At 41.6% G+C, this 72,089-nt stretch overlaps 1 protein-coding gene and 1 pseudogene across 1 annotated transcript; both read right to left on the reverse strand.

The window, feature by feature from the left end:
* Positions 1 to 6,329: 6,329 nt before the first annotated feature.
* Positions 6,330 to 24,563, reverse strand: LOC129024216 (cancer/testis antigen family 45 member A10-like; annotated as a pseudogene).
* Positions 24,564 to 43,623: 19,060 nt separating this feature from the next.
* LOC129024217 (sarcoma antigen 1-like) lies at positions 43,624 to 51,954 on the reverse strand. The gene is given in 11 exon segments (XM_054471074.2): positions 43,624 to 43,895; positions 44,283 to 44,376; positions 44,747 to 45,121; positions 45,369 to 45,461; positions 45,464 to 45,504; positions 45,752 to 45,896; positions 46,534 to 46,658; positions 46,660 to 46,672; positions 46,914 to 47,054; positions 47,306 to 47,520; positions 51,653 to 51,954. Coding segments are annotated over 11 exon segments (1,644 nt in total). The 3' UTR covers positions 43,624 to 43,795.
* Positions 51,955 to 72,089: the final 20,135 nt, after the last annotated feature.

Here is a 72,089-nt window from a genome sequence, read left to right on the forward strand (position 1 = left end):
TTGAGGCTCAGTCTCCTCAGGAGTTAGACAGAAACCACAGCTCCTAACTCAAAAGGTTTGTGTGGGGATTGAAGGTGCTCGTAAATGTAAGAAGTCATAGGCAATGCCCAGCATGTTTTCATTGCACATGCGATGTCCTCCCTCAGCTGGTACGGCATATAGGAAGCAGTCATGGCCAAGTACCTAGTAGTTGTTACAGCTCAGGGGCAGAGCGAACTTCAAGGTGGGTCATTTGCTGATTTTCAGTGATCTGTTCTGGGGTACACAGAGTGCAGACTAGCCCGGAAGGCCAGCAATAAGCTGAGTGAGGGTAATTGGGCCCTGACAGGAGGGAGCTTCCTAGGAGTACTCAGAGTTGACAGGCTGAGGCAGAGGCAGAAGCAGAAGATGGGAGCTAAGCCCTCCTTCTCCTGAGAGACCCTGTAAGAGACGACGAGTGAGTAGAGAAAGTTCTGGAGTCAGGGTCATGTGATGAGTAGAACACAATGGGAGGCTGTGGGTCAAGAGGAGCCTAAAGCTGGAGAGTATGATGAGGCTGCATTGGATGAGTGGAAAGTGCTTTGGGTTCAAGACAGAGCTGGAAATGAGGTGCTGCTACAGGTATGCACTTATGTGCCTATGACCTGGCACTAGTTATTTAACCTCTCTGTGTTTCCATATCCTCTTCTGTAAACAGAGGATGATAACAGCAACTATTCCCTAGGATTATTGAGAACAGTAAAAGAATTAATTCATTTATTCAATATTGACTAAAACCCTCTAAGTGCCAGGCACTAATCTAGGTATGAAAAAAACAGTGAATTAAACTGTTTTCATGGATCTTACATTTCCAGTGGAGGGCAAATGCACTAAACAACCAGGGCAACTATAAAACATGTTGCTCACCAAAAGCAGAAATCAGGTGAAGAGATGGAACAAGAGTGGATGGTACTTTGAACTTGGTAGTCAAGGGAGGCCTCTCTGAAGAAGAGACATCTAACCTGAGACAGGAGTAAAGGGACCTTATGCATTTAGTTTGGCTCTGAAGGGCTCAGGTTCTGCAGAGTCCCCTCTCTTCCAAGGTCAGAGAAAAAGGAGGGACAGGGATTTTAATAAGTCTTCCTAGGGGTTTCCAGCCCATATCTGTGGATGCAATCTGCATGTAATCTTTTCTTCTGCATGTCTGTCCTGCTCCAGCACCAGATGAGGAGGGAGCAATCTTACAGAGACCACTTAATGAGCTCCTACCAATGCAGAAGGCCCTTTCGTTATGATAAATCTGTACATACAGATATTATTGCCTACTGGTTCTGCTTTCCTGGTTGAAGTTTGATTGACACAGATTTTGGTATTAAGTGTGATTTCAGAAGAAAAGAATTTTGAGAAGAAATTATCTGAAATTGTTCTGGGTTTCTGGAATTCCCTCTTTTATCTAATTTGATTTAAAGGCCTTCGTGACCCTGTTTCTAATGGTAAAAGTGCACTGGTAGTCTACAGCAAGAAGAGGCTGGGGATTTTCTCAAATCGTCACTTTTAGATACTTGTACTCAAGCACCTATAAGAATGCCAGAGTCTAGGTGACCAAGTAAGTGATTTCTGTAAACAAGTGTCCTGGAACGTAAAATAAAATAAAATTTTTAAAAATGCAAAAATTGCCTACTATGGTGATGCAGGCCTGTAGTCCCAGCTACTCCGGGGGCTGAGGTGGGAAGGTCGCTTGGGCTCAGGAAGCGGAGGTTGCAATGAGCCAGGATCATGCCACTGCACTCCAGCCTAGGCAACAGAGAGACACCTTTTCTCAAAATATAAATAAGTGGATAATTAAATAAAGTAGAAAAATAACATTGTAGTGAAAATGAGGAGTATAATGGAGATGACTGGTTGCCTCCAAATGTGCTGGAGAACATAGGAAAAGAAAATTATGACCTCAGGTCCTTAAAGGCTTATCCATACCAAGATCCACATAAAGAACTAGAAAGCATCCATGAAAGAACCCATTATCTCCCGTAGCCACAGACCTGATATTTGGGAAAACCACATCCAAAGCTGAATCTTGCAGTTGGCCGAATTACAACACGAATGCAATTCCTAATCTCTCAAGGTCTCTTCTGTTCATGTTAGAGCACCGATTGGGAATGAATGGGATCCCGAACATTTTAATGTGACACATATGCAGACTTTGATGAAGCTGGGTAGCTTGAAGCTCTATATTCTGTGAGATATGTCTTTCAGACACCTAAAAAAGGTGTAAAAGAGTAAAAAGACACCTTCACTCCCGCCTGAGGAATTTATTTCTCCTCTGCCTGAAGAACCTGCAACAGTCTGGTCTGAGGTAGTGGCCTTGCAGGACACTGTTGATCCTCCTGAGAAACTGCACCCACCACCTTTACTTCATTTGAAACCCTGTAAGACTCAAGTTTCCACCAGCCCCAAACTAGAGGGTACATAGTGGGACCCATTAGTAGGGGTAGAATTTACTATAACAACTACTGATGGTTTTTTTCCAATGCTAATAGGCAGAAACCTAGGGACTTTGTGTGAAAATGTTTCTTGAGGGTGGGGTATGATGGTAGAAGAAAAATAAATTTGATTCGTACCAAATTTATTGATATAGAGGCATTAAGCCAAGACTCTGGATTCAGTGTTTTTCTTTGAGAGTATATGGATGGCTCTAGCAGTTTGCTTGGTTGGTTGACTAAAATACGGAAGCAAATGTTGACTATCATTAGTTAAGGAGAAATTCAAGGACTTCCTTGGTATACTCCAAAGGCTTAAGGACACTGGAATGTTACAGTGAATTTATCACGGAAAAACTGCTCAGCCACGCTGGTAGGTCCAGAGGATGTGACTTTCACCAAGGCTGCAAGAAATTACTTTGTATGCGGAGCCCAGAAATCTGTGAGGAGTTTGTGGTGGCTCTCTTCTTTAGTCAGACATTACTGCAGGCTTGCCCTTGAGGAAAGATCATGCTGCACTGCCTAATAACTAACTGTTAATCGTTGTCCCGACCTTCCTCAACACATCTGCACCCAATTCTTACTGTGGCAGTGCATGGTGGAAAAGTAATCAGAATTCTCAGGGATTACTTGATAAAGGCTCTGAACTGGTACTAATTCCAGGATACCTGAAATGTCCCTATGCTACTCTAATAAGAGTTGTTTCTATTAATCATGTGGTTTTTCATCAGGAAATTCATGTGGTTTTACATAAGGTCCAACGTACAGTGGACTAAGTTGGTCCATGAATCCACCCTCTGGTTGTCTCCCAGCTTCAGAATGCATAGTTGGGGACATACACGGTGACTGGCAGAATCCCCACTTTGGTTCCTGACATGTGGGGTGAGGGATGCTATGGTTAGGAAGGCCAAGTAGAAGCCACTAGAACTGCCCTAATTATAAAAATCATAATCCAAAACAACACTACTTTTCTGGAGGGACTGCAGTAATTGTTGGTAACACCAAGCATTTGAAAGGCACAGGGTGGTGATTCTTCAGTCATCCCTTTCAACTGAACTATTTGTCCTGTGCAGAAATATATGGATTTGGGGGCCAGGCATGGTGGCTCACGCCTGTAATCCTAGCATTTTGGGAAGCCGAGGCAGGTGGATCACTTGAGGTCAGGAGTTCAAGACCAGCCTGGCCAACATGGTGAATCCCTGTGTCTACTAAAAAATACAAACAATTAGCCAGGTGTGATGGTGCACAACTACATTCCTAGCAGCTCAGGAGGTTGAGGCAGTAGAATTGCTTGAACCAGGGAGGTAGAGGTTGCAGTGAGCTGAGATCGCTTAATTAAATTGTTGTTCCAACTGCAGCTTCTGTACTACAGGTGTTTTTGTTGCTTTAGTAACTGTGACATCCCTGGGAACCTGATATATAATATCAATTAGGTGAGTGTTTTTTTCTCTTTCAGTAATTATCACAAACAAGAGTTTGGGTTCGGCTGGAAAGGTCAGCAATCTAGTATCACCTCCTATTTCAAGCTTATATCAACTATCTAGGCTTACATCCTGAACGAGTCCTTAAGGGACCTTGACCACCTTTCCCTTACACCAGATGTGACACCATTCTTTACACTGATGACACTAAGCTGGCTGAGCAGGAGGTAGCAACTAATCCAGACACATTAGCAACACACTTGCGAGACATTTTGTGAGAAATAATTCCCACACAAAATCACTAATTGAGTGAAATGTTTAATGATCTAGTAGTCTGGCATTTCAAGATGGCGCTTATAAGGTGAACAGCAAGTTCCTACATCTTGCCTTTCTTATCACTAAATAAGGAACACAGAAATGAGTTGTGTAACAAATGCTTGTTTTAGCATATACCTCAATGTTGTGCAGTACTATGACCCATTGACAAGTGACTGAAACCCTGCTAGCATGGACCGGGGCCCAGAAAAAGAGAAGCTTCCCTAATCCTGCACCTGTGGTCTCATGTGGAGTTCCCTGTGGCCAGTTGACTAGAAAATAAACATCATGCCTGATTTTCATTTGTTACTGCAGAATATGCAGGCACCACATCTATTAAGTCTGTTACTATTGCAAAAGAAATTATCCCCAATTTAGTAGCTTAAAATAACACAAATATATAAGCAGTTCCGTAGATCAGAAATCCAGGTAGCCTGGATTCGTTTCTCTGGTTAAGATCTCACAAAATCAAAGTTAAGGTATCAAGCAGGCTGGTGACTAACTGAAGACCCAGAAAGAAACTGTTTTCAAGCTCATTTGGGTTACTGGCAGGTGTTACTACTTAAAGTTGTAGAACAGAGGTACCCATATCCTTGCGGTCTTGGCTGAGGCCACTCTAGGCTACTTGAGAGTCACATCCATACCACCTTAGGTGCACCGTTCTAACTTCTAAGCAATAATGCCGCATCATGATTATGGTGGCTGAGATAAAGATAATTCATGAGTTTTGCAACATGAACTTTCATTGACCAGGTCCATTTCACTACAGCAACTGGTGACTATTCAACCTGCCAGCAGCAGAGACCAACACTGAGTCCCCAATATGGCACCATGTCCCAGAGTGGTCAGTCAGCTTCCAGGTAGCACTGTGATTACTTGGGTCTGCTTCCACACTCAAAGGGCACCACTTTGATCTTGCTCAAACAGACACTTATTCTGCATATGGATTTTCATTCCCACCCACTGTACTTCAAGAAGTCCAACACTCTGGTAGTAGGAAAGGCTGTGTCCACCGTCGTCGTATCCCACACTGTACCAGTTTTAAACATGAAACCCACTTTATAGGAAATGAAGTATGGCAATGGGCTCATGCTAATGGATTTCACTAGTCTTGTGATGTTCTTCACCATCTTGAAGTGGCTGGCTCAGTAGAACAGTGGAGTGATCTCTTAAAGCCTGAATTGTAGTTCTAGCATTCTGGCAGTGCCTTGAAGGACGTGGCTGACAATATAAGAGGTGGCAATGCTGTATCCCAGCACCAAGTATATGGAAATTTTTCTCCCATAGCCACAACTATGTCTTCAAGAATGAAAGAAGCAAGATGCGGGCGTCCTCTCACTATTACTCCTGGGTATCTAGTAGCAAAATTTTTCTTCTTGTGCTCAAGAAGCAGACTTTGCTCTCAAGAAGCAAACTTTTGGCTCTGCTGGACTAGAGGTCTTAGTTACAAATCGAGAATTTTTTTCAACAGGGGAACCAAAAATGATTCCATTGAAATGAAAATTGTGTCTGACAGCTGACCGCTTTGAACTCTTCTTTCCTCTCAACCAAGAGACAAAGTAGGGGGTCTACTACTGGCTTGGGTGTTAGAACCTGAAAAAAATAAAAAGGGAGATCGAGTTCCCACTACACCAGGGGCTAAGGAAGAGTATGTTTGATATGTTTAGAGAGCTTCTTTGTCCTCCCGTGTTCTGCTATTAGAGTTAATGGAAAATCACAGCAACCCCATCCAGGCAGGACATCTAATGGTTCAGACTCTTCCATAATGAAGGTTTGAGTCATCCTGCCAGGCCAAGCACCATGACCAACTGACAAGATATCTCATGGTAAATGGAATGAGAAATGGGTAGTGAAAGAAGGCAGTTATAAATACCAGCTACAACAATGTGAACTGCTGCAGAAACCACGACGGTAATAGTATTTACCTAATGGGTTAATAATATCTACCAGCACAGGTGGGAATACAAAACAACCAAAAAACAAGTTATCCTTTCAAATGAAATACTTAGGGAAAAAGAACATCTTTTACTAACAGAAATTTCTTAGCCTCTGGAAGGCCATTTGATTCAGTAACATATGCCAGGAGACTTCAGCAATATCCTGTTCCACTGTAGAAAACAGCAATCTGATCCTTTTCACTCCTCGATCGTTAACGAGATTATGCATTTGGGGTGTGATAATCCTTCTTGGACAAGTACTCCCAAATCATATGTTCCAGTTTCTTCTCAAGGTGCTGAACAAAGTCTTGTTTCATACATCTGAAAAAAAAGAGACATGTCATTAACGAATAGATAACCAAGGAACCTATGCTGTAGGAAGCACTGTGGGCGAAAGAAAGAAAGAAAGCATGCATGGAAATAGAAATGTATCTGCATGATAAGAGGTAGTCTAGCCAGCAATAACAAATGCTGGGGAGGGTGTGGAGAAAAGGGAACCTTCATACACTGTTGGTGGGAATATAAATTGCTACAACTATGAAGAACAGTATAGAGGTTCCTCAAAAAACTAAAAAAGGAGCTAGCATATGATCCAGCAATTCCACTGCTGTGTATATACCCAAGAGAAAGGAAGTCAGTGTACTGAAAAGATATCTGCACTCCCATGTTTGTTGCAGCACCATTCACAGTAGCCAAGATTTTAAAGAAACCTAAGTGTCCACTAACAGATGAATAGATAAAGAAAATGTGGTACATATACACAATAGAGTACTGTTCAGCCATAAAAAAAGAATGAGACTCAGTCATTTGCAACAACATGGATAGAACCTAACTGAAGGTCATTATGTTAAGTGAAATAAGCCAGGCACAGAAAGACAAACTTCACATGTTCTCACTTAGTTGTGGGGGCAAAAATATAAAACAACTGAACTAATGGAGATAGAGGGTAGAATGACAGTTACCAGAGGCTGGGAAGGTTAGAGGGGTGAAGGTTGGAGAAAATGGGGATGATTAGTAGGTAGAAAAATAGAATAAAAAAGATGTAGTATTTCAAAGGACAACAGGGTGCTTTGTCAGTAATATCTTAATTGTACATTTATAAATAATGAAGAGTATAATTGGATCTTCTGAAACACAAAGGATAAATCTTGAGGTGATAGATACCCCATTTACATTGTTGTGATTATTATACATTGTTGTCAGTATCACAATATCTCATATACCCCAGAAATATATGCATCTGCTATGTATCTACACAAATTTTTTAAAAAGAGGCAATCTAGGAAATACAAAGGGTGTCAATTGAGGGCCAATGCACATCTCAGTCTATGATGAGAATGGAAGTCTCCATAATCTTCAAAGAATGAGTTAGATTCAGATAACATTAGCCTAAGTAACTGTGGAGACAGCCATAACTATGAGTGAGGACCAGGGTTTGAGAAACGCAAGGCAGGGGCTGTTCCCCCACACTTACCCCCAGTACTCTATTGGGCCCAAGTGCTTAAAGAAATTGGATAGTTCCTATTTCTACCCACCTTGCTGCTTCCTTGATGATGGATTCAAAAAATCGTTTCTTGACTTCAATAGGTGCACTTCTTCAAGCAATTTGAAGATTTTTTCATATTTTGAAGATGTTTTTAAAAACCTTCAGTATTATCAAATATAAAGAGGAATATAAGTGAATCTATACCTCAGTAATCTTGCTTCATAGGCTAAAATGTTTTAAATGCTTAAATCAAGATACCTGCACATACAAAAACTAAGTAATAAAAAAGACACCTGAACATACATACGAATGTAACTCCTTTAACCATAACCAAGTAAGAAAAGAAAAAGAAAAGGCGTACTATGCTCTAGTCAAAGAAAAGAGGAACCACCGTAAATTATGTGCAAACTCAACTCTGGCAAAGAATGAGCCTCAACAGGTAACATGGATATCTACTGAATCATAGAAAGAGAGACTTCCTATAGTTTTTTAAAACAGACATTCTTACACTACTTACTTCATCCAGTGCATCAGATTTCCTTCACTAATTGACATTTTATATCAGCATTAATTTCTTCTTGGCTTTTGAGAAAAGGGACTATTTCTCCGCATTTTAGGTCATCTCCAGAGAAATTGCTGGTAATGATTCCTCCCACAGGTGCATTTCCACCAGGTTTCTGCATCAGACCATCTTTGCTGAGACCAGTAAAGTCATCAGTCTGAGAATCCAATTGGCTGGGTGGAATACCATGTCCTGTCTTAAGCTCTGGTGAAACAGACTTTGACAAAAAGCCATCAGTTGGTGTTTGACCACTTTCTTTCCCCTCCACATAGACATCATGAAAGACAGATCTGGAAACCAAACTGACAAGTTGAGCTGTGAGATATGTGTGTTTCATCAACTCTCTGGGTACATCTATGTGCTCCTCAGTTTCTAGGGAATTATTTATTTCATAAATGGGAGGATATACCAGTGGGAAATCCCAGACCTGACAAACTGAGACCAGGACACATAATACAGTAAAACCACCTCTTATTTTCTGGCGCTGTGAATAGATATGGAAACCAAGTAAGACAGTACAACTCTAAAGCAACATTCACAGATCCCTAGTACTCATGGGATAGTTTCAGCTTGTTATGCTTTACAAGTTGAAAGCAGCAAGTCTCACTTGATATCATGATTTCTCAAATTCACTTACAAACCGCCATGCTTTACTGAGCTGGAAGCCAGACAACTTGAATATACCTCATCTGACCTCCTCTCTACATCAAATATATTCTGAGAAAATAGAGGCGACCATTACTGCTGTAAGTTCTATATGCACTCCATCAGCAAAAAATCCCTTTTAGTGTATGATTTTCCTCATCCTTCCTTTCTGTGTCAGAAAAATGACTCTTTTCACTCCAGGTCTGACACCTCTCATTTATTCATCGTCTGTGGCAGGCAGCATGCCAGTAACTGGGGATCAGCAGTAAACAGCCCAGAGAGCAACGTTCCCTGCCCTTGTGGAGCTCACATCCTCATGGGGCGGTCAGATGGTATGTGCACAATGAGCAAATGAAACAAACAGCGTTGGTCTGGTGGTAGGGAAGCAGTCCACAGGCCTGTGGGCAACAGCAGCAGAGGGAGCCCCAGGAGCTTCTGCTGGTTGGGGACAGCTTTCTGTTGAGGTATCATTGGGCAGGGCTTGAAGGAAGAAGCAGAGCTGCCTGCGGAGAGGCAGGGGGGAGTTCCAGGTTGCAGTAAGGCCAAGGGTATGGGCTGGAGTGGGGATGGACCAGGCACTATTCGGTGAAGGACAGAAGCAGAAAGAGTCAGGAGATGATGGGGCCCGTGTTAGGAGAGGGTGACGGAGGCCAGGCCGTGCAGAACCTCGCAGACCAAAGCTGGTTCACAGTCATTTCTGAGTGCTTAGGAGAGTTGAGGATGGGTTTTCAAGAGCGACATGGCATGATGTGATTTACATGCCAGCCAGATCACCTGGCTGCAGGATTGGAGGGTATGTGTTAGATGGGGTCAATAATGCATTAATGGGAAACATGGAGGTATCACAGGAGCTCAGTGATTGATCATGGCAGAGTGGAATAGAAGGAGAGAGAGATAAGCTGGGGTTCAGAAACTTTTTACAGTAGAGAAGAGAAGAAAAAGCAAGGTAGATAAAAAGAATGATAGGGGTCAGGGGCGGTGGCTCATGCCTGTAATCCCAGCACTTTGGGAGGCTGAGGTGGGTGGATCACCTGAGGTGAGGAATTCAAGACCAGCCTGGCCAACATGGCGAAACCTCATTGTAGAGAGCCGGCAAAGGGATTGTGACCAACTCAACATTCCACTGGAGGCTATATGATCAAATAGCAAACTGTTTATCATCAATGCAGAATGTGGGAAAACTCGCTTCTGCTCCAGCCGCCAGCAGGTTTGCTGAAGCAATCACTCCCTGGTACCATGCTCCTTGAGGTTATCTACTGAGATATCTAGAGCCTATTGTTCTTGTTCGAAGAATGCAGTCTTGCATGCCTGCTGTAAATCAAGCTACTGACCAATAACCAACCCCCCTTCTCCCTATTCACTCTACCTAATAAATATGAAGGGCTGTAAAAGCTCAGGGCCCTTGTTCACTAGAAGCAAGGAGTCCCTGATCCCTTCTTCCAAATATACTCTTTTGTCTTTGTCTTTATTCCCACATTCGTCATCCTTTGTTCAGTTCAACAGGGATAGGGTCCGCAGCAAAGTGGCGTCTGAACACAGGGACTCCGAGGATGTGAATGAAGAAGGTCTGCTAGAGCAGAGGAACTGAAATGGACAGGATGAACGGGGACCCCGCAACGACTCTGCCTGCAGCAGATGTAAGGTCAGTGCCCTAAAATAGTACTGATCAGTGCCCTAAAGAGGTACTGGGAGCGATATAAGTTCAGTGCTCTAAAGAAGTACTGGGAATGGGAAATTTTCTGAATCAGGAAAACATGGGGCAGAATTTGCCTGTTGCAGAAAAACATTATATGCAGTTGCTTAAAGTTCTGTTGAGACCAGAACTTTAACCCGGTCAGGTTAATTCACAGATGCTAACTAAGCTTCTGCAGGAGGTTATTATGCATAACCCATGGTTTCCACAGGCAGGCACTCTTGATGTGGAAAACTGGAATAGAGCAGGAGAAGGATTAAAACAGGCTCATCAAAAAGGTCTTAAAGTTGATTCTTCTGTTTTCTCCACTTGGAGTCTAGTTCATACTGTACTTCTGCCATTATCTCCTTATTACTCTGCTGGAGAGCAGGCTGAGTCTAAAAATCTGAAAGAATCTGTTGTCCCATCCACAGCTTCGGTTGAAAATAAAAAACAGGAGAGGGCAGATAAAAATTGGCCTGTACCGCCCCCTCCAGTTGCAGAAACATCTGTACCGTCTTCTTCAGTGGCAGAAATAGAGACCCCAATACAAAGAATTTTATGCTCTGCTGCCATAGCTGGAGAGCCCTTAGGACTTTTCACTTTTCCTATTTCCATAAGGCCTGATCCAAATAATCCACAGCAGTTTATTCATGAACACACCCTACTAGAGTTTAAGTTGTTGAAAGAATAAAAAACTAGTGTAGTTAATAATGGGGTACAGAGCCCATTCACTTTAGGATTGCTGGAATCTGCATTCGGTGCTATGTGCCTTCTACCCTTTGATGTAAAACACTTGGCTCAAACTTGCTTGTCAGTTAGTGCATGTCTGACAAGGAATTTAAATTGGCAAGAACTGTGTGCAGACCAGGCTAGACAGAATCATGTTGCTGGACATGGAGACATTACAGAGGATATGCTATTGGGTAATGGCCCTTATTCAGACCTGGAACGCCAAATGGCACTCCCAGACACTGCTTACCAGCAGTGTGCACAGGCCGCTAAACACACGTGGGCCACAATTCCTGAAGAGGGAGTACAGTATAATCCTTTTTACTTATCATGCAAGGGTCGCAGGAACCCTACGCACATTTTCTTGCAAGATCACAAGAGGCAATGAAGTGTCAAATTCCTCATGCCACTGTCGCATAAATGCTAACCTTCTTTCTTTTCTTTTTTTTCTTTTTTCTTTTTTTTTGAGACAGTCTCACTCTATTGCCCAGGTTGGAGTGCAGTGGCACTATTTCGGCTCACTGCAAGCCCCGCCTCCCGTGTTCACACCATTCTCCTGCCTCAGCCTCCCGAGTAGCTGGGACTACAGGTGCCTGCCACCACACCCGGCTACTTTTTTGTATTTTTTAGTAGAGACGGGGTTTCACCGTATTAGCCAGGATGTTCTTGATCTCCTGACCTTGTGACCCACCCGCCTCGGCCTCCCAAAGTGCTGGGATTGCAGGCGTGAGCCACCGCGCCTGGCCAATGCTAACCTTAACTTTAGCTTTTGAGAATTCAAACGTGGATTGTAAACGTGCACTGGCACCTGTGAGGTGTACAAAAAACTTGGGAAATTTTCTCAGAGCTTGTCATCATGTAGGAACTGAGCTTCATTGCTCTGCAATGTTAGCACAAGCAATGGCTAATTGAGTAGTTCACAAATCTAAGAGGAGCCAAAGAGTAAGCCCTAAAGTGGGAAAATATTATAATTGCAGAAAAACTGGACATTTTAAAAAGGAATGCCGCCAGATCTCAGGACAGAAAGGATCTTACAATGCAGTACCCCCACCCCAGGGGAAAAAACGCCAGGACTCTGTCCTTGCTGTAACAAAAGAAATCACTGGGCTAATCAGTGCTGCTCAAACTTTCATCAGAATGGCACCCCCCATGTCGGGAAACGAGAAGGGGGCCTGGACCCAGGCCCCACAAACAATGAGGGCATTCCCAGTTCAGACCACAACCCCGTTTCAGGGATGGGTCCCAGGAGAAACATTGATTCCTTCACCCCAGGAACACCAGGAAGTGCGGGATTAGATCTCCCAGTCAGAGAAAGAATCACATTAGTTGGTGGAGACAAACCTATCAAAGTTCCCACTGGCATTTGGGGACCTTTACCAGCAGGATACATGGGACTAATTTTAGGCAAAAGCCGCCTTAACTTCCAAGGCATTACTGTAGTCCCAGGAGTAGTTGACTCTGATTATGAATGAGAAAGTCAAGTAGTTTTAATGTCACAAGATCTTTGGGTTTTGGAACCGGGAGAATATATTGCTCAATAATTGCTTATTCCCTACAAATTACACCCTTCTCCATGAAAAGAGAAACTAGGAAATAAAGAGTTTGGGAGCAATAAAAATAAAGATTTTTCAGAATGAGAAATCTATTTATCACAATCTATAGCCTTTAATAGACCCACCTGTGTAGTACAAATTAAGGGAAAGAAATTTTATGGGTTTGTGGACACAGGAGCTGATGTGTCAGTAATATCCAGTAAGGACTGGCCCCCAGCATGGCCTCTCAGACTAACCTCCACATCCCTAGTGGGAGTAGGAGCAGCTAAAAGTGTTCGCCAGACTGCTGAGATTTTATCTTGTCTTGGTCCAGATGAACAATCGTGTACTTTTCAGCCTTATGTTGCAAATATAGCTATCAATTTATGGGGTTGAGACTTACTTATGGCATGGGATATGAGACTTACAAATGAAAACTTTGATAACCCAGGATTTAAAATGTTGAAGGACATGGGATATCAGAGTGGGAAAGGTTTAGGGAAATTCCTACAAGGAAACCCTAACCCATTATCAGTAACTGGAAAAACAGATAGAAAAGGGCTAGGACATCAGGATTTCTAACGGGGGTCATTGATATTTCTCCTCCGCTCACTGCCTTACCATTAGAATGGCTTAGTGACAAACCTGTGTGGGTGGATCAATGGCTGCTAACACAGGAGAAGCTAGATCAACTTCATCTGTTGGTAAAAGAAAAATTGAATTCAGGACATATAGAAAAGTCAGTTAGCCCCTGGAATTCACCGGTATTTGTTATTCCAAAAACGTCCAGAAGATGATGACTGCTGCATGATTTGAGAGCTATTAATGCACAAATTAAACTGATGGGCGCCTTACAGCAAGGTTTACCTTCCTTGGCAGCCATTCCAAGAGACTGGCCCCTTGTAGTAATAGGTCTTAAGGATTGTTTCTTTACTATACCATCACACGAGAAGGATAAGCCTCGATTTGCCTTCTCTGTGCCTTCTATTAATCATAGAGAACCTGTTTCTCTCTATCAATGGAAACTTTTACTTCAAGGCATGCTTAACAGTCCTACGTTATGTCAGCATTTTGTGAGAAGAGCATTAAAGGAGCCTCAAAATGTTTCCCACTGCATATATCATTCATTTTATGGATGATATTCTTTTGGCCGCTCCTACAGGTCAAATTTTACATCAATTATTCAGAGAAGTAAAGCAAGCTCTTGTTAAACGGAATCTCAAAATTGCTCCAGAGAAAGTGCAAACAACTTCCCCATACCATTGCTTAGGAACTATTGTTACGGAGAGGAGTGTATGGCCTCAGAAAGTAGTTCTCCATAAAGACAGATTACAGACTGTAAATGATTTTCAACAATTATTAGGGGATATTAATTGGCTATGCCCAATGCTAGGTATTGCAACGCATCAACTTACACATCTTTACCAAACCCTGTAAGGAGATTCTTCCTTAAATTCCCCGCGGCAATTAACTAAAGAGGCTGAAGAGGAATTACAGCTCATATAGGAGATGCTTCAGCAGAGACATGCCTCATGGCTACAGCCATACAAACCTTTGCTTTTGTTTATTCTCTCTACCCCCCATTCTCCAGCAGGACTTTTAGGCCAATGCTTAGACAAATCTGTAACAGTAATAAAATGGCTCTTTTTGCCTAACCAAACAGCGAAAACTTTACAAGTTTGTCTTTCTTTAATTACACAAATTGTGACTATGGGCAGGCATAGGTCAAAGATGTTTATGGGATATGATCCAGACAAAATTACTGTTTCCTTAGACTCTCAGCAACAGGCCACAGCTTGGGAAATGTCGACTGCATGGCAAACTGCTTTTGCAGACTTTGTGGGTGCTATAGACAATCACTGTCCCTCAGAAAAAATTTTGCAGTTTTATGAAGTCCATTATTTCATTTTTCCTGTGATTACTCATCACAAGCCTATTTCAGGTGGCCAGACTTATTTTACTGATATGCATGACCTTCCAAAGGTCATGCAGCTATCTATGGACCTAAACATACTCAAACAATAACGACCTCTGGGGTTTCAGCTCAATGCTCAGAGTTAATTGCAGTTTTTCAGGTTTTACAGCTCACAGCTTCAGATCCTATCAACATTGTCTGTGATTCAGCTTATGTTATAAATGTAGCCAGTTGCATAGAAACTGCTACAATTAAAGGTACACTAGACAAAGAACTGCTTAATTTGTTCTTAAGACTTCAGCAAGCTATTTGTTCTCATGCAGCTCCTTTTCGTATTTCTCATATTCGTTCTCACACACAACTTCCCGGACCATTATCTCTAACGAATGATAGAACAAATAAATTGATTGGTTCTGTGTTTCAGCAAGCTCAAGCCTCTCATGTGCTACTGCACCAAAATACTTCTGCTCTTACTCGCATGTTTCACTTGTCTCGCAGCCAAGCTAGGGCTATAATATAAGCCTGTCCTACTTCCGGCATGTCCCTGGAGCCACACTTGTAGAAGGATGTAATCCACGAGGTTTGACTCCAAATGAAATCTGGCAAATGGATGTTACACACATTACAGCCTTTGGTAAGCTTAGCTATGTTCATGTGACTATAGACACTTATTCTCATATGCTGCCTGCTACATGTCAAACAGGTGAGACAGACATGTACAGCAACATTGTCTGTCATCATTTGCTCATATGAGGATTCCTAAACAATTAAAAACTGACAATTGATCCACATATACTAGTCATGCTTTTCAAAATTTCTTACAGCTTTGGGGTATAACCCATAAAACAGGAATTCCTTACAACCCTCGAGGACAAGGAATAATAGAGCGGGCACATCAAACATTACAACGTATGTTGAATAAACAAAAAGCGGGACTAGGAGACCAGTTACCACTGCAAACAAAACTACATTTAGCTTTATTTACATTAAATTTTTTGACCCCTGGTGTGGATGGTAAGACTCCAGCAGAAAGACATTTGCAAGTGTTAGAGGAAAAGAGGAAAGTTTATCCGAAAGTGTTATGGAAATCCCCAGAAGAAGGACAATGGGAAGGTCTAGTGGATTTACTGATGTGAGGACAAGGGTATGCTTGTGTTTTTACAGGAGTGGGACAAGCCATGTGGGTGCCCTCAAGGTGCGTGTGACCATGGAATGGGAGACTGGAGGAACCCAGGGTGGCCAACCATGGGCCTGGTCCCTCTGGTAGGAGCCATGAGCCAGCTGAGCCTGAGTGTGAAGATGGAGAGGAGACCGACCAGAGTCACGACAACATCAACCCCCATAACCTGGGGGCAACTCAAGAAAACCACGCAGGAAGCTGAGAAACTACTGGAGCATGAAGGCCAGACAAAAACCCCTGATTCCATGTTCTTGGCCATCCATGTTAGCCATAATGTCCTGTGCAGTATGTTTTCCCTGTGCAGAGGCAAAAACATATTGGGCATATGTTTCCAATCCGCCAGTAGCACCACTTGTATTTTGGAGTGACACTCCTCCTGAGATTTATCATGATCAGGGAGAGTGGGCTCCAGGACCCCTAACTCCCCCCGACGTAGAAAAGTTAGACTCTCAGAACAACGTCATTAATTATACCACCCCACTGGAAGGACTCCCTTTGTGTATCACTACAAAGATGTCGCTCAACCATAGCTGTCTTATTATTCAAGCTCAAGAATGGTGGAGTCACTATGGAAACATCATATACCTATTAAGTCTTTGTTCTATTAATGTAACTGGTCTGCTAACCAACCATTCCCAGCCCAATCACCCTAATTGTGCTAACTATACGGAATGGATTCCCTTCGATAGTTCCTTCCCCACTCTGTGGACCCAATGTCTTGGCCCACTGGCTAGAAAACAATCTATGTTAACTGGAGACATTGTGGATTGAGGACCTAAAGGTCAACTATATGGTAAAGATAAAAGTCAGAAATCATGGCACAAACTTCGCCAGCATTGGAGGCAGGTTTTAATGCTTCTTCTTTATACCACACCAGGATCCAATCCTGGCCTGTCACCCAGATTGCTTGGCATGGAGCAGGCTTCAACCCGCCTTTGCCTCAATGACATTATTTAGGAAAAAGGGGACCAATCCAAGAGACAATGTGGAAGGCAGCACTCCCATTTATGAATGGCAGCATCTGGATTGGGATACTATCCAATAATAGCAATAATAAGCAACACAGTCTTAATGTCACATTTGTAAGGAATATCACCATTCAATTTATGGTTTGTGTTTTTAATCCTCATGTCTTTTTGGCAGCTAAGAAGGACTAGCTCCAGGTAAACTGTAAGGAAAAGAAAGAGAGATCAGACTGTTACTGTGTCTATATAGAAAGGAAAGACATAAGAGACTCCATTTTGAAAAAGACCTGTACTTTGAACAATTGCTTTGCTGAGATGTTGTTAATTTGTAGCTTTGCCCCAGCCACTTTGACCCAACCTGGAGCTCACAAAAACATGTGTTGTATAAAATCAAGGTTTAAGGGATCTAGGGCTGTGCAGGACGTGCCTTGTTAACAAAATGTTTACAAGTAGTATACTTGGTAAAAGTCGTCGCCATTCTCTAGTCTCAATAAACCAGGGGCACAATGCACTGCGGAAAGCCGCAGGGACCTCTGCCCTTGAAAGCGGGGTATTGTCCAAGGTTTCTCCCCTTGTGATAGTCTGAAATATGGCCTCATGGGATGAGAAAGACCTGACCATCCCCCAGCCCGACACCCGTAAAGGGTCTGTGCTGAGGCGGATTAGTAAAAGAGGAAAGCCTCTTGCAGTTGAGATAGACGAAGGCCACTGTCTCCTGCCTGCCTCTGGGAACTGAATGTCTCAGTATAAAACCCAATTGTACATTTGTTCAATTCTGAAATAGGAGAAAAACCGCCCTATGGTGGGAGGCGAGACATGTTTGCAGTAATGCTGCCTTGTTATTCTTTACTCCACTGAGAGGTTTGGGTGGAGAGAAACATAAATCTGGCTTACGTGCACGTCCAGTCGTAGTACCTTCCCTTGAACTTAATTATGACATAGATTCTATTGCTCACATGTTTGTTGCTGACCTCCTTATTATCACCCTGCCCTCCTACTACATTCCTTTTTGCTGAAATAATGAAGATAATAATCAATAAATACTGAGGGAACTCAGAGACCAGTTCCGGTGCAGGTCCTTGGCATGCTGAGTGCCGGTCCCCTGGGCCCACTGTTGTTTCTGTATACTTTGTCTCTGTGTCTTATTTCTTTTCTCAGTCTCTCGTCCCACCCGACTAGAAATATCCACAGGTGTGGAGGGGCAGGCCACCCCTTCATCAATACCCAACTGACCTGTAAATCTTGTCAGTTATATCACTGATTAATTATAGCACATTGCAAACACATAACACCTCTACTTTGATGATTTTGGGTCGCATTCCTGGGCTATGGATTCCTGTTAATCTGTCCGAGCCTTGGGCTGCCACCTCTGCTTTACATTTTGTGAAACTTCTTCTAACTCAACTTACTCATCGTGTCTGTAGAGCCCTAGGCATGATAATTTTTACTATTGTTTCCTTAGTCACACTAATAATTTCTTTTGTGATGTCCTCTGTAGCTTTGCGTAGTTCTGTTCAAATGGCTCAGTACATAGAGAACTGGACACATACGGCCAACCAAGTGTGGCTACTTCAGAATAAAATTAACACTGAGTTACAAATTGAAGTGGAAATGTTGAAATCCACGGTTCTATGGTTAGAAGAACAAGTACAAAGCTTACAACTGCAACAGCAATTACACTGCCATTTTAAACACACTCATATTTGTGTAACCTACTTAGAATATAACCAAAGTGAGTATCCATGGGACCTTGTGAAAGCCCATTTGCAGGGAGCTTTCACATCCAACATCACCTTTGATATTGGTGAATTACAAAACAAAATTCTTGATTTAAATAAGCAAACTCAAGAGTTTCAGCCTTCTTTAGAAGTCTGGACCGAATTCCAGCAAGGCCTGGAGATCCTCAACCCTAGGACCCATCTAAAGCACCATATGTAGCTCTTGGAATAATGTGGTTTTGTCTCTGTCTTCTGTTCATAGTCTGTAAAATCAGATGGACTGCCAGTCAGAAAATGAGAACTGCCCAGCCTGGCCTTACATTCTTTCAATTAATACATAAACAGAAAGGGGTTGATGTAGAGTGCCAGCAAAGGGATTGTGACCAACTCAACACTCCACTGGAGGCTATATGATCAAACAGCAAACTGTTTATCAGGAATGCAGAATGTGGGAAAAGTCACTTCGGCTCTAGCCACCAGAAGGTTTGCTGAAGGCAACCACTCCCTGACGCCGTGCTCCTTGAGGTTATCTACTGGGACATCTAGAGCCTATTGTTCGAAGGATGCAGTCTTGCAAGCCTGCTGTAAATCAAGCTACTGACCGACAACCACCCCCACTTCTCCTTATTCACTCTACCTAATAAATATGAGGGGCTGTAAAAGCTCAGGGCCCTTGTTCACTAGAAGCAAGGAGCCCCCTGCCTCTTCTTCCAAATATACTCTTTTGTCTTTATCTTTATTCCCACGTTCATCATCCTTTGTTCAGTCCAACAGGGATAGGGACCACAGCACCCATCTCTACTAAAATTACAAAAATTAGCTGGACGTGGTGGCTGGTGCTTGTAATCCCAGCTACTTGGGAGGCTGAGGCAGGAGAATCACTTAAACTCAGGAGACGGAGGTTTCAGTGAGCTGAGATCATGCCACTGCACTCCAGCCTGGCTGAGAAGAGTAGAAACTCTGTCTCTAGAACAAAATGATAGGGATTCACCAATAAGGACAAGAAATTTAAAAAAAAAGATTGTGGAAAATGGAAATCCTAGAAGGTTTTCACGAAGAAGCGAGTGAACAACTGTCAAATGCTGCTGAGAATTTAATGGCAATGTCAGCCAAAACTGTTGACCTTGACAAGGACAGTTTCTCTGGAGGGGATGAGGCAGGAGGCCGACTGCACTGTATACAGCATGAAGAGGAGGTGAGGACAGGCTTACTTACTCTTTTCTTTGGACATGGCAGAGCCTGCAATAAGACTGTCTCCTGCTCCTTTTTTTTTTTTTGCCAACAGGGCCATCTTCTGCCTTTTCTGATATGAAGGACTGTCACATTCCCTGGGACGTTTAAACATGGTTTCAGGATCTACAGCCACCTCTCTATTTTATCGGTCATTGTTTCCTGAAAAACATCAATGAACATATTCCATTCATGACAAAAATCTAAGAACACAAAATGGCAAACAATCTGCATATGTGTATACAATCAAGACTTTGAATCATTAATTTCACTTTTAATCATGAGCCAAGATTTACCAAGTCTCAACAAACACTCTGTTCTCAGGAAAAGAACCCTAATTTTAATGTACAATAAGTAAAAAAAAAAAAAAAAAGAACGATGGTATAACCAAATCAGTCAGAATGCTTGTGGAATAAGCAGCTGTTATCAACCAAAAATATATAAAAATATTATTACTTATTTGATGATGTATAAGCCAATCTGTATTAACCCTTATTAGGAAAAATAGATGTATAAACCAATCTGTATTAACCCTTGTTATACATTATATTTTAAATTATATATATAATACATTATATTATAAACTATAAGTATATATATTTATATATTCAAATAGATGTATAAACCAATGTGTATTAACCCTTATTAGGAAAAATGAGGACAAAGAAAAAAGTTTTTCTTTGTCCTCATTTTAGAAGATTGATACAAAACTGATAACAACACCTGACAAGGACCTTAGAAGAAAGGAAAACTACAAGATCAAGTCAAAAATACGAGCCAAGATCATCCCTGAACTTACACACAAAAATTCCAAACTAAAGGTGAGCAAATAAAATGCAACAGTACTTAAAAAGGACATACATCAGCCATGATGGAGTATATTGCAGAAAGGCAACATTGATTTAACATTTGAAAATCAATAAATATAAAGCACCACATCAACAACAACAACAAAAACAGGGAAACACCACATGATCATTTTCATACATGGGTCCATGTTTAAAGTCCATTCGTGATAAAAACTATCACCAACTTAGAAAAAAGGGCTACTTTCCTATTCTGGTTAGCATATGTACAAAAAAAATAGTAAATGCCATACTTTATAGTGAAATATCAGTATTTTCTCCCTGAGTGTGAAAACAAGACAAAGATGTCCACTATCCATTCAACAATTTACTAGAGGTTCTAAAAAGTGCAGTAGCATCAGGAAAATATAATAGGTTTAAAATTTGGAAAGAAATAAAACTGTCATTATTCACAGATGACATTGTTCTGCACATAGAAAATGCAGAAGAATAAAATCATTATGATAAAAAGGAAATTTAGTCAAGTTACTGGATGTAATAAAAAACCAATGGCATTTCTGTGTAATTAGTAGCAACAAATAATTAGAATACGAGATTTCAAATGTCATTAAAAACAGTACCAAAAACATCAAATATTTAGGAATAAATCTAATCAAGATGTGCTAGAGTACTACATAAAAATTATAAACATCACTCAGAGAAACTCAAGACTGCAGTAAATGGAGAATAATATTCTTTTCATGCATTGGAAGACATTAGTTTATTTATTTATTTATTTTTGAGACGGAGTCTCGCTCTGTTGCCCACGCTGGAGTGGGGTGGCACAATCTTGGCTCAATGCAACCTCCATATCCCGGGTTCAAGTGATTCTCCTGCCTCAGCCTCCCAAGTAGCTGGGATTGCAGTTGCCCACCACCACACCCGGCTAATTTTTGTATTTTTAGTGGAGATGGAGTTTCACTATGTTGGCCATACTGGTCTCAAACTCCTGACCTCAAATGATCCACCCACCTTGGCCTCCCAAAGTGCTGGGATTACAGGCATGAGCCACTGCGCCCAGCCGGAAGACATTATTAAGAGGCATTATTGTCAGTTCTCTCAGAATGACCATAGCAATCATATTTAAAATTCCACCATGTTAACAAAAGTTTTTCTGAAAATTGACAAGCAGATAATTTTTAAGTATATGCAAATTAAAGATTTGGAAAAGCCAAGACAACCTTTAAGAGAGAACTAAGTTGGTAGATATGCAGTACTAAATATGAAATTTACTATAAAGGTAGAGTAATTAAAACAGTGTGGTACTGGAGCATTGACAGGCAAATACACCAAGGGAAGAGGACACAGAGGCCAGAAACAATCTGGAAATACAAAATACAGAAGAGTTGTAAATCATTGTGGAAAGGACAGTGCTTTTAACAAATGCGCTTGATAAATGCAGGGAAAATACAATCCTTGACTCTTACCTCTTCCCATTCCACAAAACTTTATTAAAGGTTGATAGACAATCTAGTAAACACTTAAGATATTGTCTTCACAACTATAGAATAGGCAAAGATTTTTGTTGTTGTTGTTGTTGCTGTTGTTGTTGTTTGTGATGGAGTCTTGCTCTGTTGCCCAGGCTGGAGTGCAGTGGTGCAATCTCTGCTCACTGCAAGCTCCACCTCCCAGGTTCACGTCATTCTCCTGCCTCAGCCTCCCAAGTAGCTGGGACTACAGGCACCTGCCACCACGCCCATCTAATTTTTTGTATTTTTAGTAGAGACAGGGTTTCACTGTGTTAGCCAGGATGGTCTCCATCTCCTGACCTTGTGATCCGCCCGCCTCGGCCTCCCAAAGTGCTGGGATTACAGGCGTGAGCCACCACGCCCGGCCAGCAAAGATGTTTTTAATGAGAATTAAAAAGCACTAACCATAAAGAATATATTGTTTAATTAGACATAATTAAATGGAAAACTTCTGTTCCTCAAAAGACACTACTAAGAGAGTGAAAAACCAAAGCATGTTTGTAGATTACATATTATGTAGTATATAGTATAGGTTATATATAAAAATATATATTACTTACACACATATATACATATATATCTGGCAACAAATGGGTGGAATCTAGAATATATCCAGAACTACAAATCAATTTCTAAAAAACAAACATCCCAATAAAATTTGGGGGAAAAGCTGAATATGCACTGTGTAAGAGTCATACTCAAATGGCTAATAATCACATCAAATATACCCAGATTCTGACTTTACTCCATTCCATGAGACTTTATTTCAGATGATTGGGAGATCTAGAAGAAAACTTACAATATTATCGTCATGAGTGTAAATTAGTTCAACCATTGTGGAAGACAGTGTGGCGATTCCTCAAGGATCTAGAACCAGAAATACCATGTGACCCAGAAATCCCATTACTGGGTATATACCCAAAGGATTATAAATCATTCTACTATAAAGACACATGCACACGTATGTTTATTGCAGCACTATACACAAGAACAAATACTTGGAACCAACCGAAATGCCCATCAATGACAGACTGGATAAAGAAAATGTGGCACACATACACCAAGGAATACTATGCAGCAATAAAAAAGAATGAGTTCATGTCCTTTCAAGAGACATGTGTCAGCAAGCTCACACGGGAACAGAAAACTAAACACTACATGTTCTCACTCATAATTGGGAGTTAAACAATGAGAACACATGGACACACGTAGGAGAACATCACACAGCAGGGCCTGTCAGGGAGTGGGGAGCTAAGCAGAGGGATAGCATTAGGAGAAATACCTAATATAGATGACGGGTTGATGGGTACAGCAAACCACCATGGCACTTGTATATCTATGTAACAAACTTGCACGTTCTGCGCAAGTATCCCAGAAATTAAAGTATAATTTTTTAAAAAAAGAATATTATTGTAATGGCATTGGGTGAAGCAAAGATGTTTCTTAAAATAATAAAAAGCACTAGCCATAAATAATACACTGATTAATAAAAGTAACAGAATCTGTTCATCTAAAACACATTATTGAGATCATGTAAAAGCAAAAAAGATTTATAGAAGATACTAAAAATGTATATGTATTTTTATATATGTACACATATGCCTGTGTGTGTGTGTGTATAACTGAAATACAGAATATATGAAAACTACAAATCCATTTTTAAAATACAAACATCTCAGTATAAGCTGGGGGAAAATACCTGAAAAGGAACTTCATAAAAGACATAGTTAAATGACCAATAAACACACAAAATGGTCCTCAAAACAAAACCCAATAAATAGCTGGGTGCGGTGGCACTGCAATCCAGCCTGGGTGACAGAGGGAGACCTCGTCTCAAAAGACAAACAAAAATCAATAAATAAAAACAAATTTTTAAAAGGTTCTCAATCCCATTAATCAGCAGAGAAATGCGAGTGTAGACGTAAGGCGAGATCATTGCACACCCATTAGACTGACCAAAATGAAAGACTAACTGTACAGCGAGTGCTCAAATGTGGCACAGTTGGAACCTTCGAATATTTCTGGACCCTGATTCCCACAGACACCTGAGACTGTGGCTGAAAGGTCAGACAGAACCCCGGGGAAGAACTCCTTCAGAACTGAGATCAACCAAGGAAAAGCACACCAACTCGGGGCGAAACAGAGTTTCCAAGGTCAGGTGGCCTCCCTCATGGCTGACACAGAGTTCCCTGAGTCCCATCATAGGCTTAGAGACTCCAAGGAACAGCACCCCATTCCCCCGCAGCACCGGGAGAGAGCACCCACAGATGATAATTTTAAAACCCAGCACCAAGAGAAAGCATCCGGTAAGCGTCCACATCGGGGATAAGCAGAACCAAAGAAAAGCCAACACATCCTAGCTGAGAGCGAGTGACATCCAAGGACAAACGCGCCCCACGGCCAACATCAGCACCCAAGGAAGAGTCCCTCGCAAGCTGAGATAAAGCCCCCGACAGTGACTCCACAGGGGGGCGATCATGCGACCAGGGCACAGCCACCGCCATCACGTTCCATGAGCACAGACAGAGTCCCCAAGGTAGAGTCCCCACTCAGGGCTGCGACTGAGCGGGAAAGAAACATCACCGCACCCGAGACCAACACAGGCAACCAAGGCATGGCCCCCATCTCCAGGCTCAGGTCATTTCAGCAGGTAAAGTCCCTCACATCATCGAGAGGGAGCCCCCAAGAAAAGCCCCCATCCCCACAACATAGTCGAGACACGGTGCCCAAGGAAAACGCTCCCCCACCGCTGACACAGGCACCCACGGTGGTGTCCCCAGAGCGGAGCCAATTTCTCAGGTAGCCCTACCACACACCGGATAGAGAACACCACAGAAAAGACGCTTTCCAAGAAAAAGAACACTTTCCAGGGTGAAATTAGAGCATCCAGGGAAAAACTGCTCCACTCATAGTCCTGAAGTCCTGACCTTGCTGGAGGAGTGACGGCAGCAGCTCACATAATGGCAGTGAAGTTGTGGCGCCTCCCCACTGGTGGCACTTTCTAGAAACCTGCCCTCTGGGAGTTGTGGGAAACGTGCCCCCTAGGGTACCTGGGAGTGATGTGCATGGGGAGGCATCTCACCAGAAGCACCAATCCTGTTTGGCCCAAGGGGGATGGAAGGAAGGGAGGCAGCTGGCCACAGCTTGTCCTGCCCCAGCCGAACACTGGGAACCTGTTGGGGGCGCCAGAGTCCCAAAGAGAAGCCTTGTGCCTCAGAGAACCAGGAAGTGCAGCCCTCCCCTTCGTTGACTCTGGCGCCCTCTACAGGCGACTTTCAGCAACTACTGCACAGCAACATAAGCTAAGGAACCCAGAACCTTCTCACACAGCGGGATGAAATTGCCTGGGTGATATAGTGACACCCAAGCTCTACAAAACAATCAACCAACCAAAAAAAAAGGAAAACACAAAAATTAGCTGGGCATGGTGGCGTGTGCCTGTGGTCCCAACTACCACAAGAAGTTGAGGTGGGAAGATCGCTTGAACCCGGGAGGCGGGGGTAGCAGTGAGCCAAGATCACGCCACTGCACTCCAGCCTGGGCGATAGAGGAGACTCCATCTCAAAAAAAGAAAACAAACAAACAAAAAACAACAAAAAACTGAAATTTTCATTTGAGGGGTTGTGTTTTAAAGTGAACCTCTGCCCGTCGCGGTCGCCCATGCCTGTAATCCCAGCACTTTGGGAGGCTGATGCGACCGGACTACCTGTGGTCAGGAGTTCGAGACCAGCCTGGCCAACATGGTGAATCCCGTCTCAACTAAAAGTACAGAAAATTAGCCGGGTGTGGTGGCACGTATCTGTAGTCCCAGCTACTCGGGAGGCTGAGGCAGGAGAATCGCTTGAACCAGGGAGACGGAGTTTGCAGTGAGCTGAGATCATGCCACAACACTCCAGCCTGGGTGACAGAATGAGACTCTGTCTAAAAATAAAATAAATAAAGAAAGAAAAATAAAGTCAACCTCTATCTGTTAAAGATAATCATTATTGTTCATTGATAAGAAAAAGGAGGGCCCAGTGCGGTGGCTCATGCCTGTGACCCCAGCACTTTGGGAGGCCAAGGTGGAAATGGTTAAGATGGTAAATTTTATGCCATGTGTTTTTTCCCACAATTTAAATATTTAATGAAAAATGAATCCTCATGGAAAGATACCCTCCAGCAAATACAGAGATAATTGAGGGGGCAAGAGCACATAAGACCAAAAAGTGCACACTACTACCAGCTTTCTGAATCAGCCTATATTTGCTGAGACTAGTTAATTCATAAAACAGATAATTCAATTAGTTGGGTAGAATACCATATCCTGCCGTGTTCATAACCTCTGGTGGAGCAGATTTTGACAAGGAATCAGGTGGAGTTTGACCACTTCCATCTTCTCCTCATGGACATCGCAAATGACAGTAGCATCTGGAAACCAAATTAAGTGGTTCCACATAAAAAGTCTCACATGATGTCATGATTTCTGAAACTTGCAAATTAAATGGTTGAGCTGCAAGGCAGGTGCATTTCATCACACCCACAGGGACGTCATTGTACTCTGCAGTTTCTAGGAAATTATTATTTCATAAAGTAAAACGATAAACCAGATGGAAATCTCAGACCTGAAAAATTGAGCTCATAAAAGATAATACAACAAAGCTACCTCTTAACTTCTTGGCACTATCAATACATACAGAAGTAAAATTATACAACTAATAAACATCCATAAATCCCTGGTACTTTTCTTCTTCTTCTTCTTCTTTTTTTTTTTTTTTTTTTTTTTGAGACAGGGTCTTGTTCTGTTGCCCAGGCTGGAGTGCAGTGGCATGCTCATGGTCATGGCTCACTGCAGCCCTAACCTTCTGTGCTCAAGCGATCCTCCCACCTCTGCCTCCCTAGTAGCTAGGACTACAGGCATGTGCCACCACCCGCAGCTAATTTTCATATTTTTGTAGAGATGGGGTTTCACCAAGTTGCTCAGACTGGTCTTGAACTCCTGGGCTCAAGTGATCCTCCCACCTCGGCCTCTCAAAGTGCTGGGATTACAGGCATGAATCACCATGCCCGGCCAAGAAACTCTTCACTTAATGTTGCTTTTTTGCCTTTTACACATTGATGAGCTGAAAGTCTCACATGATGTCATGATTTCTGAAACTTGCGTATAATTTTGCGTGCTCTTCTAAACTGGAAGCCAGAGAACTTGGATACACCTTGACCTGCCTCCTCTCTACATCAAATATATTCTGAGAAAATGTAGGGGGCCATTAGTGCTGAAAGTTTTATACGCACTCCATCATCAAAAATCCCTTTTAATGTATGATCTTCCTCATCTTTCCTTTCTGCCTCAGAAAAGTGACTTTTTTTTCACTCCAGGTCTGACACTTCTTTCATTTATTCATCATCTGTGGCAGGCAGAGTGCTGGGAGCTGGGAATCAGCAGCAAATAGCCCAGAGAGCAACGTTCCCTGCCCTTGTGGAGCTCACATCCTCATGGGGCAGTCAGACAGTACGTGCACAATGAGCAAATGAAACAAACCTCGTTGGGCTGGTGGTGGTTCCACAGTCCACAGGCCTGTGGAAGACATCAGTAGAGGGAGCCCCACGGGCTGCAGCTGGTTGGGCAGGGCTTGGAGGAAGAAGCAGAGCTGCCTGTGCAGAGGCAGAAGGAGAGTTCCAGGTTGTGGTGAGGCCAAGGGTAAGGACTGGAGTGGGGATGGACAGAGCACTATGAGGTGAAGGACAGGGGCAGAGAGTCAGGAGGAGATGGATGGGACTCACTTTAGGAGAGGGTGATGGACGGCAGGCCATGCAGACCAGCCGGGAGTTCAGGATCTGTTCTGAGTACTTAAGAGAGTTAAAGACAGGTTTTCAGGAGGCACATGGCATGATGTGATTTATGTGCCAACATGCTGACCTGGCTGCAGGGTTAGAGAGTATGTGTTGATGGGGGCAAGAATGGGAAGCATGGAGACAGCATAGTCACTCAGTGATTAATCATGGCAGAGTCAACTAGAGGGGTGGAGAGAAGTGGTGATGTTTGGGGATTATATTAGACATAAAGTTGCCTGGAGTTGCTAAGAGATTGAATGTGAGAGAAGAATAAAAGAGAAATGTCAGTGATTGTAAGGTTTTTTGCCTGAACCACTGGATAAATAGTAGGGCCAGGAGTTTTTAGGAGCCAGTACACAACTTGCAAAAGCAATTGTGCCCAACTCTTCCTGACCCAGTATTCAATGACCACACATTGATAGCTCGACGTTAGCCATGTCGGGATTAATTTACACAACATAGTAATCTGCAAACACTACAAACCAGGGCTTCTCTACCCCCCGCACCCTACACACACCTGTGGACAATGAATTGTTACAGTTTTACCAGTACATCACTGTGTTGTGTCATTAACTGAGTTGGCAAGTGCTATATGTAGAGAAGGTTTGTTGGGAGGGGTTCGTTTTAAACATATGAAATGGGTTTAATTTTAAATATTTCTTGGACAAGCAAGTGGAGATTCCATGTATGCATTTGAATTTGAATCTAGAAGAATGAGATTGGACCCTGATCTCTCAATACATACAAAAATCCACTCAACCTGGATTAAAGACTTAAACATAAGACCTGAAACTGTAAAACTCTTACAAGAAACCATAGAGGAAAAGCTTCTTAGCATTGTTCTGGGCAATACTTTTTTTGGATAATACCCCAAAAGCACAGACAACAAAAGCAAATAAGTTCTGGAAACCTATTGTATAGCATGGTGACTATAGTTAATAACAATGGATTGTATACTTGAAAGTTGCTAAGAGAGTATACTTTAAATGTTCTCACCGCAAAAAAATGAGTATATGAGGTGATGCGTACGTTAATTTGCTTGATTTAATCATTGAACAATGTATACATATATCAAAACATCATGCTGTACACAGTAAAAATATACAAGTTTTATTTGTCAATTATGCCTTAATAAAGCTGGAGAAAAATAGATCAATGTAGAAAACACATGCAATGAAATGCAATAATTATTCATGAGGACAAAGTAAAAGCATTGTTAAGTGAATCTACCAAAGATCTACAGTGCGCATTATTTCCAGTGATTAAAAAATAAAAATATCCTTCGTAAAATCAAGAACAAGACAAGGATGCGCATTAGTGCCACTTCTATTCAACACTGCATTACAAGAATTCCTAGCTTGCATCCTGAGATAAATTATTTATCTAAACTAAAATCTCAAAGTAGTTTATAGATGAAGAGTTTAACAATGTGGCTAGATATAAAATCAGAATATAAAAATCAACCGTGTTTCTACAAAAGAGTACTAAGAAACTTAGGAAACGTAAGTTTTTAAGCTAACAGTAGCAAAACTATATAAGGAATAAGCATATAAAGATATATATGTAGAAATATATATCATATATATGGGATACATATGGACTATATGAAATATGTGAATGTATACATATATATAATGAGTATAAGCAGGTATACCAATCAATATGCAGATAATTATAAAATTTTACTGGGAGACATCAGAGAAAACTTAAAAGAGGGGGCTACACTGTGGATAGGAGGACTCAATGTCCACCCCCCCTCCAGATTAACATATAAATTCAATAAAATGACAATGAAGATCCCAACACGTTTTTTTCATGGAACTTGACAAGTTGATTCTAAAATGTATATGGGCTGGGTGCAGTGGCTCACGCCTGTAATCCCAGCACTTTGGGAGGCCAAGGTGGGCAGATGCCCTGAGGTCAGGAGTTCGAGACCAGCCTGGCCAACATGGCGAAACCCCATCTTTACTAAAAATACAAAAATTAGCAGGGCATGGTGGTGCATGCCTGAAGTCCCAGCTACTCAGGAGGCTGAGACATGAGAATTGCTTGAACTTTAGAGGCAGATGTTGCAGTGAGCTGAGATTGTGCCACTGTTCTCCAGCCTGGGTGACAGAGCAAGACCATGTCTAAATAAATAAATAAATAAAATGTATATGGAAAAGTAAATTCTCAAGACCAGTCAAGATAAACATGAAGAAGAACAAATTAGTGGGAACTGCCTTCTGTTTTTAAGACATTATTAACCTTTAATAATAATGACAGTGTGATATGGATGCAGAGGTACATGAATTGAACAATGAAAGAGAATAGCAGAGCCCAGAAAGAGTCCTATGACTATGTGGAAATTTGACACATTTCAGAGGTATCATTGAAGATGATTTGAGGAAAGAATAGATCATGTAGTAGTGGACAGCACTGGCACAACTGGCAATCTATGTGAAAAATAATGCCGTTGGATTTCTGTCTTATACCATATTTTTAAAAAGCAATTTAAAATGGATTAAGTACTTAAGTGTGAAAGAAAATATAAATAAGACTTTAGAAGAAATTATAGAAGAATTTCTTTAAGATTTCAAAATAGAAAAATATTTCTTAAAGAGGACAGAGAAACTGCTAAACATAACAGAAAAGTTTACTGCAATGGTATTGATAATACTCTCATTTTACATTTGATGGTATGCCCCTTTTATTAAGTTTCATCTTATATATATGCTCTGCATGGTTAAAACATTTGACTACAAAAAGAAGGCATATAAATTATGGCAGAGCAAAAGGTCAGTACCCTTTAATAATCACGAAAAAAATAAGCGTAACTTGTAGCAGAATTCTCCTCCTTCTAGTGAATCTGTGGTTTAAAGAAATTATCATAAAAACACAACTAACATTAAGGAAAATTTAAAAACCAAAATCCTAGCAAGCTGTTATTTTTAGTGAATACTTGCTTCATCTGATGAATGCAAAGATGGATCAACATTTGAAAATCTATTCTCGTAATTCACCACTTTAATAGGTAAAAGAAAAAAAACATATGGTTATTTAAATAGATTCCAAAATGCATTTGACAAAATTCAAGATCCATTCCTGAATTTTAAAAATAATTATAACAAGGAGTAGGATACAAGGGTAATATACAAATTGGATTACTTTCCTAAATCCCAACAACTGGAATTTGAAGTTTAAAGGCATATCATTCACAAAAGCACCAAAATAATGAAATATGAGATGGAGTTTCGCTCTTGTTACCCAGGCTGGAGTGCAGTGGCACGATCTCAGCTCACTGCAACCTCCACCTCCCGGGTTCAAGCATTTCTCCTGCCTCAGCCTCCTGAGTAGCTGAGATTACAGGTGCCTGCCACCACACCTGGCTAATTTTTTGTATTTTCAGTAGAGACAGGGTTTCACCATGTTGGCCAGGCTGGCCTTGAACTCCTGATCTTAGGTGATCCACCTGCACCTCCCAAAGTGCTGGGATTACAGGCATGAGCCACCACGTCCAGCCAAAATAATGAAATATGTATAATCCAATAAAATATGTACAGGATCTACATGTGGAAAACTACAAGGCCTATATAAGTGGAAAGTTATTCCATGTTCACAAATTGGAACATGCAATATTATTGTCAGTCCTTCCCAGCGTGATCTATAGATTCAAAGCAATCAACATCAAAATCCCAGCAAACTATCTTAGAGATATTGACAAACAGATAATAAAGCTTCTAAGGAAACAGGAAAGACCCTGAATAGTCAACACAATACTGAAAAATAACAACAAAGTTGGAGTACTCATACTACTGAATTTCAAGACATAGTATAAAGGCACAATGATCAAGACACTGTGGGACTGGCAATAGACACATCGACCAATGGAACAAAGTAGACACCCCAGAAATAGATCCACACATATGCAGTCAACTGGTTTTTGACAAAGGAACAAAAGCAAAGCAATGAAGAAAGAATAGTCTTCTCAACAAATGGTGCTGGATTTGTTAAGGATTTGTTGGGGATGTCCATATGAAAAAAAAAATGAACCTAGACACAGATCTTATTTATACCTTTTGCAAAAATTAACTTCAAATGGATTATGGATCTAAATGTAATATGAAAACCTACAAAACAACTGTACAAAAACATAGGAGAAAATCTAGATGAGCTTAGGTTTGGAAGTGAACTTTTAAATTCAACACCAAAAGCATGATCCATGAAGGAGAAACTTGATAAGTTGAACTTTACTACAATTAAAATTTATCTGTGATAGACACTGTTATAAGAATGAAAAGAGAAGCCACTGACCGGGAGAAGATATTTGCAAAATACACATCTGTAAAGGACTTGTATTCAAAATACACAAAGAAGTCTTACAACTCAACAATTAAGCAAACAAACAAATTTTAAAATCGGCAAAAGACCTGATCAGATACCTCATCACAGGAGAAATGCAGATGGCAGATAAGCACATAAGATGCTTAACATCATTTGTTGTTAAAGAACTGCAAATTAAAACAAAGAAATAGCACTACACACCTATTTATAGCTAAAATTCAAAAACTGACAATACCAATTGCTGGCAAAGATGTGGAGCAACAAGAACTCTTGTCCATTGCTGATAGGAATGCAAAACGGTACAGCCACTTTGGATGGCAGTTTGGCAATTTTTTTTATTTTTTGAGACAGGGTCTCACTCTACTGCCCAGGCTGGAGTGCAGTGGTGCGAACACGGGTCACTGAAGCTTGGAACTCCTGGGCTCAAGCAATCCTCCCACTTCAGTCTCCCGAGTACCTGGGACTACAGACATGCACCACCATGACTGGCTAATTTTTTTTGTATTTTGTGTAGAGACGGGGTTTCACCATATTGCCCAGGCTGGTTTTGAACTTCTGGGCTCAAGTGATCGCCCGTCTTGGCCTTTCAAGGTACTGGGATTACAGGCGTGAGCCACCACATCCAGCTTGGCAATTTCTTATAAAGCTGAACATAATCTTACCATATGACCCAGCAATTCTGCCCCTCGGTATTTACACCCAACCAATTTGAAAAATCATGTCCACACAAAAACCTGCATGTGAATGTTTACAGAAGATTTATTCATAACCAGAAAAGACTGGCAGCAACCAAGATGTCCTTCAATAGGTGAATGGATAAACAAAGTGTGGGAACATCCATACAATAAACTATTATTCAGAGATAAGAAGAAATGGATTATCAAACTACAGAGAGAAATGGAGGAACCCTGAGTGCATATTGCTAAGTGAAAGAAGCCAGTCTAAAAAGACTACATACTGCATGATTCCAACTACATAACATTCTGGAAAAGGCAAAACTATAGAGACACTAAAAAGATCGGTGGTTAACAGAGGCTCAGGAGAAGGGAAGGGAGGGATAAATATGTGAAGCACAGGGATTCTTATGGCTGTGAAAATATTCTATATGATAAAACAGTTTTGGATATATAACACTATGAACCCATCAAAACCCACTGAACTTCCAAAAAACAAAAAGTGAACCTTAATGTATACACATTTTTAAAAACCATTTGGGAGGTCAGGGGAATACCAAAATCAAACATAGAATGTGGCAAAACAATCTAAGTTTATAACAAATTTATGAAACTATCTCACCGAAGGAGGTTGGGGAAAAGGTGCTGACCTAAGTAACTTTCAAAATGAGTAGTCTGTGAAACTAATGGCAGCAAATGAACAACCAACAAACCTACATAAAGCTACTATTAAAGAACACAATTCCACATAAAGCCAACCTGGAAGATAAGTAACATATTCATTTTCTTGGCATTTGCCTGCCGTACTCTAATGGCTTCTAGGCCTGTCTGCTGGGGAAGTAATTACCCATACCATTAGTCTGTTAAACTTAACTCAGGCCTGGACCCAGTGGATCACGCCTGTAATCCCAGCACTTTGGGAGGCTGAGGCAAGTGGATCACCTGAGGTCAGGAGTTTTGACGCCAGACTGACAAACATGGTGAAACCCCGTCACTACGGAAAATACAAAATTAGCCAGGCGTGCCGGTGCAGGGCTGTAATCCCAGCTACTTGGGAGGCCGAGGTAGGAGAATCGCTTGAACCTGGGAGGCAGAGGTGGCAGTGAAGCGAGTTTGCAACACTGCAATCCAGCCTTGGCAACAAGAGCAAAATTCCATCTCAAAAATAAAATAAAATAAAAACCTTAACTCAACCTTGTTGACTTTGCACAACTACCAAAGGTTGGGGATATACCAGACCTGGGCCCTTAGAAGACTGGCCTGGCATCCCAGCACATCTCCAGAGACAAACTCACTGGACCAAAGAATGAGGATATCAGGCCCAACAGTCAAAGCAAAGGGATTTTATTGGGTCAGGTCCTGGGTTCCTTAAGTTCCTCCTTTTAATTATCAACAGTAGTTCAAATATCCCAAAAGAAAAAATGCTTTCTTACATACCATTTATTCACAACAATTCCCCTTCTGCCTTTATAATAATCATCCCAGTTCTGCCACTTTTGTAGTACTTCAGGAGAGTCAGTGTAGCTGAACCTTTGTCACTGGGTCACCTCTCTTACTCAATACCTCTGCAGGAATTAAACTAATATGTGGACACGTCACCTATGCAACCAATTTTTTGCTCTATTGTGTGTCCAGACTGGCACCACCTCTGTTGCCTACCAACGAAACTACAACCTCTAGTTTTTGCTGAAGCCATCCTCTCACAGGAAGCCCTTATTCACCTTATCTCATACATCCCCCAGGGACTGTCAACATATCCTATCAAAGATAACTAAATCTTGTGGCCAAACCCTAAAAGGGGAACTTTATTTAAAGAACTTTTTAATGCCGCAACCCAACAGTACCATTCATTAATGGACCAAGTAACCACTGCCAACTTAGCTGCACAAAACCTTTCACTTATAGGCCAGAAAGTAGGAGACCCCTTTTATAGAACCTCTACTGCTTTCATCACTTTAATGCAAAATACTTTTGCAGCAGAAATGTTATCATCACAAGGAATTTTTGGGGTTTGTGGATCTTCAGCATATCTACAATTTCCTCCACTATGGAACGTATGATGCTCCATCATTTACATTTCCCCTTATCTAACTTTCACATGGGCTAACACATCTCTCCCTTTCCCCATGTAGCAACATAGCAAGATTCACCTACAAGCAAGACCGTGTATTCCATTAAGTTCAATACTGCCCTCTCTATTGGGATTATCAGGGTCAGCTACGGGAGGTGGAGCCTTGGGAATCCAGCATAAACTGTTTTAGGAGATCACGGTAGCCCTCCAACAAATGGAAGAGGGCCTCACTGGACTTCAACAACAGCTGGACTCGCTGGCCAGTATAGTCCTACAAAACCAAAAAGCATTAAATCTTCTCACAGCTGGACAAAGAGAAACGTGTTTGTATCTGAAAGACGAATGCTCTTTCTACGTCAATCAGTCTGGTTTAGTCCAAGAAAATATTTTAAAAAGTCATTACCCAGGCAAACAAAATGGAACCTTTAGGAACTTCCATGAAAAACTGGAAGCATTAGCTATTGTCTGCCTTGTTCCCTTTAATATTGCCAGTCATTAATATATTTTTAGCTTTAACTTTTGTTCCAACTTTGTTTAAAATGATGATTTCTTACTCTCTCGCTTACAGCATCTCCAGGTCCAAATGATGGTTTTGCAAGGCTTTCAACCTTGCGCTGCTAATGAGCTGTCTCACATCTTGCCCACCAGTCCCATAAACAACATGGTTCACACCGCATTACATCAGGTAGGAAGAGATTTCAGAAGTGACAGAGCTTCAGAAGAAATGACCTAGCCCCTTAATATCCTGTATAAATATAGGTCCTAAGATCTCTTACGGGGAATTGAGGCGGAACAGGCAGTCAAGAAATTGACCATGTCCTTTGCTCCCAGCAACTGTGGAGACCGTACAGGCAACACAATAAGCCTCAGCATTCACATGGTAGTTAAGCTCATTCAAGCAAAGCTATCATCAGTAGAGAATTTCCTCTGTAGAGAGCAAGTGCACTTTAATTTTACCTGTCCTCAAACTGACCCATTGCTCATTATAATGGTAAAAAACACATCCCTGGGTGGACATTTAAGATGCTAATGAGACATGTGATGTATGAACAAGCATGAGTAGCTACTGGACATGTGCACCTAAAGGACCACCTAGAACAGGCTTACTAGTAACACCTCTTCCCACCTCCTTATGAATAATCATGTAACACTCCCGTAATGGGAGTTTCCCCAGTAATAATCAATGCTGTCTCATTCTTATGAGCAGCCAGCCCTGAATCCTCTCTGTCTCTCTCAGGGTGTACTGACTATTCTGCACCTAACTTTCAAAATATTCTTTTTCCTTTGCAATAAATTTCTCTATGCTACATCTCCTTTGCTATGTGCCTCTTGTTTAAATTCTTTTAAACTAAGAAAGCAAGGACAGTTGTCTCAGAACAGCCGTCAACAACACTCCAAAATATTCTACCACTTTTGTTGATTTAATCACCTTCTGCAAACTATCATCTATTAAGCTACGAGTCTGCATATACATACCATAATACACTTTTAGTTTGGAAAAGCATCATGATGGAACAGGAAATTCTCATGTTTCCAAATTTTATTGCAATTCTTCCAATCTTTCAAACCCTTTTTTTTGAGTTTCAAACATCTGTCACATTACTGCTAAAAGTATTGGCAGGGAACCAGATAAAGACAAGCATTATTTGTAATAAATGATCCAGTCAGGATGAATCCACTCTCTATTAGAGTGTTTTCCTATATACAAGTCTTTTTTTTTTTTTTTTTTTTTTTGAGATAGAGGAACTCGCTTTGTCCACCAGGCTGGAGTGCACAACTGCTATCACAACTCAGTCCAGCCTCGACCTCCTGGGCTCAAAAGATCCTCCCACCTCAGCCTCCTGAGCAGCTGGGACTACAGGTGCACACCACCTCACCCAGCTAATTTTTGTAATTTTTGCAGATATGGGGGTCTCGCTATGTTGCCCAGGCTGGTCTCATACTCCTGGGCTCAAGTGATCCTCCTGCCTCGGCCTCCCAAAGTGCTGGGATTACAAGTGTAAGAGGCTGTGCCCAGCCGTACACCCATCATTTTAAAAATCTCCAGTCATCATATGAATACATTAGAATCTGCATATTGTTCTTGTTCTTGTCCGTATTCTTTCTAGTAAAACCCCTGTTGTTTAATTAGCTCAAACTCATGTCCACGTGTTTCTGAAATATCTAACACTTCCCCTCAATTTCTTCTCACAATTTCAAAAAGATTCCATAGTCTTCAGTGGATTTGAGGGGAAGTGTATTCTAATAATGCCAATGATAGGAAAACATTTATTTTCAGTACCTGGAACACTTTTGTCTACTCAACCTGATAACTAGATGACTCCTGTATTTTTTATAAATTTCCACATGCATTTTACTTCTTTCTTGAACATTACATCACTTACCTTTGATACCTTAATTGTCTATATAATTTTAGTATAATTTACAAAAATATTTACTTTTAATTGATACAATCCATGTAGAGTAAATGTACTCTCTAATACATAATCAAGTAAATTATATTAATTATGGATACTAGTGTGATTTAAAATATTTAATAGTTACAGAGATGTATATAAAAATTATATGAAGATACAAAATATGTAGTTATAAAGAGTAAAAATATTCACACCAGGATTCTGGATAAATTTGATTTTTAAAAATTCTTGAAAATTAATTGTTTAAAATTGAAGTGAATATTAATGTAATATCCGTAGCTGTCTTAAGTGAATAAAGTATAAAAGTTTCTTGATAATTGCTATTTTCCTGGTAAAGAATACCTTTTCAGAAAATGTTTGATATTTGATGAAATTCCATTTCTGAAACGTCAAATTTTTTAATGAATAAAATTTGCATGACCTACTTGAGTGTTCTTAAGAATATTTTCAAAAATTGCACAGACATATTTATAATTAAATCAAACTATTTCTTCTTTTCACCCTGTGGCACTATGGATTGCAGGAGAGTAGAAAGGGAACAATTACCAACTTCACTAAGAAGGAAGCAGTGGCCTTCACAGAAAACTGAGTGAGACATCTTTAAGTCATAGGCCTGTGGAACCCACGTGTCCCCTCTACATGCATGATGTGCAGGGCTCTGCATGTTCAAGGGCAAATCCTGCATCTATTTTAAATTTTGATATTTGGTTCATCGTGGATGTTTTGTATTAATTCTGATTTTAAAAAAATTATGGTAAACTACTATTCATCTTGATTACCAAGTGCCTTGCTGTCCCCTAAAATTTTGACTCACTCATCTGAACTTAGTCCTGGCCCTACCCTGCCTGCTTCGCTGTGGACTGCTCACTATGTGATGTCCTGGGCCACTACCACAGGCAGGCAGAATCTCTGGTCATTGCAACCAACCAGAGGTAGCCTGATGCATCAGATGGTGAAGTGCCAACCATATGACCTTTTCACCATCATCTCCCCAATGTCTAGCAGAGAATCAGCACCAGAGAACCAGCACCAGAGAACCCTCAGGAAACATTTGTTGGATGAAGAAAACATAACGAGTGTCTGAGGATTACTTTAAGCTCCTAATGGGAGATGATTGGTGTTCCAACGAAGTGAATTTCAAAAGTCTTTAGAATAAAGGAATTACAGAAACACACTGCTCTTGTGGCCAGGGAAAGCAATCTCCCCAGACACGACTGTCAAGGCCACAGGGAACGTCAGACATCAGTTATCCCAGGATAGCCATTTTCCAGAGATATTACAAATGAGGCCCTAATAAGGGAAAGACAAATCTCAGGTCATAGGCAGCTAGGGCTGGAACAGAGTCTAAGAAGCCAAATGTCCAGCCTGCCTGCTGTACAAGGCTGCTCCTTGCCCGGACCCAGGAGCCTCAAGTATTTGGGGTGAGAGCCTCTCTGCTTACTGAGGGCAGTATTTCAGCAAACGCACCCTCACTGGGTGCTTCACTCTATTCTTCTAGCACAAAATATGGTTTGGCAAGTCCAGAGATGTTTGCCCCTTATCCAGTATTATAAGTGAGATAACAGCCTTATAGAGACAGAATAGTCCTGTAAAAATACTATATCAGACCAGTTCTATGAAACAACTCCCTTTTACATAGATTGATAGATTTTTAACATTCAATATTTAACATTATATATGCATATACACACACATATATGTATATGTGTGTGTGTGTGTTAGATAATGTGAATGCCTTTTTCTTTACACATGTTTTTTAAAGATCATGAGGGACTATTTGCTTTCAGGTGGCAAGGCCAGCACAACCTCCTTTCCTTTCTACCTCAGTCTTATATCAGCTCTCTAAGTGATAAAGGCAGGAGGCAGAGAAACTTTAGGTAGACAAAGGTGGGTCCCTGGTGGAACACCACTTTCAAGCTGAAAAGCCTGAAGTGAGAACTTCTATCCCTGTTTGGGATAGAACCACTCTCTGCCAATTGGTTCTTTCTGAATAATGTCTTTTTAACAATTGAATGTTGCCTTTTCCAAAACTACCCAAGGCCTGCCCCGCCCCCCATCCCCTGCCTACAAAGACCCCAGAGTCAGCCAGTAGATAGGAGAAGCATCTGGACCTCTGGGAGAGGTGACTTGACTTCAGAGACAATGGCTGGACATTGAGGAGAGGCAATTTGACTTCGGAGGATAGAGACAGAGAGGCAACTTGAGTTCAGGGGAGAGCAACCTGCCCTTCCCATCCCCTTGTCAGCTCCCTCTCTGTTGAGATCCACTTTCATCACTCAATAAAAATCTCTGTGTTCACCATCCTTCAATTCATCTGCATGACCTCGTTCTTCTTGGGCACTGGACAAGAATTTGGGACCCACCAAGTGTGGGTTCCTAAAAAGGATGTCACACTGGTCCTTTGCCCTTGCTGACAGAGAATAGCCACCCCACACAATGAGGCAAAGGTCCCACTGAGCTGATAACACACTGCTGTCTGTGGATGGTGGAGCTAAGGGAGCATTGTAACACGCCCTCTGCAGTCTTGGGGTCACAGGCTCTCTTACCTGCATGCTGCCACCATGCCTTCATGGAGTTTGCTCCTGCTAGTGCCAAAGCAGCTGGCCAGTTCCCACACTCACTTGCTTACACTCTCTCTCCCATGAAGGATGGGGTGCGGCAACCCCAAGGAAACAGAGTTTGCTCCTGCTGGTACGAAAGCGTCTGGCTGTTTAGCACAATGATTTGCTCATGTCCTCCCTCCCACAAGGGGTTGAGCATGGCAGGCTGAGTAAACAGGGCACCGCTGTCACCAGTCCTGTGAAGAGGTCAAGAAAATATCCTGCATCATAAACTTATGTCCCAAACTACTCCTTAGGGATCTTGATCACCTTTCCCTCCCACCACATGACACCATTTCTTTCCATTGATGACATTATGCTGATTGGGCGGGACCTAGCAACTGTTCTAGACACACTGGTAACATACTGACATGACAACTGAAGTATCAATTTGCAGAAAAATATCAGGGGCCTTTTGTCGTAGTTCAATATTTAGTGGTCAAGTGCTCAGAGGCATGTCGCCATAGCACTTATCAGGTGAACAGCAAGTTGGTATATCTCACCCTTCCTACCACTCAAAGCAGACAAAAAAAATAGTGGGTCTCCTTAGGTTCTGTTGGTGGTATCATGTACTTCATTGGGGTGTGCTGCTGTGACTTACCTGCCAATGACTGGAAAATCTGCTTGTTTTGAGTGGGGCCTAGTACAACAAAAAGCTCTCTGAACCCATGCCTATGGCTCCAAGGGGGCTTCCTATGAACAGCGTTGTCTCAAAAAACAAACAAACAAAAACCCCTAGGCCTGGTTTCCTTGCTGGTTTTTCTTTACAATGGCTTGGCAGCACATGTATTAGTTTTCTATTGCCACATAACAAATTACCCCAAATTAAGCAGCCTAAAACAACACACATTTATTATCCACACTTCTGCAAGTCAAGATCAAATGCTCTGCTTTTCAAGGATTCCCCTGAGAGGGTCAAACACACCCACATCATCTCCATGTCTCAAGGCCAACTGACTTGAGACCTTAATTAGCCAGTAAAATCCTACCATAGCAGTATTTGGATTAGTGCTTGATCAAGTATACAGGAGATGGGAGTCTGGGAAATCAGACTACAGTTGTCTCAGTCAGTTCGAGCTGCTATTACAGAATACCACAGACTGGGTGGCTTCATCACCAGACATTTCTTTCTCACGGTTCTGAAGGCTAGAAGTCCAAGATCAGGGTGCCAGCATGCTCAAATTCTGGTGAGGGTCCTCTTCCTGGCTTGTAGTCAGCCACCTTGCTGTATCCTCACATGTTGAAGAGGCATGGAAGAATAAATTCTCTTTTCTCTAATTATAAGGGCACTAATCTCATCATAGGGACTCAACTATCATGACCACATCTAGGCCTAATTACATCCCAAAGGTAATTAGGGTCCACCTCCAAATATCATCCCATTGGGATTTAGTGTTTCATCATATGAATTATCAGAGGACACAAATATTCACTCCGTCCATAATGCCTGCCTACCACACAAGCCAGAAGTGGACAGTTGCATTAGGACAGGCCCAACTGGGATAGCCCTGAAGGACAGTGGTGAAGGAAAATCCTCCCGGAGAAAAGAACTTTAAGTAGTGCACCTGTGTGGAAGAGAGATGGCCAGACCTATAAGTATGTATCCATGTATAGGCGGTGTCTCATTTATTGGCTGAAAGATCAGGGACTTTGAGGACATAAGATTGAAAATTTGTGACAAGGAGGTCTGGGGAAGAATATGTGGAGAGACCTGTCCAAGTGAACATTCAATGTGAACATATTTGGGGCTCATGAGAGTTCTCAGCAAAGGGTAACCTCAGCAGAGAAGAAATGCAATAATCTGATGGATAAGATACCTATTATCTAGACATTAATCAGCCTCTTTCTCCAACACATGTGTCATAACCAGATGGGCTCAGAAAGTGGCCAAGGTGACAGGGATAGAGATTATGCTTCAACTCACCAAGGCCAACCTTCTACAGTTGATAGAGCCATGAGACAGCCAAGGGTCCCCGGTGAAATCCCGCCTTCAAGCCTAAAACGGCATGAAGTTTGAAAAATCGGACTGCTGGTCCCGAATAAAACCCACGACCCAGAGGGAGAACTGCCACTGCTTGCTCGCCCTTTACCAACTGATTATTTATTTATGTAGTCCCCTTTTTAAAAATTTTATTTATTTATTTATTTATTTATTTATTTATCTAGTTTGTGCCATGGGCAGGGGTGGCTGTGGGGAGCCTGGTCACTTCACTTCCCGTGTGGTGACCTGAAATCAATCTGTGAGGTGGGGGCCTGCTGGTAGGACTCCCTCTCGCTTCACTGAGAGTTTTTTTCCTTTTCACCCAATAAATTCCGCTCCTCACCCTTCGATGTGTCCATGAACATAATCTTTCCAGGTCACGTAAGAAGAACTCGGTTTTAGCTGAACTAACGAGCAAAATTCTGCAACATAGTCATTGCTGAGTGTACAATCTGCCAGAAACACAGAGCAACACTGAGCCTCTTATGTGGCACCTGTCTCCAGAGTTATCAGCCAGCTGTCATATGGCAGGTGATTATATTGGATCACTTCCATTATGGAAGGGACAGGGCTGTGTTCTTACACAAATAGACACTTATTCTGAATATGGATCTTCCTTCCCATACACAGTACTTTGAGAAAATCAACATTTGTGCACTTAGAAAAATACGTTATTTACCATCATGGTATTCCACACAGCATCACCTCCAAGCAAGGCAGTTTCTTCACAGAAAATAAAGTGCAGCATGGGCCCATGCTCATGGGAAATCACTGGTCTTATTCTTTATATTCTGCTATCCCCCCATGATCTTTTTTTAATGGATGGTGCAATGTTACCCACGCTGGTCTTGAACACCAACTCAGCCCCCCAAAGTGTCCCCCATTATCTTAAAGTGACTGGATCAACAGAACAGTGGAATGATCTCGTGGAACTCAGTTATAGTGCTAGCTAGGTGGCAATACCTTGCAGGTCTGAGAAATTACTTTTAGGAAGCAGTGTTTGCTGTTTATCTGCATCCAACATAGTTTGCTTTCTCTCCCATTGTCAGGATTCATGGGTCCTAGAATCAAGGACTATAAATGAGAGTATCTCTACTCACTATTCACCCCAGTGTTCCACTAGCAAAAATGCTTCCTATCATTCCAAATTTAGGCTCTACTGAACTAGAGGTCTTAGTTCCAAAGGAAGAAATGCTTTTGCCAAGGGACACAACAGTGATTCCATTGAAAAGAAATTGATACTGCTGCCGGCCACTTTAGTCTCTTCATCACTTTCCATCTAGAGGTAAAGGAGGGGATCATCTACTGCCTGGCGGTGATGAACCTGACGACCAAAGGGGGATTAATTGCACTACACCAGTCTAGATAGCTTCTTAGTCCTCCCATGCTTTTTGATTACACTTAATGAAAAATTACAGCAACCCTATGCAGGCAGGATATCTAATGGTCCAGACTGTTCAGTCATGAAAGTTTCAGTCATCCTGCCAGGCCAGGCACCGTGACCAGCTGACATGCTATCACAGGGCAAAGGGAATGAGAAATGGGTAGTGAAAGAAGGCAGTTATATATACCAGCTACAACAATGTGAGCTGCTGCAGAAATCAGGACTGTAATACTAAATACCTTGCTAAGTTATTAACTCACCCCCCTCCTCAAGCAGAAGAACAAAGCAACAAACAAACAACAAAAGTACAGCTTTTACTAACAGAGATTTATGAAACTTTAAAACCTCCCTCTTTTTTTTTTTCTTAGCTTCTGGAAAAGAATTCTCTTCACTTCAAAATTATAGGGAGCCTCAGCAATAACCTGTTCCATCCTACAGCGTGTGTCCTTGTTTCTCCTTGGTCTTTGCACAAGCGCAATTACTTTTTTCTCATGTACTTAACTTTTCTGAGATGGCAGTGGGAATCTATTTCTTTAAGCATCTCCTTGAGTTGCTGAATTAAGACAACTTTTTTAAACCTGAAATTGAAGAGATATTATTCCATTAACCAGAGGATACCTACGACATCTATGAGATGTAAGAGTGAGTAGTGGATACAAAATAGTGTTTACAATCTAGAGGCAAATAGAAAATGCATCCTCATGGAATGATACAAACTAGAAAAATACAAAGTGAGTCAACTGAGGGCCCATGCATACTTCCAGATTATGATAAATTTGGAAGGCTCCATGGCATTGGAAGAAAGTGTGAGAATAAGATAATGTCAACGTAAATGCCTGTGGAAATAGGATGAACTATGACTGAAGGCTAGGGATTACAAAGAACAAAGCATGATTTGTTCCTGCCCCTGTCCCAAATTGGGCGCAAGAGCTTGAAACAATAGCAGAGTTCCTTTTTGCACCCACCTTGCTGCTTCCTTGATGGTAAATTCAACAAATTGTCTCTGGATTTTCATAGATCCTTGTACTTCTTCAAGCAAAATGAAAATTCTTTCATAATCTGAAGATATTTAAAAACATTATTATTTCTCCAATTATGAAAATGAAATAGACCTCAACCTTAGTGCATCGACTACCACAGAATACATTTTTCATAGACTACAATGTTATATAGTGTTTGTGTTTTGAATGCTTAAATCACAACACCTGTATATTACTAAGGAAACCATTGTGAAAACTAACAAAGGAAAACAAAAGATTTAAGGAGATGTATGAGAAATTTTCAGTGAAATTAAAGAGAAGCCATGCTAAATCATATACAGATCCAATTTGGCCAAACAATGAGCTCAAGAGGCAGCTCAATTCTGTTCTAAATCATAGAATGAGACATTTCTCATGTTTTCACTGATAGACATTCTTGCACTACTTACTTCGCCCAAACCTTCGAACTTCTTTTATTAATTTATATTTTATATCATCATTAATTTTCTTTGCCATGGCAGGAGACATTTGTGGTGTATTTGGCACAGTTTCCACCGAAGACATTGCTGTGACTGGTGGGTCACCTGCAGAGACACTGTTGTTCTTGATGCCTACCACAAATTCATTACTATCAGGTTTGTAAAGCAGCTCATCTTTGCTGAGACTAGTGAAGTCGTAAGAGAAAGAATCCAATGCATTGTGTGCCCTACGATCTCCTGTCATATTTATAAGCTTTGGTGGAGCAGAATTTGACAGGAAGCCATCAGGAGGGGTTTGACCATTTTCCATCTCCTCCTCCTGGATGTCGTGAATGACAGTAGCATCTGGAATCCAAATGAAAAAGTTAAGCTGTGAGGTAAGTGCATTATGTCACCCCCACAGGTATATCCCTCTAATGCTCAGTTTCTAGGAACTTATCTCATAAAGCAGGAGGATATGCCAGGTGGCAATCCAAGACCCCTCATCCTAAGCTCAAGAAAGACAATACAACAAAACTGCCTTCTCCCCTGTACAACACTATGCATGCATATAGAAGCCAAGTAGGACAGTACAACCAATACATAAACATACACAGATCCCTGGTACTCCTGGATGAAATACCAGCTCCTGACCAATTAATACACCCTGGTGGAACCGTTGACAAGGAGTTATCAGGTGCTTGTTGCCATTTTTCTTCTTCGCCTCATGGACATTGTGAGTGGCGGTGGCATCGGGAAATAAAATGAAGACGTTAATCTGTGAGGTAAATGCATAATGACAACCCCACAGGTATATCCCACTGATGCTCAGGTTCTAGGAAATTATCCCTTAAGGAACTAGGATATACCAGGTGGCAATCAGATAGCCCTAAAATTAAGGGGAGAAAGGATAATACTACAAAGCCTCCTTCATCCCTTGATGACACTATGAATGCATATGGAAAAAAGTTAGGACAGTACCACTTAAAAGCCAACATGTACAGATCCATGGTACTCATAGCTGGAATACCAGCTCCTGCCATAATAATAAACCCTGATGAAAGAGCTGACAAGAAGTTATGAGGTGCTGGTTGGCCTTTTTGTATCTTCTCTTCACGGATATGGTGAGTGATGGTAGCATCTGGAAACCAAATGAACAGGTTGAGCTGTGAGGTAAGTGCATTATGTCAATCCGACAGGTATATCCCTCTGATGTTATATTTCTAGGAAATTATTTCATAAAACAGGAGAGGATATGCCAGGTGATGATCTGAGACACCTCAAATTGAGCTCACAAAAGATAATACCACAAAACTACCTTCTTCCCTTTATGACACTATGCATTCATATGGAAACCAAGTAGGACAGTACAATTAGTAAACAGACCTACACAGATCCCTGGGACTCATGGCTGGAATAACAGCTCCTGACAAATTAATAAGCCCTGGTGTAACAGGGGACAGCAAGGTATCAGGTGTTGACTGGCTGTTTTTATAGTCTTTTCACCGACATTGTGAGTGATGGTAGCATCTGCAAATCTAATGAAGAGGTTGAGCTATGAGGAAAGTGCATCATGTCATCCCCACCGGTATATCCCTCTGATGCTCAGTTTCTAAGAAGTTGTTGCACAAAGCAGGAGGACATGCCAGGTGGCAATCTCAAAAACCCTTAAGTTGAGCTCACAAAAGCTAATAAAACAAAACCACTTTCTCCCCTTCATGACACTATGCATGCATATGGAAACCAAGGACGACAATCCAACTCATAAGTGAACATACACAGGTCGTTGGTACTCATGGCTGGAATACCAGCTCCTGCCATATTAATAAGCCCTGGTGGACTAGCTGACAAGACATTATCAGGTGCTGGTTGGCCATCTTCCATCTTCTCTTCATAGACATTGAGTGACAGTAGCATCTAGAAACCAAAACAAGAGGTCAAGCTGTGGGGTAAGTGCATTATTTCAACAACACGAGTGTATCCCTCTCATGCTCAGTTTTTAGGACATTATCTCATAATGCAGAAGGATACCCCAGGCGGTCATCTGTGACCGCTCAAATTGAGCTCATGAAAGATAATACGATAAAACCACCTTCTTCGACTTATGACGCTGCACGCACATGGAAACCAAGTAGAAATAACTAGTAAACAAACATACACTGATCCCTGGTACTCAGGGGTGGAATACCAGCTCCTGACAGATTAATAAGCCCTGGTGTAATTGTTGACAAGAAGTTATCAGGTGCTGGTTGTCCATTATTTATCTTCTCTTCACAGCCATTGTGAGTGACTGTAGAATCTGGAAATCAAATGAAGAGGTTGAGCTCTGAGATAAGTGCATTATGTCAACCCCACACAGGTATATCCCTCTGATGCTCAATTTCTAAGAAATTATTTCATAAAGAAAGACAGGATGTGCCAGGTGGCGATCTGAGACCACTCAAATTGAGCTCACAAAAGAAAGTACAACCAAACCACATTTTTCCCTTGATGACACTATGCATGCATGTGAAAACCAAGTAGGACAATCCAACTTACAAGCAAACATACACAGATCCCTGGTACTTAGGGATGAAATACCATCTGCTTCCATATTAATGATCCTTGGGAGAACTGTTGACAAGACGTTATCAGGTACTGGTTGGCCATTTTGCATCTTATCTTCAGGGACATTGTGAGTGGCAGTAGCATCAGGAAAATATAATATGTTTAAAATGTGGAAAGAAATAAAACCGTCATTATTCACAGATGATATTGTTCTGTCCCTAGAAAATGTAAATGAATAAAATCTTTATGATTAATAAGCAAATTTAGTCAAGTTACTAGATATTATAAAAACCACTGGTATTTCTTTATAAATAACACCAACAAATAGAATATCAAATTTCAAATGTCTGCATAGTGTTCGCTGGTGTATATGTGCCACATTTTCTTAATCCAGTCTATCATTGTTGGACATTTGAGTTGGTTCCAAGTCTTTGCTATTGTGAATAGTGCCGCAATAAACATACGTGTGCATGTGTCTTTATAGCAGCACAATTTATAATCCTTTGGGTATATACCCAGTAATGGGATGGCTGGGTCAAATGGTATTTCTAGTGCAGCACACCAACATGGCACATGTATACATATGTAACAAACCTGCACGTTGTGCACATGTACCCTAAAACTTAAAGTATAATAATAATAAAAAAGAAAAAAAAAGAGTAGATGTGACACTGAAAAAAAAAATTCAAATTTCATTAATAACAGTACCAAAAACATAAAATATTTAGGAATAAATCCAATGATGTGCTACAGCACTACATAAAAACTATAAAACATCACTGAGAGAAATTCAAGATTACAGTAAATGGAGAAAAAATCTTCTTTCCATGGAATGGAAGACATTATTAAGAGGCTTTATTTTTAATTCTCCCAGAATGATCATAGCAATCTTATTTAAAATTCCGCCATGTAAAAAAAATTCTGAAAATTGACAAGCTGATAATTATTTTTAAAAGTATATGGACATTTAAGATTTGGAAAACCCCAGACAATCTTTAAGAAATAGAAGTGGCCGGGCGTGGTGGCTAACTCCTGTAATCCCAACACTTTGGGAGGCCGAGGCGGGCAGATCACGAGGTCAGGAGTTCGAGACCAGCCTAGCCAACATGGTGAAACCCCATCTCTATTAAAAATATAAGAATTAGCCGGGCATGGTGGCAGGCACCTATAATCCCAGCTGCTCAGGAGGCTGAGGCAGGAGAATTGCTTGAACCTGGGAGTCCGAATTTGCAGTGAATGGAGATCACGCCATCACACTCCAGCCTGGGCAACAAAAGCAAAAATCCATCTGCAAAAAAAAAAAAAAAAAGAAAAGAAAAAGAAAAAGAAAAGAAATAGAAGTAAGTTGGTAGATATACACTATTAAATATGAGATTTACTATAAAGGTAGAGTGATTAAAACAGTGTGATATTGGAGCAATGACAGGCAAATACACCAAGGGAAGAGGACACAGAGGCCAGAAACAATCTGGAAATACAAAATAGATAGATTTACCACAAGAGAGCTCCTGGAAATCATTGTGGAAAGGACAGTGCTTTTAATAAATGCACTTGATAAATGTGATAAATGCAGGGAAAATACAAACCTTGAATCTTACCTCATCCCACTCCAAAAACTTTATTGAAGATGGATAGACAATCTAGTAAACACTTAAGATATTATCTTCACAAGTGCCTATAGAATAGGCAAAGATGTTTTTAACAAGGATAAAAAATCACTAACCATAAAGAATGAATTGTTTGCTGGGCGCGGTGGCTCACACCTGTAATCCCAGCACTTTGGGAGGCTGAGGTGGGCAGATCACCTGAGGTCAGGAGCTTGAGACCAGCCTCACCAACATGGAGAAACCCTGTCTCTAGTAAAAATACAAAATTAGCTGGGCGTGGTGGTGGGTGCTTGTAATCCCAGCTCATCGGGAGGCTGGGGCATGAGAATCGCTTGAACACGGGAGGCAGAGGTTGCAGTGAGCTGAGATCGTGCCATTGCACTCCAGCCTGGTCAACAAGAGCAAGACTCTCAAAAATAAATAAATAAATAAATAAGAATGAATTGTTGAATTACACATAATTAAATGGAAAACTTCTATTCCTCAAAAGACACTATTAAGACAATGAAAAAGCAAAGTATATTTGTAGATTACATATTATACAGTATATATGTATAGGTTATACATGTAAATATGTATTAATTACACACACACACACACACCCATATATATACATCTGTATGTACATCTGACAACAACTGAGTGGAATCCAGAATATATCCAGAACTACAAATCAATTTTTAAAAAGCAAACATCTCAATAAAATCTGGGGGGAAAAGCTGAATATGCACTTCATAAGAGTCATACTCAAATAGCTAATAAACACCTCAAATATACCTGGACTCTGACTGTACTCCATTCCATGAAAATTTATTTGAGATGAATGGGAGATCTAGAAGAATACTTAGAATATTATCATCATGGCATTGGGTGAGGCAAAGATGTTTCTTAAAATAATAAAAAGGAATAGTCATAAATAAGCACTGATGAATAAAATTAAGAGAATCTGTTCATCTAAAACACATTATTAAGATAGTGTAAAAGCAAAACAGATTTGTAGAAGATACTAAAATTGTATACACATTTGTCTATATGTACATATATGCCGGTGTATAACTGAAATCCAGAATATATGAAAACCACAAATCCATTTTTACAATACAAACATCTCAATAAAATTTGGGGGAAAAGACCTGAAAAGGAACTTCCGAAAAGCTGTAGTTAAACGACCAATAAACACATAAAAAAAACTCCAAAAAAAAAAATCAATAAATAGATGGGCGCAGTGGCTCACGCCTGTGATCCCAGCACTTTGGGAGGCCAAGGGGGTGGATCACTTGAGCCCGGGAGTTGGAGAACAGCTTGGGCAACTTGGTAAAACCCTGTCTCTACTAAAAAATACATAGATTAGCCGGGCTTGGTGGCGTGCGCTTGTAGTCCCAGCTACTCGGCGGACTGAGGGAAGAGAGTCAATTGAGCCCCGGGAGGTTGAGATTGCAGTGAGCCGAGACCATGCCACTGCACTCCAGCCTGGGCGACAGAGTGAGACCCTGTCTCAGAAGACAGACAAAAATCAATAAATAAAAACAATTTTTTTAAAAAATGGTGCTCAATCTCATTAATTGGCAGAGAAATGCAAGTGTAGACATAAAGAGAGATCACTGCACACCCATCAGAGTGGCTGAATGGAATGAAAGAGTAACTGTACAGCGATTGAGCGAAAGTGGCACAGCTGGAACCTTCGAGTATTTCTGGACCCCGGTTTCCACACAGACACCCAGGGCTATGGCCCAAAGGTCAGAGAGAATCCCAAAGAAGAGCTCCTTCAGGACTGAGATCAACCAACCGAGGAAAAGCACCCCACCCTAGTGTGAGACAGAACTCCCAAGGTCAGGTGGCCTCCCTCATGGCTGACACAGAGCTCCCCGAGTCCCACCATAAGCTTAGAGAATCCAAAGAACAGCATCCCACCCTCCTCCGGCACCGAGAGAGAGAACCCACAGATATTATTTTAAAACCCAGCACCAAGAGAAAGCATCCGGTAAGCGTTCCCATCAGGGATAAACAGATCCAAAGAAAAGCGAACACAGCCTAGCTGAGAACGAGCGACATCCAAGGACAAATGTGCCCCACGGCCAACATCAGCACCCAAGGAAGAGTCCCTCTCGGGCTGAGATAAAGCCCCCGATGGAGAGTAACCCCACAGGGCGACGATCATGCATCTGGAGAACAGTCACCCCCACCCCAGCTCCTGAGCACAGACAGGATCCCCAAGGCAGAGTCGCCACTCAGGGCTGTGACTGAATGGGGAAGAAACAACCCTGAACCCAAGTCTGACAAAGGGAACCAAGGCAGGGTCCCCACCCCCGGGCTCAGGTCATTTCAGCAGGAAAAGTCCCTCACGTCATCGAGAGGGAGCCCCCAAGAAAAGCCCCCTGGCCCCACAACATAGCCGAGACAAGGTGCCCAAGGAAAACACTCTCCCACGGCTAACACAGGCACCCACGGTGGTGTCTCCAGAGCGGAACCACATCACTCAGGGAGCCGTACCACACACCCAACACCTGATGCAGTGCAGCCCAGAAAAGACACTTTCTGGGGCGAAATTAAAACATCCAGAGAAAAACCACCCCACTCACAGTTCTGAAGTCCTGACCTTGCCGGAGAAGCGGAGGCGGCACCTCACAAAATGGCAGCAAAAATTCCACCACTGGCTGAACTTTCTAGAAACCTGCCCTCTGAGAGTTGTGGGAAATGTGCCGCCTAGGGCACCTGCGAATGATGTGCATGGGACTTGTCTCACCAGAAGCACAGATCCCATACAGCCCAAGAGGGATGGAAGGGAAGCTGCTGGCCACCACTTGTCCTGCCCCAGCTGAACACTGGGAACCTGTTGGGGGTGCCAGAGTCCCGAGGTGACGCCTTGTACTCTGCAAGTCCGTAGGCTCCAGCCAGGAGAACCAGGAAGCACAGCCCTCCCATTCTCTGACTCTGGCGCCCTCTACAGTCGGCCTTCTTTAACAACTGCACAGCTACGCAGGGAGAGGAACGCAGAACTTTCTCACACAGCGGGATGAAATTGCCTGGGTAACATAGCCAGACCATGGCTGTACAAAACAGCCAACCAACCAAAAAGAAAAAGAAAAACACAAAAATTAGCTGGGCGTGTTGGCGCGCACCTGTGGCCCCAACTACTCAGAAAGTTGACGTGGGAGGATCACTTGAACCTGGGAGGCAGAAGTTGCCATGAGCCGAGATCGTGCCACTGCACTCCACCTTGGGCGACAGAGCCAAACCCTGTCTCAAAAAGAATGGGGTGAATTTGTACCTGACCGCCAGTAAGTTCATGGCTGGCACACTATATTAACGCACAAAAAAAGAAGAAATGTATGTTATCATCACATTTAAAGCATAAACCATGTTAAAAATGCAATAACCTATTCATGAGAAAAAATGTAAAAGCATTTAAGAAAGGTCTCTATCATTCAGTATGATACTAGCTGTGGGTCTATCAGAAATCCACTGCACACATTATTCCTAGGGGAGAAATATGAGATGCATTCCTTGTAAAACCAAAACAGGACAGAATTGCCCACTGCCATCACTTCTGTGCAACACAGCCCTACAGGAATTCCTAGCTTACACCTGAATATAGCGGGTGGGGTATTCACACAAAGCCAGCTATCAGACAGTTTAATTAAACACAAGCTCTGAGAATGGTGCTTCTCAGGGAGTTTTGGTGACATGCTTAATAGTGGTGATTAGGTGGCTCATGCCTGTAGTTCCAGCTACTTGGGAGGCTGAGGCAGGAGGATTGCTTGAAACAAGGAGGTCGAGGCTGCAGTGAGCCATAAGTGCTCCACTGCCATCCAGTATAGGAGATAGAGTGAGACCCTGTCTCAAACATAATAATAATGCTAGTATTAATAGTGGTGATTGTCTGGAAATAGAGATTTTAGGGGAGCTCCCTGCAGTGGCTGATAATTTGCTGATATTCAGAGCTACCAGAGTTGTGAGGGTGTGAGTTTAAAGGCTAATATGTAGCAGAGGAGGGGCGTGGGGGAATGGAACAAATTAAATCACCACAAAGCTTAGGGTTTGTAGTGTGATTTAGCCATTTTTCTTGAATAAATATTCTTCGGACTGTTGAATTCCCAGAATTCCAAGAATTTCTATGTTGACAATATTTGCCACTTTTTAGAAATAAAGCCATGGATTTTCACTGGTCTTTCCTCCATGATTCCAGTAGTCTTCTATATGTTACATTTTAACCTAAATATAAATCCAACAAATGAGACTGTAATTTATATTCTCTCTCTTTTTTCCTGTATGAAAACTAATATAAGTGGTGCCTGCATATCATTCACCTCTGTTGGTAAGCTAGCCCTGAGGTACTGCTTCTTCATTCAACTGGTTATAGTGTACTCCCCATAGGGATGTAAGTACAGATTGAGAGAATATATTAGTTTTATTGCCGTGTAACAAACTACTCCAAATTAAATGGCTAAAAGCAACACTGAATTATTATTTATTATCTCACAGTTCTGCAGTTCAGAAATCTGGGAGGTCTTGAGTTGGTTCCCTACTTGGAGTCTCAAAAGGCCAAAATCAAAATTGTATGCAAGCAGTGTTCTCATCTAAAAAGTTTGGGGTGGAATGCAATTCCAAATTCATTCAGATTATTGGCAGAATCCAATTCCTTGCCGTGCAGAACTGAAACCCTTGATTCTGGCTGGTTGTGAGCTGGAGCTCACTCTCAACTCATAAAGGGGCTTACCAAGTCTTTTCTTGAGGTCCCTCCCCTACCTTCAAGCCAGCATCAGCATGTCAAATTCTTCTCATTCTTCATAACCGTCTCATCCTCTTGTGGTACCAGCTGGAGAAAAGATTCTGCTTTTAAAGACTCATGTGTGTGGGTTAGGCCCACCTGGATAATTCCTCTATATTTAGGTTAACAGGTTAGTAACCTTAATTACATCTGCAAAATCGCTTTTGTCATGCTATGTAACATAATCAGGGGATGAAATTCATGGGGACCATTTTAGTATTCTGCCAATCGTAGATGGAGAAAGTTGTGTAGCAGGAATAGGATCCATGTGTATTTTGGCCACTTCATCATGGAACTTACTTTCACCTTCAGGACATGCTTGATCTTGTACATACCAATTCCATTTAATAATGGGGTGCTTCTATGCATACCCATTGCTGTAACTTGGTGGGTCAGAAAGCACCTAGGATAAGACTGGCATGTCTAAGTAGCATTATAATTTGGTGTCCATGGTCAAACATTGAATGTCACCCAAGGCTCAGTAATAAATCACATATTTTTCAAAAGAATCAGCATGATGTTTGTGTCTTCAAGAAATTCGTGTCAATTCAGAACTGGGGTCCTGTAGTCATTGAGAAATCTAATAATTTCTCTTCCGCATCTACTTTCACTTTAGTGAAGGGCTACAGGCCTTCTTTGAGTAAGAATGGGAGAAAGAGTGGTGGTATAAACTTTTTCATTTTAGAAAGGTCCCTCCTCAAGAGGCCTTGTCTTATTTCATGAGGTTTTAGGTCTATAAACTAGTCAAGTCTGCAACTTGATTGAGGCACAACCTTTCAGTCATCATGGGGTTAAGGAGGGATATGTCTAAAATTTAGGAGATCCTATAGAGCACCTCTTGGTACTCCTGTGTCCAGTGATGAAAGTCAATGAAAACTACAACAGCCTAATTCAATCAGGACTGCTTATGGCCATGAACCTCAAGATTGGAGGTTTGAGTCACCCCACTAGGAAAAGGTCTGTCACCAGGGAAGATGCTTGATGAGGACAAAGGGAGTATAAAATGGGTAGTGGGAGAAGTGACTACATGACCATAGGCAGATGCAAAGACTATCATAAGTCCTTGTTTCTGTGTTTGTTTCAGAATAAAGAGTATCACTTCCTTATTTTGATATGAATTCATTTGCATATATATTAATATTATATGTGTCACATATATGTTTTATAATATATATATAAACTAAATATTTTTGGTTTTGACCTCCTGACATCCCCTGATCTCCTACCACAAGATGTGTTATTAAGTTAACTTTATTTTTCAGAATTTAAGATGCAGGATATTAAAGGCACAGTGTGAATTAGGCAGCAGCAGATTGAACAAGATTTAAGAAAAATGTGGAGCTTTAGTGCCCTGTTTTGGAGAAGAGTTCGTGTTTTCAAGTGACAAGGGTATAACATGCAATTTGTCAACTTGGCTAGGCTGAATTGTATTAGCCACAGTTCTCTTTCTGGGAAGTATCTGGTGTTCCCCCGGAGGTTCTTTGAAAATTGTGCAGGGCAGTGGATAGGAGGTAGCAGCCATTTGTAGCTACACACGTTGTTGCTGCTCTCTGGATTCACCTTATTGGTATGAAGCTGCAGCCAGACCTACAATTTCTCTTCCTTCCCCTGGATGCTCTTTCACCTTCTCTATCTTCTGGGCCAGGTGTATATGTTTAGCTCTGCTAGGCACTGAAAGAGCCCTTCCTGGCTACTGTAGGACGCCCTCATCAGCAAGATCAGAGGCAACAAAAATGAACGTGTACCTCCATCTGCCCTCATAATGTTCCAGATCCTCTTTGTAGGTTTCAGCCTGTTTGTTACATCGCCATCCTCAGTAGAGACGACAAAAGCCTTATAGAGACTACGTTACCACCTTTCACAATTGTGTAAGAGCAATTCTTTCTAAGAAATCAATCATTCAATCTGTGTATCTATCCACTGCCTTTATTAAGCCTCATTGTATCACCTGCTTATAGAGTTGCATAGTTTTACTCTATGCTGATAACTAGTACACACGGCCTGTCCTGAAATCCATTTTTAAAAATTTCCTTGCTGCTAAGGTCAATATTTCATAATCAAGCATGAACAAATACCACTGTTGACAGTGAGTGCAGTTTTGAAGTCTAAATTCTGATGTTCTTAATATTCTTAAAGAAAATGGTACAATTTACTTTTCTATGAAGGAATAACAAAGCACAAGAAAGACAACTAGGCTGGGCATGGTGACTCATGCCTGTAATCCCAGCCCTTTGGGAGGCTGAGGCAGGAGGATTGCTTGAGCCCAGGAGTTAGAGACCAGACTGAGCAATATGGCAAGATCCTAGGTCTCCAAAAAATATAATGATAGTACAAAAATTAGCCAGACATGGTGGTGTGCACCTGTGGTCCCAGCTACTTGGGAGGCTGAGGTGGGAGGATCGCCTGAGCCTGGGAAGCCAAGGCTGCAGTGAGCCAAGATCCTGACACTGCACTCCAGCCTAGGCAACAGGGCAAAATTCTGTTGGAAAGAAAGAAAAGAAGGAAATAAAGAAAGAAAGAATGAATTGAGGAAAGAAAGAAAGAGAAGAAAAGAAAAGGAAAGAAAGACAACTGGAAAATTCTCCAGCAATAATAGACTTGTGAAAATTAATAAAATGTTTTATTTGTATATATGACAAGTTGAAATCTTTTTGTACGCAAAATGTTTGCAAATTAATAAAAAACAAAACATTACTTATAAATGTAAACCTTTGTAAAATATTAAGGTAAAACCACACAATATTTTGCTCTTTTTGTGCTTTAAAAGCAATCCAACTTACAAGGGATGTGAAGGACCTCTTCAAGGAGAACTACAAACCACTGCTCAAGGAAATAAAAGAGGATACAAACAAATGGAAGAACATTCCATGCTCATGGGTAGGAAGAATCAATATCATGAAAATGGCCATACTGCCCAAGGTAATTTATAGATTCAATGCCATCCCCATCAAGCTACCAATGACTTTCTTCACAGAATTGGAAAAACTACTTTAAAGTTCATATGGAACCAAAAAAGAGCCCGCATTGCCAAGTCAATCCTAAGCCAAAAGAACAAAGCTGGAGGCATCACGCTACCTGACTTCAAACTATATTAGAAGGCTACAGTAACCAAAACAGCATGGTACTGGTACCAAAACAGAGATATACACCAATGGAACAGAACAGAGCCCTCAGAAATAATGCCACATATCTACAAGTATCTGATCTTTGACAAACCTGACAAAAACAGGAAATGGGGAAAGGAGTCCCTATTTAATAAATGGTGCTGGGAAAACTGACTAGCCTTATGGAGAAAGCTGAAACTGGATCCCTTCCTTACACCTTATACAAAAATTAATTCAAGATGGATTAAAGACTTACATGTTAGACCTAAAACCATAAAAACCCTAGAAGAAAACCTAGGCAATACCATTCAGGACATAGGCATGGGAAGGACTTCATGACTAAAACACCAAAAGCAATGGCAACAAAAGCCAAAATTGACAAATGGGATCTAATTAAACTCAAGAGCTTCTGCACAGCAAAAGAAACTACCACCAGAGTGAACAGGCAACCTACAGAATGGGAGAAAATTTTTGCAATCGACTCAGCTGACAAAGGGCTAATATCCAGAATCTACAGTGAACTCAAGCAAATTTACAAGATAAAAACAAACAACCTCATCAACAAGTGGGCGAAGGATATCAACAGACACTTCTCAAAAGAAGACATTTATGCAGCCAAAAGACACATGAAAAAATGCTCATCATCACTGGCCATCAGAGAAATGCAAATCAAAACCACAATGAGATACCATCTCACACCAGTTAGAATGGCGATCATTAAAAAGTCAGGAAACAACAGGTGCTGGAGAGGATGTGGAGAAATAGGAACACTTTTACACTGTTGGTGGGACTGTAAACTAGTTCAACCATTGTGAAAATCAGTGTGGTGATTCCTCAGGGATCTAGAACTAGAAATACCATTTGACCCAGCCAACCCATTACTGGGTATATACCCAAAGGATTATAAAACCTGCTGCTATAAAGACACATGCACACGTATGTTTATTGCGGCACTATTCACAATAGCAAAGACTTGGAACTAACCCAAATGTCCAACAATGATAGACTGGATTAAGAAAATGTGGCACATATACACCATGGAATACTATGCAGCCATGAAAAATGATGAGTTCGTGTCCATTGTAGGGACATGGATGAAGCTGGAAACCATCATTCTGAGCAAACTATCGCAAGGACAAAAAACCAAACACTGCATGTTCTCACTCATAAGTGGGAATTGAACGATGAGAACACATGGGCACAGGAAGGGGAAGATCACACACCGGGGACAGTTGTGGGATTGGGGGAGGGGGGAGGGATAGCATTAGGAGATATACCTAATGCTAAATGACGAGTTAATGGGTGCAGCACACCAACATGGCACATGTATACATATGTAACAAACCTGCACATTGTGCACATGTACCCTAAAACTTAAAGTATAATAATAATTAAAAAATTAAATTACATTAAAAAATTAAAAATAAAAAAAAAAATTTAAACAGCCAGTAAACATTGTTTCTGATTCAGCCTATGTAGTGCAAGCCACACAAAATATTGAATGTGCCTTAATTCGAAATGTGACTGAACAACTTAATTTTTTATTTCATTCTTTACAGCAAGCAGTACAACAAAGGCATTCACCTGTCTATATCACTCATATGAGAGCACGTACTAACCTCCCTGGCCCTTTAAGTAAACTTAATCAAAGGGAGGATGCATTAGTGTCTGCAGCTTTTGCTGATGCACAAACATTTCATACTTTAACCCATCTTAATGCTGCTGAAAAAGATATGGTCTATCATGGAAACAAGCTAAAGAAATTGTGCAACACTGTTCTGCCTGCCAAGTCCTGCATGTGCCACATCAAGGAACAGGAGTTAACCCTAGAGATTTATCTCCAAATTCCATTTGGCAGATGGATGTAGCACATATTCCTGCTTTTGGAAAATTGTCCTTTGCTCATTTTTCAGTAGATACCTATTCACATTTTATCTGGGCCACATGTCAAACAGGGGAGGCTACAGCTTGTGTTAAAAGACATCTTTTATCTTGCTTTTCTGTTATGGGAATCCCAGAAAAAAAATCAAAACTGATAACGGCCCAGGATACTGTAGCATTCTTTCAACAATGGAATATTGCCCATACTAGAGGTATTCCATATAACTCACAAGGACAGACAATAGTGGAAACAGCTAATCGTACTTTAAAAACTGAAATACAAAAGCAGAAGGCAGGAGACCAGGAATATAAAATACCACATATGCAATTGCATCTAGCTTTATTAACATTAATTTTTTTTAATGTACAAAAAGATCAACCCATAACTGCAGCGGTACAACACCTGACAGAACAAAAGGAAAATAAAAAGGCTGGAGAAGATATATGGTGGAGGGATGCACATACAAAGAACTGGGAAAAAAGGAAAGATAATTATCTGGGGAAGAGGATTTGCTTGTGTCTCTCCAGGTGACAATCAGGTGCCTGTGTGGGTGCCCACCAAACATCTGAAGATCTATCATGAGCTACAGCATCTAGTGGACCCAACTGTACGGTGCAAATTGAAGGTTTGAAAAGCCTCGATTTGCTTTCCCTGTGCCTTCTGTAAGAAGGGGCCTGTTTCTCATTTTCAGTGGCCTCCCAGCTATAGCTACAAAGGTTTTTGCTTCTGTTTCAGTAGATTTACTAACGTGGGGGTGAGGGTATGCATGTGGATGCCCTCAAGATGTATACGACCATGGAACGGGAGACCGGAGGGACTCATGGATCCCAACCACGGACCAGGTTTCCCCAGTACGAGCCATGAGCCAGTTGAATCTGAATGTGAAGATGGAACGAAGACTGACCAGAGTCACGATGCTTAATGGACCAATGCTTTCTGACTCAGCTCCTCTCTACCCTGAATACAAGAGACCCTAATAGTTAGGCAGGAATATCATTGCCCCCATTCAGCATGAAAAAGTTACAGAAGACCGACCTTCATCCTTCTGTAACCCTTAGAATTAAGGGTCCTCTTGTAAAAGGGAAAGGGGAGATGTGTGGGAAGCATTCAAATCAGAGTGACTCCAGTTTGCATAAGGGCTAAGAAAAATGAAGCTGGATCACCAACTGGCAATTAAGGGCTGCACAACCTGTAATTGACTTGCTCAATTAAAAGAGGCCACCTTTTATGCTAGTAATAATGATAGTAATAATGATACCATCTCTTTTACAAAAAAGAGAAGAGGGGTATATTGGGAAAAAGCTGAGTGTTGGGAAAAAAACTGAGGCAGGGCTTACATGTCTGACATAAAGTCCTCAGGCATGTGTCTATATTTGCTTGCTCCTAGCTTCTAGCCCTCCTAGGCTCCCAGATCAATTCTATTCCCATTATCTCAAGTAGCAGAACATGTTCCATATAAATGGTAAAGCATCACAGCTGTAGATCATGCACCTGCCTTTTTGACCCCCACATTCTCACCACCTGTCTGTTTGTTGGATTACCAATAAATAGTGTGGGCTCCCAGAGCTTGAGGCCTTTGCAGCCTCTACAATCACAATGGCCCCCTGGTCCCACTTTCCTTCTCAAACTTTTTCTCAATCCTTTGACTCTGCCAGACTTCATCGCCCCCATCACCTGGTGCTGGGTCTGATCACCCCAACAGTTTGCCAGTAGTAAAATGAGCACTGGTAGTGCACAGTAAGAAATAGCAAAAGAATTACTCGAATTTACACCTTTAGAGTCTTATACTCAAGTGTAGGGACCAGCCCCACAGGGTTGGTGGGTTTCTCCCCATGTGTGGAGACAAGAGAGTGTAGAAATAAAGACACAAGACAAAGAGATAAAAGAAAAGGCAGCTCGGCCCGGGGGACCACTACCACCAAGACGCGGAGACCAGTAGTGGCCCCGAATGCCAGGCTGCACTGATATTTCTTGGATACAAGACAAAGGGGCAGGATAAAGAGAGTGAGCCATTTCCAATGATAGGTAAGGCCACGTGGGTCATGTGTCCACTGGACAGGGGGCCCTTCCCTGCCTGGCAGCCGAGGCAGAGAGAGAGAGGAGACAGAGAGAGAGAGACAGCTTATGCCATTATTTCTTCTTATTAGAGGCTTTTAGTACTTTCACTAATTTTGCTACTGCTATCTAAAAGGCAGAGCCAGGTGTACAGGATAGAACATGAAGGTAGACTATGAGCGTGACCACTGAAGCACAGCATCACTGAGAGATGGTTAGGCCTCCGGATAACTGTGGGCGAGCCTGTCTAATGTCAGGCCCTCCACAAGAGGTGGAGGAGTAGAGTCTTCTCCAAACTCCCCCGGGGAAAGGGAGACTCCCTTTCCCGGTCTGCTAAGTAGCGGTTGTTTTTCTTTGACACTTACACTACCGCTAGACCACGGTCCGCTTGGCAACAGGCGTCTTCCCGGACGCTGGCATTACCGCTAGACCAAGGAGCCCTCTGGTGGCCCTGTCCAGGCATAACAGAAGGCTCGCACTCTTGTCTTCTGGTCACTTCTCACTATGTCTCCTCAGCTCCTATCTCTGTATAGCCTGGTTTATCCTAGGTTATGATTATAGAGTGATGATTATTATAATATTGGAATAAAGAGTAATTGCTACAAACTAGTGATCAATTATATTCATATATAATCATATCTAAGATCTATATCTGGTATAACTATTCTTATTTTTTATTTTATTATACTGGAACAGCTTGTGTCCTCAGTCTCTTGCCTTGGCACCTGGGTGGCTTGCGACCCACAATCAAGTGCCTATAAAAGACAAGTCCCTGGGTGACTAACTGTAAATTTTTTGTCTGGTCTCTAACTCCTGGGCTCCAGCAATACTCCTTCCTCAGCTTCCCAAAGTACTGGGATTACAGGCATGAGCCACCGGCCCTGACCTGGTTGGCTTTCTTGTGCTTTGATATCTTAGAATGGTTTGGTCAAAATAAGAAGTATTGAGTGGTTGATTTGTTGTTTCTAATGTACTGTAGAACATGAAGAAAGAAGTCACTAAAGTTCTTGCTCAAGGCTGAATGAAGGACCTGATAACATCTATGACTGCCCTGAAAGAAACTGTCATCTCCTATAGCAACCAGGCCAAGATTTGGGGAAATAAAATCCAAAGTCTACTCCTGTCAGTGGCTGAATTACAACACAAATTGAATTCACAACCTCAAAAGGGTCTCTTCTGTTAACGTTAGGGCACTAATAGGGAGAAATCAGATACTGAAAACTGGAATGGAAATGTATAGGTTTATGCCAATGAATCTGGGCACTTTGAACTGTGTTTTAGTCAGTTAGGGCTGCTATAATAAAATACCATATACTAGGTAGCTTATAAACAACAGAAATTGTATTTCTCACATTTCTAGAGGCTGTAAGTCTGAGATCAAGGTGCCAGCATGGTCGGGTTCTGGTGAGGGCCCTCTTCCATGTTGCCAGGGCACAGAGAGCTCCCTGGGGTCCCTTTTATATGGACAATATTCCCATTTATTAGGGCTCCACTTTCATGACCTAATCACCTTCCAATGGCTCCACCTCCTAATAACATCACAATAGGAGTTAGGATTTCAATAAATGAATGTGGCGGGGGACACAAACATTCAGTCTATTGCAAATCCCTAAATTTTCCCGGTGTCTTTGTCAATAGAAGCAGTGCTCCCACTCCTCCTGCCCGAGGTTCCCCTTTACCCCAAGAGCTGTAAGGGTCTCACCTAAGATTGTTGCCTTGAAGGGCCCTGCTGCTCCTCCTCTGAAACTAACACCACCACCCCTCACTGCTTCTTAACCTACAACCTACACTTAAATTCAAGTTCCTGCTGGCCAAAACAGTGAGTTAAACACTGAGCCCTGTCAGGAGGTGTGATAGTCACCAAAACAACTGTATGATTTTTCCAATACAAAGTTTATATAGTAGTCTCTGGTAAATGTGTGAGAGTAGTTCTTAAGGCTGGGGTATGAAGGTGGACAAAATATAATATTGGATCTGGCTTCAAATATTTGTGTGCAAGTTTTGCTGCGGATATATGCTTGTATTTCTCTTGGATATTTAGTTAGAAGTGGAATTTCCAGGTCATTCGATAACTCTATTATCAATTCTGTGATGAAATGCCAGACTATTTTTCAAAGATGCTGCATCATTTTACATTCCCAGCAGCAATGGTGGAGGGTTCCAATTTCTCCACATCCTCTATAACACTTGTTAATTACTTGTTAATATTCATCCCAGTGAGGTGAAGTAGTATCTCCTTGTGGATTTGATTTCCATTTCCTTAATGTCTGAGGACATTGATGATCTAGTCCTCAATGTTTAAGGTTTGTAGAAATGAGGTCCTGGTTTCTTTGCTGGGTGACAGCCAGGGACCATTCTCAGCTCCTAGGCCCTCCAGCATAGCTTCGTTGTGTACTCCTACATCTTCAAAACAGTAAAGCCCAATCAAATCCCTCTTGTCCTTTGACTATCTTGTACTTCTGTTTCTGCTCTCTGATGAAGAAATCTGTCTGCTTTTATGTGTTTTTATTGGTGTGGGTTGGGGGGCGTCAGTGGTGTTGTTCATTTGTTTGTTTGTTTGTTAGACAGGGTCTCGCTCTGTCTCCCAGGCTGGAGTGCAGTGATGTGATCATGGCTCACTGCAGCCTCAAATTGCTGGGTTAAAATGATCCTCTCGCCTCAGCCTCCCAAGTAGCTGGGACTATAGGCATGCACCACCACACCCACCTAATTTAAAAAAACAATTGTGTTTGGAGACCGGGGTTTCACTATGCTGGCCAGGCTGGTCTCGAACCCCTGGACTCAAGTGGTATGCCCACCTCACCCTCCCAAAGTACTGGGATTACAGGCGTGAAACACCGCGCCCATCTCTGTCTGCTTTTAAAGGACTCAACTGAGTGTGGCAGGCCCATCCACAGGGACAACTCAGGGATAACTAAGATATGGAGTTTATGCCATCTGCAAAAGCCCATCCCAGCTGGTCACTGCTGGAGTGGGCAGAGGCTGCGTGGCTGGGTCCTGCAGGCCCATGGCCGCTGATGGATGAGTGTGCCCAGGAGGCAAGTCCGCTGGCAGCACAGGGAACAAAGATGGCTGGGGTGGGGTTCAGGCAGGGCTTCTCCCAGGACAGACCTGGGTGCAGAACTGGGAGGACCGAGGTGACACTGAGCCCTGGCGGCTCCTACTCTGATGAGCTGCAGCTGCCAGGCGAGGATGTGGAGCCCTGGCAGTGTAGGGCAGCTGAGAGCCTATGGGCAGGCACCCCAGGACCCAAGATGAGGGCAGCTGCCAGAGCCAGCTCCAACTGCTACAGTCCAAGGCCACCACTGTGAGGCTGTCTGGTTCTACCAATGTTCTCTCCTTTCAGCATTTGTTGGTACCCCAGTGAGTTTCCCCATAATAACCCCAGACATTGCCTCAGGTACCTGAAGAAGAATGCAGCTTTGAAGATGGGGTGCTTAATCCCAAGAATCCCCACCCATTTGGCCACATCAAATGACTTTGGTATTGTAATTTGCATTTTGTATGCAAAAGGCTCAAAATACTTCAGGGGTAGGCTGGTGTTCGATTTTTGCTAGAGAACAACCACTACTTTACCCCAGACTTTTACCATGTCTTCAAAAAGATGTGGCTATCAGAGTGGCAAGAGTGCCCTGGGTGTGATGTTCTCTTTCCAGGGACTTACATTGCCAGCTGCAGTTTCTACAGCACTGCTGATGAAGTGCATATAAAAACTTAGAAAAGAAAGGAAATTAGTATGTGAAATACTAATTTTTGTATTTGTATTGTAACCCATGTTTGTTGCAGCACCATTCACAATAGCTAAGATTTGGAAGCAACCTGAGTGTCCTCCAACAGATGAATGGATAAAGAAAATGTGGTACATATACACAATGAAGTACTATTCAGCCATAAAAAAGAATGAGATCTCATCATTTGCAACAACACGGGTGGAACTGGAGGTCATTATGTTAAGTGAAATAAGCCAGGCAAAGAAAGACAAACTTCACATGTTCTCACTCCTTTGTGGGAGCTAAAAATTAAAACCACTGAACTCATGGAGATAGAGAGTAGAAGGATGGTTACCAGAGGCAGGGAAGAGTAGTGGGGGTGTCAGGGGTAAGCGGGGATGGCTTGTGGGTACAAAAGTATAGTTAGGTAGAATGAGTAAGATGTAGCATTTGATAGCACAACAGGGTGACTACAGTCAATAATTTATTATAAATTTTAAAATCACTAAAACAGTATAATTGGATTGTTTGTAACACAAAGGAAGGATAAATGGTTGAGGTGATGGAGACTGTTTACCCTGATGTGACTATTATACATTGTATGCCTTATCACAATATCTCATGTAATCCATAAATATATACACCCACTAGGTACTGACAAAAATGAAAAATGAAAAAAACCCCTAGAAATCCACAGAGCACGATATGGGTCTAGCCTTCACCTGGGATGGCAATTAGAAACTGATTGAATGCACAGACGTTTTCTCTTTTGATGGTGATTATAACTGGGACTGGACTCTTCAATATTTGCATCTTAGCTTCCAAAATTCTGGAAAGCACTAGTTCCTCAAGTTCCTACAGTTATTCATTCTGGAGACTCAAGTATACTCTTCCAGAAAACCTGTAGGCCATCCACCGGAATGCCCAAATGGAGTCACTCTTAAATAACAAGCCCTGCATGTTTCCAAAACCTCTAATTATCAGTGAAATATTTACTATAGCAGCCATTTCACCACCCAGGGCAATTGGAGAACGGCAGATACTAGGGACCATTAATTCTGTAAAAGCTGTAGAAGACTGCAATGAAGAATCACAGTTACAGGACCAAAAGTGACAGTCTTCTATTTTGGATGTTTGTACAACGAGGATATACAATTAATAAAGTAGTCGAGGAACAGTTTTCTGCTTTAATACCAAAAACTAACATAGAAACCTGTAAAGGTGTCCAAGTGTAGTAATCCTTTTCATGTATATCTGGTTAAGATTCAAAACTGAAACTTTCTTTTTTAACCTTTTTAAAATTATAGATGCAAGACGGGTACATGTACAAGTTTCTCGCTTGGATATAATTGCATAATGCCGGGGTTTGGGCTTCTAGTGAACCCATCTCCCAAATAGTGAAGAGAGCATCCAATAGGTAGTTTTTCAACCCTCCAACCTGCTCCCTCCCTCCCCTCCACTTCCCTTTTGGAGTCTTCAGAGTCAATGGTTTCTACCTTAATGTTCATGTGTACCCATTGTTTAGCTCCCACATATGAATGAGAACATGCAGTATCTCATTTCCTGATTATCTAATTTTGTTTCTGCGTTTCACTTAAAAGTGAAGTTTTCGCCGGACACAGTGGCTCACGCCTGTAATCCCAGGATTTGGGAGGCAGAAGTGGGTGGATCGCTTGAGGTCAGGAGTTCCAGACAAGGCTGGCCAACATGGCGAAACCACAGCTCCACCAAAAATACAAAAGAATAGCCGGGGCCTGGCGTGGTGGCTCGTGCTTGTAATCCCAGCACTTTGGGAGTCTGAGGTGGGCAGATCACTCGAGGTCAGGAGTTTGAGACTAGCCTGGCCAACATGGTGAAACCCTGTGTCTACTAAGACATGCAAACAACTAGCCAGGTGTGATAGGTGTGCCTATAGTCCAACTACACAGGAGTCTGAGGCAAGAGAATTACTTGAACCCAGGAGGTGGAGGTTGCAGTGAGCCGAGAATGCACCATAAACTTAATCAAATTGTTGTTTGAACTGAAGCTGCTGTACTGCAGGTGGTTTTGTTGCATCGGCAACTGTGACATTCCTGGGAACGTGATATATAATCCTGATTAGGTGAATGTTTTGTTTTTTTTTCAGTAGTTGTCATAAACAAGAGTTTGGGTCCAGCTAGAAAGGACAGCAATGTACTATCATCTCCTCTTTCAACCTCATATCAACTCTCAAGGTTTATATCCTAAACGAGTCCTTAGGGACCATGACCACCTTTCTCTTAAACCAGATGTAACACCATTCTTTGCACTGATGACATTATGCTGACTGCGCAGGAGGTAGCAACTAATTCAGACACATTAGCGACACACTTGCAAGACATTATGTGAGAAATAATTCCCACACAACGTCAGGGGTCTTCTACCTGAGTGAAACGTTTAACAACCTAGTAGTCTGGCATGTCAAGATGGTGGATATAAGGTGAACAGCATTTTCTTACATCTTGCCTTTTTTACTACTTAATAAGGAACACAGAAACGAGTTGCATAATAGATGTTGTCTTAGTATATACCTCAATGTTGTGCAGTACTGTGACCCATTGACAGGTGCCTGAAACCCTGCTAGGATGGACTGGGGCCCAGAAAAACAGAAGCTTCCTTTGTCCTGTACCTGTGGTCTCATGGAGAGTTCCCTGTGACCAGTTGAGGAGAAAATAAAAAACATCATGCCTGATTTTCATTTGTTACTTCAGAATATGCAGGCACCACATCTATTAAGTTTGTTACTACTGCAAAAGAAATTACCCCCAATTTAGCAGCTTAAAACAACACAAATATATAAGCAGTTCTGTAGATCAGAAATCCATGCAGCCTGGATTGGTATCTCTGCTTAGGATCTCACAAATCAAAGGTAAGGTATCAACCAGGCTGCTGACTAACTGAGGACTCAGAGAGAAATTATTTTCAAGCTCATTTGGCTTATTGGCAGGTCTAACTTCTATTTATTTATTCATTTATTTTCATTATACTTTAAGTTCTAGGGAACATGTGCACAACGTGCAGGTTTGTTACATATGTATACATGTGCCATGTTGGTGTGCTGCACCCGTTAACTCGTCATTTACGTTAGGTATATCTCCTAATGCTATCCTTCTCCTCTCCCCCCACCGCATGACGGGCCCCAGTGTGTGATGTTCCCCACCCTGTGTCCAAGTGTTCTCATTGTTCAATTCCCACCTATGAATGAGAACATGCGGTGTTTGGTTATCTGTCTTTGTGATAGTTTGCTCAGAATGATGGTTTCAAGCTTCATCTATGTCCCTACAGAGGACATGAACTCACCCTTTTTTATGGCTGTGTAGTATTCCATGGTGTATATGTGCCACATTTTCTTAATCCAGTCTATCATTGATGGACATTTGGGTTGGTTGCAAGTCTTTCCTACTGTGAATAGTGCCGCAATAAACATACATGTGCATGTGTCTTTAGAGCAGCATGATTTATAATTCTTTGGGTATATACCCAGTAATGGGTTGGCTGGGTCAAATGGTATTTCTAGTTCTAGATCCCAGAGGAATTGCCACACTGTCTTCCACAATGGTTGATCTAGTTTACAGTCCCACCAACAGTGTAAAAGTGTTCCTATTTCTCCACATCCTCTCCAGCACCTGTTGATTCCTAACTTTCTAATGATCGCCATTCTAACTGCTGTGAGATGGTATCTCATTGTGGTTTTGATTTGCATTTATCTGATGACCAGTGATGAGGAGCATTTTTTCTCCCATTCTGTAGGTTGCCTGTTCACTCTGATGGTAGTTTCTTTTGCTGTGCAGAAGCTCTTTAGTTTAATTAGATCCCATTTGTCAATTTTGGCTTGTGTTGCCATTGCTTTTGGTGTTTTAGTCATGAAGTCCTTGCCCATGCCTACTATGTCTTGAATGGTATTGCCTAGGTTTTCATCTACGGTTTTTACGGTTTTAGATCTAACATTTAAGTATTTAATCCATCTTGAATTGATTTTTGTATAAGGTGTATGGAAGGGATCCAGTTTCAGCTTTCTACATGTGGCTAGCCAGTTTTCCCAGAACCATTTATTAAATAGGGAATCCTTTCCCCATTGCTTGTTTTTGTCAGGTTTGTCAAAGTTCAGATAGTTGCAGATATGTGGCATTGTTTCTGAGGGCTCTGTTCTGTTCCATTGGTCTATATCTCTGTTTTGGTACCAGTACCAAGCACACTGGAATCTCGGGGACACATTCAAAGCAGTGTGTAGAGGGAAATTTATAGCACTAAATGCCCAGAAGAGAAAGCAGGAAAGAGCTAAAATTGACACCCTAACATCACAATTAAAAGAACTAGAGAAGCAAGAGCAAACACATTCAAAAGCTAGCAGAAGGCAAGAAATAACTAAGATCAGAGCAGAACTGAAGGAAATAGAGACACAAAAAACCTTTCAAAAAATCAGTGAAACTAGGAGCTGGTTTTTTGAAAAGATCAACAAAATTAATAGACCACTAGCAAGACTAATAAAGAAGAAAAGAGAGAAAAATCAAATAGACGCAATGAAAAATGGTAAAGCTGATATCACCATCGATACCACAGAAATACAAACTACCATCAGAGAGTACTATAAACACCTCTACACAAATAAACTAGAAAATCTAGAAGAAATGGATGAATTCCTCGACACATATACCCTCCCAAGACTAAACCAGGAAGAAGTTGAATCTCTGAATAGACCAATAACAGGCTCTGAAATTGAGGCAATAATTAATAGCTTACCAACCAAAAAAAGTCCAGGACCAGATGGATTCTCAGCCGAACTCTACCAGAGTTACAAGGAGGAGCTGGTATCATTCCTTCTGAAACTATTCCAATCAATAGAAAAGGAGAGAATCCTCCCTAACTCACTTTATGATGCAAGCATCATCCTGATACCAAAGCCTGGCAGAGACACAACAGACAAAAAGAATTTTAGACCAATATCCTTGATGAACATTGATGCAAAAATCCTCAATAAAATACTGGCAAACCGAATCTAGCAGCACATCAAAAAGCTTATCCACCATGATCAAGTGGGCTTCATCCCTGGGATGCAAGGCTGGTTCAACATACACAAATCAATAAACGTTATCCAGCATATAAACAGAACCAAAGACAAAAACCACATGATTATCTCAATAGATGCAGAAAAGGCCTTTGACAAAATTCAGCAGCCCTTCATGCTAAAAACTCTCAATAAATTAGGTGTTGATGGGACGTATCTCAAAATAATAAGAGCTATTTATGACAAACCCACAGCCAATATCATACTGAATGGACAAAAACTGGAAGCATTCCCTTTGAAAACTGGCACAAGACAGGGATGCCCTCTCTCACCACTCCTATTCAACATAGTGTTGGAAGTTCTGGCCAGGGCAATCAGGCAGCAGAAGGAAATAAAGGGTATTCGATTAGGAAAAGAGGAAGTCAAATTGTCCCTGTTTGCAGATGACATGATTGCATATCTAGAAAATCCCATCGTCTCAGCACAAAATCTCCTTAAGCTGATAGGCAACTTCAGCAAAGTCTCAGGATACAAAATCAATGTGCAAAAATCACAGGTATTTTTATGCACCAATAACAGACAAACAGAGAGCCAAATCATGAGTGAATTCCCATTCACAATTGCTTCAAAGAGAATAAAATACCTAGGAATCCAACTTACAAGGGATGTGAAGGACCTCTTCAAGGAGAACTACAAACCACTGCTCAATGAAATAAAAGAGGATACAAACAAATGGAAGAACATTCCACACTCATGGGTAGGAAGAATCAATATCGTGAAAATGGCCATACTGCCCAAGGTAATTTATAGATTCAATGCCATCCCCATCAAGCTACCAATGACTTTCTTCACAGAATTTGAAAAAACTACTTTAAAGTTCATACGCAATGAAAAATGAGCCCGCATTGCCAAGTCAATCCTAAGCCAAAAGAACAAAGCTGGAGGCATCACGCTACCTGACTTCAAACTATACTACAAGGCTACAGTAACCAAAGCAGCATGGTACTGGTACCAAAACAGAGATATAGATCAATGGAACAGAACAGAGCCCTCAGAAATAATGCCGCATATCTACAACTACCTGATCTTTGACAAACCTGAGAAAAACAAGCAATGGGGAAAGGATTCCCTATTTAAGAAATGGTGCTGGGAAAACTGGCTAGCCATATGGAGAAAGCTGAAATGGGATCCCTTCCTTACATCTTATACAAAAATTAATTCAAGATGGATTAAAGACTTACATTTTAGACCTAAAACCATAAAAACCCTAGAAGAAAAGCTAGGCAATACCATTCAGGACACAGGCATGGGCAAGCACTTCATGACTAAAACACCAAAAGCAATGGCAATAAAAGCCAAAATTGACAAATGGGATCTAATTAAACTAAAGAGCTTCTGCACAGCAAAAGAAACTACCATCAGAGTGAACAGGCAACCTACAGAATGGGAGAAAAAATGCTCCTCATCACTGGTCATCAGATAAATGCAAATCAAAACCACACTGAGATACCATCTCACAGCAGTTAGAATGGCAATCATTAAAAAGTTAGGAATCAACAGGTGCTGGAGAGGATGTGGAGAAATAGGAACACTTTTACACTGTTGGTGGGACTGTAAACTAGATCAACCATTGTGGAAGACAGTGTGGCAATTCCTCTGGGATCTAGAACTAGAAATACCATTTGACCCAGCCATCCCATTACTGGGTATATACCCAAAGGATTATAAATCATGCTGCTATAAAGACACACATGCACACATATGTTTATTGCGGCACTATTCACAATAGCAAAGACTTGCAACCAACCCAAATGTCCAACAATGATAGACTGGATTAAGAAAATGTGGCACATATACACCATGGAATACTATGCAGCCATGAAAAACGACAGCTCATGTCCTATGTAGGGACATGGATGAAGCTAGAAATCATCATTCTCAGCAAACTATCGCAAGGACAAAAAACCAAACACTGCGTGTTCTCACTCATAGGTGGGAATTGAACAATGAGAACACACGGACACAGCAAGGGGAACATCACACACCGGGGTCTGTTGTGGGGTGTGGGGAGGCGGGAGGCATAGCATTAGGAGATATACCTAATGTTAAATGACCAGTTTATGGGTGCAGCACACCAACTTGGTACATGTATACGTATGTAACAAACCTGCACGTTGTGCACATGTACCCTAAAACTTAAGTACAATAAAAAAAAAAGAGAAAAGTACCTGGCACCATTAATATTTGTTGAATAAATGAATGAATGAATTAAAAAAAAAAAAGCATAGAATGGGCCGGGTGCAGTGGCTCATGCCTGTAATCCTAGCACCTTGGGAGGCTGAGATGGGCAGATCAATTGAGGCCAGGTTTCGAGACCAGCCTGGACAACATGGCAAAACCCCATCTCCACTAAAAATACAAAAATTAGCAGCGTGATGGCACCTGTGGTGCACCTGTAATCCCAACTACTTGGGAGGCTGAAGCAGAAGGATCACTTGAACCGGGGTAAGGTGGAGGTTGCAATGACTTGTGATTGTGTCACTGCACTCTAGCCTGGGCAACAGAGCAAGATTCTGTCTTAAAAAAAAATAAAATAAAAAGCATAGAATGTGCAAGTCATATCTGGAGACAACAGCCT

Source organism: Pongo pygmaeus, chromosome X, assembly GCF_028885625.2.
Source record: "Pongo pygmaeus isolate AG05252 chromosome X, NHGRI_mPonPyg2-v2.0_pri, whole genome shotgun sequence".
NCBI classification, from domain to species: Eukaryota; Metazoa; Chordata; class Mammalia; order Primates; family Hominidae; genus Pongo; species Pongo pygmaeus.